The sequence below is a fragment of the Lactuca sativa genome, chromosome 4, assembly GCF_002870075.4.
Source record: "Lactuca sativa cultivar Salinas chromosome 4, Lsat_Salinas_v11, whole genome shotgun sequence".
Taxonomy (NCBI): Eukaryota; Viridiplantae; Streptophyta; class Magnoliopsida; order Asterales; family Asteraceae; genus Lactuca; species Lactuca sativa.
Window position 1 is genome coordinate 99,341,283 of NC_056626.2, and position 72,089 is coordinate 99,413,371.

A 72,089-nucleotide genomic window follows, 5' to 3' on the forward strand; every position below is an offset into this window, starting at 1 on the left:
TAGTTCGATGGAGCGTGTGTGGTTTACCGGCACATCGAATAGGTGATCGTTACAATGAAGGCACCATGTAAATTTGCATGGTGATTCACACCCACTTTGTGATCCTCGGTATCCCAGTCACAAACGAGAGGGGCATATCGAGATTTAAACATGCCATTGAAAAGTTTTCAATGAACCTCATCCAAACCTAGGAATTCTCAATACATTTAGAACTTAAAGTTATGTGGTGGAGAATTAATGAATCGTCATTCACTTACCTTCAAATTGTTTGCATGTTAGATTACGGCATCCCTTTTCTAATATGTAAATATTGTTGTTGGATCCTAGCCCTAATTTTTTCTTATTGGGTGATAATTAGGGATTCATATTCTAATCTATCTTTGTCCTTTCTATTTTTAGATGTCGAACGCAAACAACACTGCTGCTAGTTCATTCACATTGATGAGCCTTTGTCAAAAGGTTACTTTCGATGGGACGAACTTTAGCGAATGGATAAGATACATTTGCACAATTGCTCGCTATGAGGACAAGGAGTATGTCCTAGATGAGAAGCTCAAGAAAATCAACCCAGAAATCGCTACTCCAGGTGAAATGACCGGTTTTGAAACTCATGAGCATGATGCAACGAAGGTACATTGCATCATGATAGCCATCATGAATGCCGAATTCCAAAAGTCCTATGAGGACATGTATCCATATGAAATGCACCAAGACTTGTTGGAGAGATACCACCAGAACGCAAGGCAAGAGCGTTACGAGATTTTCACTAACATGATTTCTGCTAAAATGGGTCATGGAGAATCTCTTACCGTGCACCTGCAAAAGATGCAAAGGTATGTCGATCGTCTTCGCAAGTTGAATGTTGACTTTGGGGAAGACTTGGCGATCGACATGGTGCTTCACTCTTTGACTCCGTGTTACAATCAATTTAGGATGACCTACCACATGAACAAGGAAGAGGTCACCCTAAGCAAGCTCCAAGGTCTCCTTAGGGTTGCTGAAAGCAACCTAAAGGACAAGTCTGTTGCACCCACTCCCAATCCACCCACTGCTCCTGTTTTGGCCATTGGGCAAGGACGAGGGAAGAAGAGGAAGGCTCCGTGTAAGAGCCACCGCAAGGGAAAGTCCCGAGATGGTTCCTCTTCTAGTGGGACCAAAGTTGATCGTGCTAAGCCCTGCCCTAACCCTAAGGAGGCAGAGTGCCATCATTGCCATAAAATAGGGCATTGGAAGAGAAGCTGCCCAGACTACCTGCAAGCCATAAGGGAAGGAAAGATCAAGCCATCTTTCGCAGGTATTTATGCAATTAAATCTAATGATTCATCTCATGCTAATTCTTGGGTCCTTGATACCGGTTGTGGTTACCATATTTGTTCCGATTTGCAGGGACTAAAAAGAAATAGTGATGTGGAGCATGGAAGAATAAATCTAATCATGGGGAACAGAAGATCGTCGCCTGTGACCAAGATTGGAGTGTATTCTTTAGTGCTTAGGAATGGTTTATCTTTAGATTTGAACAATGGTTGCTATTCACCAGAAATGGCTAGAAACATCATTTCATTTCATGGTTTGTTTAGACAAGGTTTTAGATTTTCTTTTAATAATGAGAATGGTTCTATTCTTGCCTATCTAAATGGTGTCTTATATTTTGAAGCTATACCATGTAATGGAATTTATGAAACTGTTATGATTGTAGATAAATTAGGAAATGATGTTTTATGCATGGATTCTTCCAATGGTGTGGATAGAGCATCCTTGTGGCATTGTCGTCTTGGACATGTCAACAAGAAGCGCATAGCCCAACTCCAAAAGGATGGAGGGTTGGAGTCGTTCGACCTTAGGGAAGATGACACATGCGAGTCTTATTAACTTGGAAAGATGACTAAGTCACCCTTAACTAGTACATGTGAAAGGGGTGAGGGTCTATTGGACCTAATACATACCGATGTATGTGGACCGTTTAGATCAACCATGAAGGATGGAAACCGCTTCTACGTGACTTTTACCGATGACTATAGTAGATATGGGTATATTTACTTAATCAAGCAAAAGTCGGAAACTTTTGAAAAGTTCAAAGAGTTCAAGATTGAAGTGGAGAATCAATTGGACAGGAAAATCAAGATGCTTCGATCCGATCGAGGAGGAGAGTACCTAAGTCTTGAATTCCACGATTATCTCAAGGAGTATGGAATAGTTTCACAATTGACGCCACCTAGGACACCGCAGTTGAATGGTGTGGCTAAAAGGCGTAATCGAACCTTGTTAGACATGGTTCTCTCTATGATGAGTCGTGCTTCACTACCTATCTCTTTTTGGGGGTATGCCTTAGAGACTGCCCCCCATATCCTTAACCGAGTCCCTACTAAGAAGGTTGCCAAAACACCTCACGAGATGTGGACAGGGAAAGCTCCCTCGTTGACACATATCAAGGTTTGGGGTTGCGAGGCTTTCGTAAGACGAGATACTCACGACAAGCTCGAACCTCGTAGTGAGCGATGTATTTTCATCGGCTACCCGCAGAAATCCTTTGGATATCTCTTCTATAGACCGAAGGACAATGTTGTCTTTGTTGCGAGGAGAGGAGTTTTCCGAGAGCGAGAACTCATAAGCCAAGGAGACAGTGGGAGGAAAATCAAGCTTGATGAGATTCAAGAATCGATAGATGAAGGAACCTCTACCGCTGGCACTCAACCCGAAGAGGAAACTCCGGTTGAACCGATTGACGAGTCCTTACCTCTTAGATGTTCCGAAAGAGTTAGAGTTCAACCCCAGTTTTATGGTTTTCATATTACTACCGAAGGGGATACATATATTAGTGATGGTACACTAATAAATCTAGATGAACCTAATAGCTATAAGGAAGCTATGGCAGGCCCGGAGTCTGCGAAATGGAAAGAGGCAATGGACAGCGAGATCCAATCCATGTATGACAACCAAGTTTGGAATTTGGTTGATAATGTGTCCGGACGTAAGACCGTCGGGTGCAAATGGATCTTCAAGAAGAAGACCGACGTGGACGGAAACATACACACATATAAGGCGCGATTGGTTGCGAAGGGCTTTACTCAAACTCCCGGAGTTGACTATGATGAGACCTTCTCACCAGTTGCGAAGATTAAGTCTATTAGAGTGACGCTAGCTATTGCCGCATTTCATGATTATGAGATTTGGCAAATGGATGTCAAAACCGCTTTCCTTAATGGGAAGTTGGCTGAGGATGTTTACATGGCTCAGCCAGAAGGTTTTGTCGATCTGAAGCATCCGAATAGAGTGTGTAAGCTTGAGAAGTCCATTTATGGACTTAAGCAGGCGTCTCACAGATGGAATCTTTTCTTCGATGAGAAAGTCAAAGAGTTTGGATTTGTACGAAGCGAAGATGAATCATGTGTATATGTCAAAGCCAGTGGGAGTATAGTAAGCTTCATCGTTTTGTATGTTGACGACATACTACTCATAGGAAACGACGTCCCGACTCTGCAGGAGGTTAAGTCCTGACTCGGGAAGTGCTTCTCTATGAAGGACCTCGGAGAGGCTTCCTATATTTTGCGAATAAGGATAGTGAGAGAAAGAAGTAAGAGACTAATAGGACTTAGTCAGAACACTTACTTAGATAAGGTACTAAAACGTTTTAGTATGGAAAACTCGAAGAAGGGAGAATTACTGATACAAAGTAATGCCAAGTTGAGTAAGACTCAAAGTCCGAGTACTGAATCTGAAATAGCAGAAATGAGCCGAGTACCATACGCTTCCGCAGTTGGCTCAATCATGTATGCTATGACTTGTACTCGCCCTGATGTAGCCTTTGCTTTGAGCATGGTTAGCAGATATCAAGGGAACCCTGGCAGAGCCCATTGGATTGTGGTCAAGAATATCCTTAATTACCTTCGGAGGACGAAGGAATGGTTTTTAGTCCTCGGAGGGAGTGATGACTTGAAGGTGCGAGGGTATAATGACGCCAGCTTTTAGACCGACAGGGACAACTACCGTTCGCATTCGGGCTGGTTCTTTACCCTGAATGGAGGAGCAGTAACTTGGAAAAGTTCCAAGCAGGAAACCGTAGCTGATTCAACATGCGAATCAGAGTACATTGCAGCGAGCGAAGCATCAAAGGAGGCAATATGGTTAAAGAACTTCATTGGTGATCTTGGAGTTGTACCTGCCATAAAGGAGCCCATGGAGATTTTCTGTGATAATGAAGGAGCGATTGCCTTGACCAAGGAACCAAGGGATCATGGTAGATCTAGACATATCGACAGAAAATATCACTTTATTAGGCATCGTGTAGAAGAAGGACAACTCGTAGTAAAGAGGATATCATCAGAAGATAACCCAGTAGATCCGCTTACGAAGGGACTGAGTAGAGTTAAGCACTTGCAGCATGCTAGGAGTATTGGGCTGAAGGATGATATTAGTATAGATTAGATAGTAGTAGAAACGTGTAATAGATAAATGTAATTAACATTTGATGATTAAATAAAGGAGTTTTATTTATGAGTAATGTTATTGTCTTATGTTAATTGTTTAACTATTGTTTCATTTTGCATGTTTTGACTTCCAGAATAATTGTATTTATTAAGAATAATCGAATTATTCAAATTGTACACAATCATTCATATGTTGGAAGTAGATATGAATGAAGATTGTCATGAATTGGTGTGTAGATTGTCTAAATGGTATTAGACATAGCAAAAGTTTGCTGCAACGTTCATGAGTGCTTATGAACTTGTTTTGAGCATTGGAACAAACCCGCGCTTGCTGGAATCACCTTATGAAATGTGATAAAAAGGGTGATCGCAAGACGATAATATCATATGGTCTTAAAACCAAGATATATGGTTTGTTATTTGTTAATTGGTTGTACATTGATAATGCGAAACCGCATCAGTAACTTGATGTTATAAAACGCATTGTTGTGTATGGCTGATTAATGAATAAGTAAATGCATATAAGTCGAAGTTCATCTGTTACTTTTATCCCAAGAGGGTAAAAGTGATATCTCGGCCGCTCGATGATTTGATTTGACTTATGTGCCGGGCCCGGTCAAAACTGAATTGATGTGTTCGATTAAGTTCTATGTCAAATAAATCAGAGATCGAGAAACCAAATGCTAGACAAATTGTTCCATAGAATTGTCAGCATGATGTCTAAACAGAGGACTGTACGATCCCTTGTCTAAAGGATAAGATTGATTAGATCAGAGTTTGACAACGTCTTTGAGAGCTACGATTGCTAATCGGAATATACTTGTATATAGTTACTAGACTTATCCAAGTGGGAGACTATTGGAATAGTGTCTAAGGCTGCAACTATATTAGGCAAGTATTTGACCCGGTTGAGCATGGTCCTTTTGGGTTGCCTTCACCATAGCAACTTGACAGGATGATTTATAATGAGAGAAGGAATATTATTAATATATTATAAGAATAATATAAGGGATAATAATATTATTATTTGATTAATATAAGTCATAAATTAATTAGGAATTAATTTGGTGACTTAAAGAGATTAATTAAATAAAGGGGTATAAACTGTCAATTGTTTGATAGTTGCACTTTGGGCTATATATCCTTTATGGATAAGGGGTGGACGATTTCTAGGGCTAAGGATAGCCATAAAATCGTCCAAGGCTTATCATGGAAAGGATTTGGATTGCTTAGGGCTTAAGTTATCCAATTAGGGTTTAAGGGTGAAACCCTAGGAGCCTTACAAGTATAAATAGACCCCAAGGGCTAAGGGATTTCGTGACTCATGCTTTGAGTAGAAACCCTGACCGATTTGATTCCCTCTCCTCTCTCCTAAATCATCTTCTTGCTAGTTGGTGTTTGTAAGCCATTAGAGGAGTGATAATTGTGACTCTAAAGCCTCAAGGACAACAAGATCAAGCAAGTGATTCAAGGTAAACTTCTAATCTCTGATTTCATATTATTGTTATTGTATATTAGCCATTAGAAGTCTTGGATTCAATGTATGTTCAATTAGAGAAACCTAGATCCAAGCATTAGGGTTGCATGTGCACATAGGTTATGATAAATTCACATGGATATGAACACATACACCATAAAATCTAAGTGTCATAAGGTTTCTCTCCAATTCATGAAAATGATTATGAGGAAATTCTTTAACTAAGTAGATTTTAAGGTGATATAATAGTGATATTTTCATTCTCCAATTCAATTATGATTATGACATACCTATTCACAATTTGAATTGTGAGAAATGGAGAAGGGTCTAAACATTTGAGACTTATTGATGTAAGTTCTAAAATTGTTAAGACACACATGTGAGTTATCTAAGGAAAGGTGTAAAATTTTGAGAAGCCTAGATAAAGTCTTATCGGAGCATCTCATATCAGAAATCTGAACTTTGGTAATGAAAGTCAATAAGTATTCATTTTTGGAAGTCCAGCTGATTTATGGGTTCATGTCAAAGCTAGTGGGAGCATAAGTGTTATGTTGGTAAATTAATAATTATCATGCTAGTGGTAGCATAATTATTATGGTAAGGGTTGCAAGTTAGCAATGTTAATTATAGAGAACAAAAGTTTCAATTTGCAAAGTTTTAGGGTTTGAAAATGTTGTTTTGCTATAATTAAGGGAGAGGAATTCATATTTCATTTCATAATCTAAAAGCTTAGATTGAGATTTTAATCAATTTAGTCAAATATATATGAATGTTATGTTGGAATGGTTCAACAAAAGGAAATTATATATATGGAAATGCGTTTTCAAAAAAATTGATTATGATTACGGCATCCCTTTTCATAATTCGAATTATGAGAACATGGAAAATAAAAAAAAATATTATAGCAAAAGACTGATCAAGTATCATGTCTTTATGTTAGACATTTTGAATTGTGTCCCATATGCTTCAGGTATAGGATCGATTGCATATGCTATAATATTCTCGTGTTCTAATTTTCCAAAAGCTTAAGGCATTAAGAGGGAAAAAAGAATAGAACCGGATTTGACTAAAGTGGTTGAACAACTGTTAAGGACAATCTAAGGTTCGCCAAAGATTGGTCACTTAAGGACAGTTGGAAGTATAGTAATGGATGGACCATATTAACATTATTATGAATGACACGAGTCTATTAATAATGAGTTGTTGTATGGCAAATATGGAATGTTTCCATATTGGGAGTTGAAGAATAGATGAGAAAGTTAGAAACTTTTATGCAAGAAGGATGTTCAAAGGAATGTACTTTGAATTTGGGACTTCATTTCAATGGAATTGTCTTGTAATAATCTCCAAAGGAATATTTTGTAATATCATGGTCAAGTCTCTATGACTTTTGGCACCTAGACATTACAAAAGAATCATTGCATGATAGTTTAGAATCTAACACTTTCTAGCAGTGACAAGAATTTAGAATTGTTACACTTGCAGTAAGGATTTGAAATTTTGAAATGAGCATCATTGAAATGTTTTCAATTGATATATTTCACAAATTAAGGACCATAGACAAACATAGTGTGCATGCTTGGTGCATGGCATAACAATTGTTTAGACAGACAAAGTGTGCATACTTGGAGCATGGCATAACTATTGTTTAATTTCAAGTATTAAGTTGATTATTCGAAACATTATACAATGAATAATGAGTAATAAATATGGCTCAAAAGTTTTGGGGCCGTATAGGATTAGTATTATTCTTGTGTTTTACTTTGCATGTTTTGACCTCCCGAGTGACTAGGTTATTCAAACCATCCACAATCGATCATACTTTGGAAGTAGGTATTGAGGCTAGATTGTGATGAATGGGTCAGTAGTTTGTCTAGGAAAAGGTGGCTGCAGTGTTCATGAGTACTCCTGGAATAAGATTCGAGTATGGAATTCAACCCACGCTCATCTGAATCACTTCATGCATTTTATCACGAGTGATTGTGAGACGATAATATCTTATATTCTTGAAACAGAGACATGTGAGTTGTAGTTGCAAGTCGGTTGCACATTGACATATGTAAACGCACCAGTAACTTGGATGTTATAAAACATATCGTTGTGTGTAATTTGATGAGTAAGTACAAGCAAAGATTTGGGTCGTAGTTTATACGTTCCTTTTACCCCATGTGGATAAAAGCGATATCTATGGGCCCCTTGATGATTTAGTGATGACACCAGGCCTGGACTGATTTGATTGATTCAATTAGTCGGTTGTCATAAACAGGAAACAACAGATGGACAGAGAGAATGATTATAATCCATGTCTTTGTCCATATGATATCTAGAATGGAGGAATATATGATCCCTTATCTAATGGACGCGTCATTGACTAGGTCAGAGTTTGACAGCGGCTTTTAAGAGCTACGATTGCTAGTCGGGTTGTGGATTCGTACTTGCAATAATAGTTATTAGACTTATCCAAGTGGGAGACTGTTGGATTAGTGTCTAAGGCCATAACTCTAATTGGTATGTACTTGACCCAAGAGTAGCATGGTCCATTTGGGTTCCATATCATCAGGACTATTTGATAGGATGGACTTTTGAGAAGATGTTATTTATGGTATATTAATATATTATAAGTTCTAATATATTAATATGAAATCGTATTGTTTAATTAGTATTGATCAAGAATTAATTTGGAATTAATTTTGTGATCAAAAAGAGACTAATTAAATATAAGGGGTTGATTTGGTAAATCATTCATTCTTATAAAGTGGGCTTATGATCCATAGTTCTTCATGTTGGGCTAAACCCATGTGGTAACCCATAGATACTCCATGGAGGTTTTAACCCATGGAGCATGAGGGATATGCAAAGTCATTAGGTTTTACATGGTGTAACCCTAGTTTGCCACACTATATAAGAACCCCTCTAGCTCATGAAATCGGCACTTAAGTTGAATACTAGAGGGCTTGCCAATTTATGTGTGCAAGGAATATCTTCTCAAGATATCCTTTGTTCTAGGTGTGTTGTGATTCCATTTGAGGCATTCATACTATTGGTGTTAGGCTCTTAAAGCTCCAAACAACAAGCTACAAAGAAAAGGTATGTTATCTAACTTGTTTTATTACCCAAGTATCAAAGTTTTGTATGCTAGTTAGGGTAATACCTTGGAAAGTTCAAGTTTGCATGTATAACAGAGAAAACATAGATCCAAGATATTTAGGGTTGCATGTACACTGTAACTGATCGAAAAGATCATCAATCCGGAGAAGTGGGTAACGATTCTTCATCGTCAACTTGCTCAAATCCCGGTAATCAATACACATGCGGTGCAAACCATCGTTCTTCTTCCAAATCAAAATTGTTGCTCCCCAATGCGAGTTTCTAGGTCTGATAAACCACTTTCCCGACAGCTCCTAAAGTTGGGAGGACAACCCCTGCATATTTGGTGGTGCTAATATGTATGACGCCTTAGAAGTTGGGGCTAAACCGGGGATCAGATCAATCCTGAACTCAACCTGCCTCTCAGGAGACATATCGGGCAATTCCTTCGGAAATACATCTAGGAACTCTCTGACGATGGGAACATCCGAAACCAAAACCTCCTTCCGACCCAAGTATCAACCACATATGCTAGATAACCTAAACACCCATGTTGAAGGTACCATTATGCCTTGGCTACAGAACAAAAGGTTGATCCAAACCTGGTACCCTCTCCATAAATAATCAGTTCTGCCCCACTTAGGGTTCGAACTACCACCCGTTGACCCTCGCAATCAATCATTGCACCAAACATGATGAACCATACCATCCTTACTATCACGCATACATCCCTTATGGGGATAAGGATCAGATCAATCAGGGTAAGGCACCCCGAAAATCTCTATAATGCAACCCTAATAAATGCTCGATGCAGAAACCCCGTGTTTGTTGGCGTTAAAACCCGCAATGGACACTCCAACTCTCCAAGAGTCATATCAAAACGCCTACCGAAAGACTGAGACACAAAAGAATGAATGGCACCTGAGTCAAAAAGCATAAGAGCAGGCAAGGAGTTCACAAAGAAGGTACTAGTAACGACATCTGACGCCGCCTTGGCCTCCTCTGCCATGAGCTGGAAAGCATGACCTCGAGCCCTCGGGGGCTCCGCACTACCCTACCATCCATCCGTGATCCTCAAAGTGGTCGGGACTGGAGCCTGCGCCAGCCTGGCAGCAAGCAAGGGACTCTGGGCCTTCACATGGTCATCTTGATCATAATGGTAACAAATCCTGGTACTCGTTACTGGGGCCTGCTGGAGACAATCCCTCGCATAGTGCCCCTCCTTGCCACACTTGTGGCATCCAGAAGAAGAAGATCGACAAACACCCTCATGAACCTTGCCACACTTACCAAAAGTATGGCCTTTATGGCCTCCTGATCGTGAATCAACGGTCTTGAACCGCTTCGCCACAGGCTGGGATTGAATCGGAGCCTGACGTTGCTCCCTCGTCTAGGTCTCTATCTCAATCTCTCGCCTCCTCATGACATCCTGAATCTCAATGAGGGTATTGTATCGTTAGGTAGACACAAACTGTTGGATATCTGTCTTGAGCATGCTCAAGTACCGAGTCATCTGGTCTTGTACCGTAGCAGCAAAATCATGATAGAAAAGAGCCTTTTCTATAAACATCTTGGTGATCTCCATCACCGTCTCAAACATATGCTTCAAGACTAAATACTCATAAGCCAAACTATCCCTCTCCACAAGGGGAACATACCTCATGCAAAACATCTCTGAGAACTGCTCCCAGGTCATAACATTCCTCTACTTAGGAGTGTAGGAACCGGTAAAAAGGTTCCACCAATCCTTCGCGCCCAATCAAAGAAGGTTCGGAGCACACTTGACCTTCTGGTCATTTAGGCACGAACATGTGAAGAAAAAACCCTCCACATCAGACAACCACCTCATCACCACAATAGGTCCCTTGACCTCATCAAACATCGGGGGATTCATGTTGTTAAATTCCTAATACTAGAATGATCTCCCCCTTAAATCCCCGCAGCAACAACAATTACGATAGCTACATCAGCAACAACCTTAGTTACAATGGCGTACCACTGATCAAACAACTCAATCATAGCGGTCTTGATATGTATATCCAAAAACCTCAGGGATGGAACCTCGAACAGCGACAACTACCACAGTAGCGATCAACTCACGAATGTCATCATCTGTCAATCCTGACCTATCCTGGCCACTAGCTCCAAAACCAGATCCTCTCATGAACACCATACTGAAAATGAACCAAAATATATCAGAAATGCCCCAAATCATACTATTACAATCATTACAGAGAGGCTGAACCCTTGGGGCTTGTGACTTCCTTGCTACGTATACGTGTCGTGTGCTTCCAGTAGTATGGCCCCTTACTACCTTCCACACCAACCTGTATTTGTATCAATGGATCATCACAAACTACCTGAAAAACAAACCCACAACTAGGATACACATACATCCTATACCTACTCTCTCAAGAGTGGCTAAGCATTCCTCATCTGACCGTCTGCTCACACATTCACTCATGAAACTTCCACCAGCTCTGTAACCGCTCGTGCATGCTAATCATACATAACACTGGATCCCATAGATAGTTGAATACTGGATTCTACCCTAAGCCCATAACCAAACAAGGAACAGGAAATAAGGCTAAACCAAACATTCTCAGACTACAAAATCTTAGTTATGTACAACTATGATGCACACACTAAGCAACTATATTAATGATGTCAATTTCATAAAAGATGTTCTCATAGGCTATCAGGCATCATACATCAAGAAAATCTATCACTACTAGAAAAAAGGCCTTTGACGACGCTTGTTGCGCGTCGTAAAACGCTCAGACGACGCGCAAATGCGTGTCAAGGAAGGCCCTGTCATAAAGAGAGACGACGCGTATTTACGACGCACGGTTATGACACGCAATGCGTATCAAGGAAGGCCCTTTCATAAAGGAAGACGACACGCATTTGCGTGTCGTAACCTTACGACGCGCGTGTTTATGACACGCAATGCGTATCAAGGAATCCCCTGTCAAGAAAGGCCATGTCATAAATGAAGATGACACACATTTTTGCGTATCATAATTTTAAATGTTCTAAAAAAAATATTTATATATTTATTAATTTTTAAATTACATTTGCATTTAATGTCTCATAATAGAAATAAAATATCATATACAAAAAATACAATCCATTGCATAAAATTTAATGTCATACAATTCTATTTTTACAATATCTAAATTTGCATCTAATCTACTCTCTACATCAAATTCCAACTAAATAAAGTTGCATCTTGCCTTTCATAATTCTTTAAGACTAATGCTCCAAACAGATGTTATATGGATAAGAAGTTGTACATTGGCCCATCTACTCTGTGTTTCATACTAACAATTGAAATGAAGAATGCAACACTTGCATTTGCAGCATCTTATCTCTTTCGGCTTGAGCTTTCTTTTCCTCTTCTAACTCCAAAGCTATTCGCTTTCATCAACCCTATAAACACAACACAAAATCACTTGTCATTTTCATTCTACTTTTAAAATTAATTCTTATCAGGACATTCTGCTTTTAAACCTACCAATCTACAAATTTTTCAAAGAATATAATTTATCATTTTTATGGAAAGTGTCAAGGGGGTTTCATTAAACTTCCAAAATTGTATCTATTCTCACCAAATCTGACCAAAATGGCAGGTGCATTGTAAAATGACCATTACGCCCTTCAATTTGATCAAGTGAAATTAAAATGAATATCAAGGCTATCTTTGTCATTTTTGACAGATTTCTGACAATGGTGCTGGAAAATTGTAAAATAACCCTTATGCCTGTAGTTTGATTTCAAATTGTAAAAATCATCAAGTAAAGTTAATCTAAAGTTCAGGGGTATGTTCGTCATTTTTGCCATTTTCGATGGATTTTAGACAAAATGCCATTGAAAAATGGTAAAATGACCATTACACACTTCACCTCGATTTCAAATTGGTAAAAACAACCAAGTAAAGTTAATCTAAATTTCAGGGGTATTTTCATCATTTTGACCATTTTGAACAGATTTCTGATCAAAATGTTGTGGAACTGATCAAAAGTTCAGGGGTATTTTTGTCATTTTCGCCGGATTTGGTGGAACTAACACGAAATGGAGATTTGGATGACCCTTTTGACTCTTTTTATTAATAATTTGGTGTTGTATTTGGAACTTTGGCCAACATACACAGATGGTGGTCTGCAACAACCGGCTTCAATGGGAGTTAATTTTGCCAATTCATATTGTTTAAGAGTCTACAAAATTAACAAAAAAAAATTATCATCACATTCTTGAAACAAATCCACAAAGTTAAACCAATCAAATACAAACCTTGAATCTGTTTGATAAGTTACTGCAATCATCAGTTTTCACAAGACAAGTTTGCAAGTGCTTCCAGTAATGTGTGTTATTCAACTAAAACCCAAAACCAAGAAACAAAAAAAAGAAAGTTAATTTACAAGATTTTATGTTACAATCTAGATTCACAATCATTTCTTCCTGTTAATTTACAAGATTTTATGTTACAATCCATGTATGTGTGTTATTCAACTATACAGTGACTGAAGGTTATTTCCATGTATCATATGCAAAAAAAAAGCAAAGTAATAGATACCGTTTTAGGTTGTTGTCCTAGGCCTTCTTTGGAGAAAGCTTTTGTCTTTGTCTCCTTTTCACAAATCTTAAACCATTCCATTTCTCGCTCAACAAGCTTGCGGCCGTTCATTAGAGCCTGCTTATAAGAGTCACTAACCTACGTCAACACGTATCAGAAATAAGAACCAGATGTCAACAAGGAAGTATATGAAACAAGATATAGGCATCTAATTCTTAGCATAGAAGCTAAAACGAGATTAAATTTGAAGTAGAATAACCATTGTCAACAACAGGGAAAGTAACAGGAAGACACCAGATTGGGTGCACTTGTAGAATATACGTTTTCTGTCCCGGGAGCACATGTAAATTATGTTGAGATTGTTACCTTTATTAGGGATGTTATAGTTTATTTTCAATAATCAACATTTTTACTACAACATTTTAGTTGTTGCTTCAAATATGATTAGTTTGAGGCTAAAACGTCACAAAATGATTAATTTCAATCAGTTTTGTTAACTACCAGAAAATTATTATTACAACGCTTCCAAACACTTTGTTAATGGTAGTAAAATTAACTTTTCATATGCCTTCAATCAACTAATTCGTAGAATAATATATAGGTTATTACTACTTTAAAATCTATTTAATAAGACTATTTATAAAAATTATGTTATATAAAATATTATAAATTATTTATAATACCTGTAATCAAAGAAATATTCTTCCAAGAACAAAAACTCCAACTGCAGTATAACTACATGACATACAAAGAGTAGTAATTGGATTGAAGATGCAATTAATATAAAAACAAGAAAAAAGAGAAAGGGGGTCTTAACATACACATTCCCAAAGCTGTTCTTTGCATAGGCTCCACCCTCATGGCCAGCATACATAAAAAGAGATCCAAAGTGTTTGAGTGAAATCTAATAACACCATGGAAGTCAATCAGAAGATACCAATGAGCATTATCAGCCATACAAGTATGATAAAGGAACATCGGAGATTACAGGGACATCAATGAAATACAAGAAATACAAAGAGGTAATGTTTATAGACCCCCAAACATCATAACAACAATGAAATGAACAAGGGAATTTATTTACCTCTTGATCAGACTTCTCATTTTCAAATTTGGGATAGAATGTTGCTCTGATTTTGGCAGTGGAGTAAGTCGAGTTGTCTACATTAAAATACTCCAACAAATCTTTGTTGAACAAACGGCTCAAAGCTGCATTTTGAGCTGTAGTTTCCTGTCTGGTAGTTTCTTTTGCAGCATCACTAGGAACTGTCCCATAAGACTTTGGTTGGTAGACGCATTTTTTACCATGTAAAGAGTTGGCATTTATTACTGGAGAACATCCAACTGAAACATGGGACGACTGTCCATTGCTTTGACCATGAGGAGCTGCTACTGCTACATCATTCACGGTGATACCCCCAAACTGTGGCACAGGAACAGAGGATCGTGCACTATTTTCAGCAATAGCAAGCCTATTAACTCCATTTGTGATAACCTCAATAGAAGCTGCAGACTTAACTTCTGCAGCATCAAACGTTTCATCTATTTTGCTACTGCTTGGCTTCTGAATCCACCTCTGGTCTATTCGACCACCTCTTTTCTGGACAAAATCAAACTTAGCCAATTATTAGTAGCGATGAAGCCAAATTACATAACATTGTACAGACAATAGCCCAATCATCGAGTAAAAACAATATGAAACATACTTCTCATATATGATTAATCGATTAAAGCCCAATAAATTTTCTCATAAGCCCTTGCCCACCCTCGAATATAAAAAATAAAACCAATTAGTAACAAAAAGTTAAGTAAACCGAGGTGTTATTGATGAAATACCTAGTTACGCGGCATGAAATCCGAGATGTTAGAAGCGATGATAAAGCCAGGACGATGAACGAACTGGATAGAGAGAAAGCAAACGAAACTGAAACTCCTCAAAGAAGAACAGAGAGTGCGAGTAGAAGTTATTGCAGAGTGGGATACGAATACCGACACTCACGTAGAAATTGGAAGAGAGGGGTTTTTATCGGACTGTACAGTCTTGATCTTTAAGTGTGAATGATGGGGGAACAGACCCTTTGTTTACCTGCAATTGCAAACACGGAGACACAAAGGTGTGAGATATTGAAGTAGACATATGATCGAGAAATCAATGAAATGTACCTTAGCAAAAACAATGGGAGAGGATCTCTATCCCACAGTGAAGAAGGCGTGCGACCAAACCACCAGCATCGATTAATCCTAATTTTGAAAACAACAAACCATTAAATTAGAAAATTCCAACCCTAATACCCCCTAAAATTGATTTCTTAGATAGAACCTACAATTATTTATAGTGAGAAGGAGATGAAAAGCAAGAACGATAGGATAGAATACGACGTGAGGAAGAAGAGGGTCATAGGGTCGTAAGAGTCAAGAATCATTGCCAATCGAACGATCGGTGGAGTAAAAGGGGATGAAAGACTGGAAATTAGGTATGGGGGAAACGCCAGAGGAAAACCTACCGTGAAGTCTTCTACCTCAGCGTAAGGTCACAGCTTGGCAGCCAAGCTTCACCACGATATCGTTGGTCGATTTGTCACGAGGAAGGCCTGATGTCGCCGGAGGAGAAGTGACCAGAGGCGAAGCAAGGTGAATCGTCCAATGTTTCAGAGCTAAGAGAGATGCGAGAGTGTTTTCGTTCTTGAAAAAAGCCCTAGCTAAAATGGTCACAACGATTTTGTGGAATTTAGTATTTGGTGATGTTTTAGGATTTTGTTGTGCAATAAAATAGGAGTGGTTATGATATTAGGGTTTTTTGGGTACTGATCAGTGAGGAGAGGGAAGAACGATGGAAATAATGCAGAGGATTAACGAGATGTTTGATGATACTAAAGATGAAGATAAGGGACCTGGGGCTTTTTCTTGCTAAGTATAAGAGGCGGGGGGATTAATTTTTGGGATTCAATAGGCGGGGGTAATTTTCGTCGATTTCATTTCCCGCCTAAAACGCGTGTTTCACTTAAAAATTATAAAGCGACACATTTACACGACGCACATTTTATGAAAGGCGCCCTCCGCATTTCTTCTTTTTTTTCTTTTCTGACACTAATTTTAGGGCGCGCACAAATGCGTGCCCTCTATCCTTCAAATTTTGCAAAATTGACATTATCTTTTAGGGCCCTTACAAATGCGCGTCGTCTATCAGCGAGTGTCATTGTTTGCGCGTCATTAAAGGCCAATTTTCTTGTAGTGCATGTAGTTCTTGAAGATCCCAAGGATATCACTAGCATGTGGTTCTATCATAATCATCATAAACAAATAACAATGTGGGTAACTTGGGGTATACTTTCTTGCTCCGGATGATCGTACACATCTCCTCCTTCCTTGGTTACTTGTGAAAACAATTTCGAAAACCATTTTGAAAACAATTTTGGAAACTTTAACAGATCCTTAGTTTGAGTCTGGATTCACACGAATGCTCATTTAATTCTCTCAAACGAAGGCTATGATACCAACTTGTAACATCCCAAAAATCAAGGGAAAATTTTCATTTTTAAAACCCAACCAAAACCATAATTATTTACAAAACATTGTTCTCAAAAGCAATAATCACAAATTAGAGTGTCTCCATAATCTAATAACATAAAACCAGAAGAATGTGCACGATCACGCCTTTGCTTTCCCACGATCATCCGAAGTACCTGAAACATGAAACTTAAATTGTAATCCAACGCTTAGTGAGTCTCCCCCAAAGTACCAAACACAAACAAAACAGATAACAACATGCATAAATGGGCCTTCAGCCTGACTGGACCGTCATGCAGGGCCTACAACCTATCTGGACCGCTCTCCAGGCCTTTGTCCTGACTAGACCGCCTCGTAGGCCTTTATTCTATTCGGACTACCCCGGGTATCTTGGCCTTCAGCACAAAGCAGTACTGCCTCAACCCAACAAACCATAACATGTCGACATATATAATAACAACCAATAACCAGCAACCCATGTAATCATACATATCTACCAATCTAACACATACTCAATAAACACAGGTAATCATACATATCTACCAGTCTAACACATACTCAACATAACATCAATTCGATATATCAGGATACAAAATCCACTTGGCTGACCTTGGTGCCTTCGAACCACAAGTACAGTGAGGAAAACTCTCTACATAATCTAAAAAGATAGTTGAATAGATCACAACTCCGACTGCTGACTCTACAGGTCACCTATACAGCAATCAGTGACCAAATCTCAGTCTACAACTCGAAATACCCAAAATACCCCTATATCAAACTTGGTCAAAGTCTTGGTCAAGGTTAAAGGTCAAAAGTGAACTAAGTCAACTCCGGCTGAGTACACCCAAAATACTCAACATGTATGCTTGGCGTGCACACGATCCAGATAAGGGGGATTAAGGGAGTACGTAGAATGTACTTAGAAGTACGCCCAACGTAATCCGCTGCCAGCCTTTCCTTCTAATAAGAGCTTAATCCAATAACTCATTTTTCCCAAAATATAGATCTAGTCCCAAATAGTGTTCTAAACCATAAAGTTTCCAACTTTATGATCTTGCCTGGCTAATAAATGCCTGCACCTTAAAACCCTAACTTCTTAACCAAATAAGACATCATAACCTTTGCATGGAAGGACTTGAAGGGCCACAGTCACATTTTTATCACTCTAGACACTCTAAAATGTCCAAAAGGACAAATCATTTGGTCTAGAGTATCTCATACTCAAATGGACCTAGATTATGGGGCTAAAAAGCATATAACTCCACAACTAGCAAGATCTCATGAAATAACCAACAAGTTCATAGCTTTATACCTCTAAATGAATTTGAGGGCAAGATGCCTCTGGATCCAAAGAGGTCTTGAGATTCTAAGGTGAATCCATTTCCTTCTTCCTCCTTCAAGAACACCAACAACATACTCTAAGGCTCAAAACGCTCACAAATGTGAATTAGGGTTTGCAAGATACGAAATGGGGCTAGTGGCTAATGAGGGAAGGAGTCGTGGGGAGTTAATGATGCTTAAATAGGGCTCAAACCCTAAAAATTAGTGTTTAACCACTAACCACGTACACTCAACGTATGCATCAAAGGTGTGTTTTTCACTTAAGGCTCATTGGGACCAATTTTTCAAACAGTTCCATATTAAAGGTCAAAATTATAAATTACCTAAATCGAGATGTTACACTACATTACCCTACAAAAGCAACACATCTTCATCCTGATAAAAAAATTCAACTACCTTGCTCTCCAATATCGATTTCTCTTCCTCTTAACAACCTTATTTCACCTTTCAAAGCCTCCAAATCCGACCCAGGAACCATAGGAACGCTCGAGCTTGTTCCCTCCAGCTCCACAACTCTTTTAAACATATCCACAAACTTATCCTAAAATAACTTATCATTTAGAGATAAACATATGGAGGGAATGATAAATGGCTTCGCAATATCAGCCACCACTTTAAACTTATCTCATAAATCAATATTTTCTTGATGCAACTTTACATTCTTATCATACCAATTCATAATTTCACTCTCCAAGGCTTGGTTTTCGACAAGCTTAATTTTAAACATGTCTTGGACATGTTCTCAACGTCTACTCCTAAGACTAATCCAAGTATCGGGCAAGGCAAAATTCTCAAAAAAAACAACATCACGACTTTTGGATCTTAAAATCTTTGATCCTGACGATACTCCCAGTCGGGAGCATAGATGGGTCTATTAGGATAAGGAACATCTGCATCTTGGGGGGGGGGGAGGGAGGCTAATAGTGTTTAAACAATCAAGGTAAGTGGAAGTCATGTTTAAATCAATGCTACTTATGAACATGTGAAAAGCGGTATGATCCAAAGAACGAGATCGGTTTTTAATGTGATCAAAACTACCATTCTCCCCACCAGACACAGCGGCAACAAAAGCAGTTGAGGCAGCTACCCCTCCCTCTTTTTCGAGCAACCAAAAGGGTATCATTAGCTTCATCATCAGCATCTTCATAAACTATCCTAAAAGTAGCACCATTTTGGGGTTCACTATTACCACCCACATCAGAGTCATATGATCACAAATGTGAGAAGAAGATTGTGATCCTTGACCATCCTCATCATCATTATCCCCATTACTACCTTCTTCCCCATAACCACTCATGTTTTCATCTAGGACAGAAAACTCAAAATCAAGAACCTATATCTTTAGCAGAAATCGCGCCCTTAACAAAGTCACTCAAAAGAAATGGGGATCGACCAGCATCTACACAAGAATTGAAGAATGAAACATTCAAGCGGTGACCAACAACGCAACCACAAGCACATATAATCAAGAAAAATAAAAACAAGTAAAATAAAAACTTAGTCCTCGAACATAAAAAGCACGAATAATCCCATAAGAATCCAATATGGACTCATTCCTATGTGCCCTAAAACCGCTTTAGGAATTTTTTTCATCGACACACATAATAAAGAAATTCTAGATGTCTTGGCAAAGATAGGTTTTCCTATCTAGTTTTTGGTCCTCAATAGTACCAAGGGAATGAAAAATGTTAGGTAATCGAACCATGAAGCATCAAGCCTAATAAAATCATTCTTCAATCTTTTGATGGATTATGGAAGACCCTCTATAAAGCTTCTCCCCTTGAGCGAAAATAGAACCAAGAATAATTACTAAATATGAAAAAGAAGTATTGAAACAAATATATTGTTGGCATGACGAGAAAGGCATGACACGGTAACTCGAAATAGATTGTCTTGGAAATCAAATTCGACTTCAGTTGGCATGTATGAATCTTTTAATCCCTGACAACTTGCAACACCGTCTTCCTCAATAAGGTGATACTTTTGAGAAACCTGAACCGACCCATCACGAGAAACTATGGAATGCAAAAAAAAAAAGCGTTGCGAATCGAGACATTTTTCAGAAAAAAACAGAGTAACAATGGTGGAATGAAGCAACTATGAGAAGATAGAAAGAAAATAAATGATGGGACATGCCTTAATAAGGGAAAAAGGCAGGAGTGCATATTCCTGCCACCTCAACTATCACGACAGTTACGTGAGTGCAAGGGCGTGTATAACCTACGAAAAAACGATTCGTTTCCCGGTTAACTGAATGCCCTTTGAGGCCAATTATAAAAACCCGTTGAGTACCAGCCTTTAACAATTGGGCTAGGGGGCTTAATGATGTATGGGGTTAGCCTATACATAATGGTTATATGGAAACATTAAGGAATGCTTAACCAACGCGGTAAGCCCATGATTAACCAAGTCGACTTTCTTTAGTAGCCAAGAGTAACTACACAATCAAAAAGGCAATATTTTATATCAATAAATTATTCGTGCAAGTACCGTAACGTCCCAAAATTCATACCAAAAATTTTCTTTAAATCATTACCAAAACCAAGTTCATAAAAATATATCATAAGTCATAACATGAATTCAGAGTATCATTTCCAAAACATATTTTCATTATCAGAGTAAAACATCCCAGGTTGTCTAAACTATGGAGTGTGTCATGCAATCACCCCGAGCTCTTCCCTCCGCCACCAGAAGTACCTGAAACCAAAAATGAAAACCGTAAGCACGAAGCTTAGTGAGTTCCCCAACCTACCACATACCCTGCATAAACACATACAACATATACTGGGCCACGCCCGCTACTTCGGGCCTCACCCGCTACAACGGCCCCTCTGCTCCAGGCCCTGCCTGGATTCGAGCCCCGCTTGGATACAGATCTGTTTCACTTAGGCCTCGACTGTCACTAGGCCTCGCCCGCTAACATATAGTAACACATAGGCATATCACAACACATAAGCTAACATATACTAATAAATCATGTCCTGAGGCCTCGCCTATCTTGGGCCTTGCCCTTGTCCTGCTACTGATGAGTCATGGAACCCCATCCATGCTCCTACTGATAATGGGATACGGGCCTAGCCCATACTCACTCTTTCCCTAACTTGGGCCTCGCCCCTGTTCTGTTGCTAATGAGACGTGGAACACCGTCCACACTCTGCTATTGGTGAGATACGGGACCTCGCCCACACTCACCTCCCTACCAGGCACATACATGTATCACACACACAACAAGTATAAACTATAATGTAAACCATTCCTTGGGCACCCGCCCGCTATCATTGGACCTTGGTCCTGAATATCATTCTAGCATACTGCGCCTAGGGCTAACCCCCGGGTCTTCCTACTCATAACTACATGGGTCGGCATTGTGGCCGTAGACCCATTCACACAAAGGGAAACTCACCTAGTATTGCTGAACTTGCTGGTAACCCCTCTAGATGCTGACCGACAATTCCCTGAACCGCTGCTCCACTAGCTCCCCAAGCTATCAATACCAAAACATATATCACTTAGCTTAACTATTCTCCAAAAGTCAACTAAGTCAACTCTGGTCAAAGTCAACCTTCCAGGTCAACCCTACTCGCCGAGTCTACCTACTGACTCGCCGAGTTCATTAGCTCAGAATCCTTTCATTCGCGACTCGACTCGCCGAGTCAGCCCCTGACTCGCCGAATCTACCGATTTTCGAGTCCTGACCTATCCAACTCACTGAGTCCCCACTCAAGTCACTGATCCGAGTCCTAACTTGAAGGGTTTGGGGTTTTGCGACTTGACTCGCCGAGTCCAAGAACAGACTCGCCGAGTGCCAGGCAATCTTCAACAGACTTGCCGAGTTGTTCTTCCAACTCGTCGAGTTCCTGCCCAACTTCATCCAACTCGCCGAGTCCACCCATGTGACTCGCCGAGTCTCTCCAGTTCTTAATCCATTCAGTGGCTTTTCAAGCCATGCAGGGGCTCCAAATCATAGATTCATACTTCCAAAGTCTATCCCTCACATAAAGATGCAAACTTTACGTGTAGCTAAGGAGATCTAGGCCCAAAACACTCCAAACTCGGGTTTAGGACAACCATGCTTCACCTACACCCCCAAGACTGATACTTTATGACTCTTTAGGCCAGAATACACTTAGATCTGAAGTAGCAACCTCATATTTGGGCTCTAACTCGAAATGGTTCAAGGACATGGCATAAAAGCCCCAAATCTCATAACAAAGGGAAAACTAGATGAAGAAGGGTGAAAATAACGACTTAATACCTTCAATAACTCTGAAAGGTGACCCAAACTCTGGATCTAAATCCAATCCTTGAAGCCCCAAAGATTCCTTCCTTCCTTCTTCCTTCAAATCACCCCAAAATGGCAAGAGACTTGAATATGCAACAATGGAGGCTGAGGGTTTTAGTTTCTAGATGAGAGAGGCTCCAAGGAACCCTAATGGAGAGAATAAGATGCTTAAATAGTGCCCAAAGTCCTGGATTTAGGGTTTCCCTCTTCAGACCGGACTTGCCGAGTCCGCTACTTAATCGATCCCCCGGATCCCGCTCCGACTCGCCGAGTTCCTCCCTGGACTCGACGAGTTGACCCTTTGACTTAGGGTTTTTCCTTTCCTTTCTTGGTCTTTCTGATTATGGGCGTTACAACTCTCCCCCACTTAAACTAAACTTCGTGCTCGAAGTTTCTCTACGGCCAATCGCCCTGCAATCAGCTTTCAACACTCTGCTTGGTAGACCTAACATGCGCTAACTACCTTCGTTGGCCTTCCACCCGGTCATTCTGACTAACATTAATCCTTGCGGATAATAATCTCGGGTCAACCCTGACCCTGAACATTCTGGAAACACAACCTACTCAACTGACAATCCTTCTGGTACTCCCCGAGTACTGAAACTGAACCCATAGGGGTTCACCCCCTCTTTCCTTGTGCGTTTTCTGGCCTTCCTAAGGCAACGTTCCGACTACCTCCCTCTGCCAATGTGAAGGTCCTAACCTTCACCGAATCCATTACTCTCGCTATATTCAGTGCGGGTCATACTGCCAGTACCCATAGGATACTTCCTACTACTATAACTTAGTGTTGAATATCCATCGCAACGAATGGTTCAGATAATCCTTCGAGTAAAGGATTCATCCCTGCCACGGTTAGACTCAAACGAGAGTTGCACAACAGGTTCAAACCCTTCCCTCTGAGATTATCCAACCCTGCTGTGAGATGCATAGCACCCCCGATCAACTAGCTACCTTATACCATAGTCTACTTACCAACACTGCCACTGACTAAAATCCTGCTGACCCTTATCCACCTTCCGGATGTACCGAGACCACCCTGGTCCCTACTGATCTATCAATATATGGATTATCGGCTCCCACCGGTTGCTAGCCCCAATACAAACTTCTTGTCGCTCCCAGCGACTTCAGAGGAAACTTAGGCTACCTAATACCGCCCCCTCTACTCTGTAATTCTGGCGCTACAAGTCCTGGGATCCTCGATCCCCTAACTTGACCCTAAGGTCCTTACCAGGTCCCACCTATGTTACTAAAACTCACGGGCCTCGCCCACGGGTCTCACCCGATGATACTACTGAGCAACCCTGCTCTCAGGTCTCACCTATACTGCTACTCTCATACGGGCCTCGCCCACGGGTCTCACCCAACTACATCCTGGAGCGGCCTCTCCCAAGGTCTCACCTCTCTAGGGCTATGTAGGCAGCTCCATACTATTCTCATCCACTACCCATTCCTGATCCCTATCTGGTCACTAGGAGATAAGGGCCTCGCCTCAACTCCGCTAACGAAGCTACTAGGGAACGATACGACTTACCCGTAGTCTTACATCACTTCCACCACTAACTGCTAGTAAATGCTACGGCTGCCCCGTAGTCTTACAACACTTCCACCACTGACTGCTAATGAATGCTACGGATGCCCCGTAGTCTTACAACACTTCCGCCACTGACTGCTAATACGAAAGCATCCCATGCTATCAGTTCTCAAGATCCTCATTCCGATTCACTCGAGTCCTACAGGCGATCCTCCAACCTGAATTCCCAACCATATACCAACCATCTTGATTACATGATCTAACTGTTGGGAAGTTTCTCAAACTCCCAACCCTTAACTCATCAACCCATTCATCGTTGTGCTACTTCCTTTCCTTCTCATAGGTCGTGTACTCATCCTGGATCTGCACGCTCTTACCATTGTACACTCGAAGGGTTCTCCCCCACTTTGATCCTGATTATACCTCACTGCTCAATGCTTGAGAAGAATTCCCAATCTTCTTTGCTATCCCGAAATCGATTTGCTGACAACCCAAGCTTGCCATAGCTAGGTATCTAACCAATTCGTTACCCGATAACACCTTCCTGAATCTAGCGGGACACTATTGAGTCCCACACAAGCATGTTATAGCTACTGCATTCTAGGTGACTCACTCCAATAAGGCACAACCCCTAACTACCATTATACTAACCCAGGCATGCAGATGGCATATAACTAAATCACAAGCAAGCCACACAATTCTAAAATACTTATATCCATAACGAAGCTGAACCATAACAATGTAATCATGAACAGAGATAGCAGAAAACGGAAGACACATACCTGCAACGTCCAGAGCTGCTCGTGTCTCCATGGTAGTCATCTGAAAAGTCCTGCCTCCTACCGCAGGTGCCTCTGCTCGGCCCTGACGGTCGTCTGTGATCCTCAAAGTTGCAGGGGCAGGTGCTATCACCCATCCTGCCGTAAACAAACTGGGGCACTGGGCCTTCTTGTGGCCCCGCTAACTGCAGTGGAAACATATCAAGTCTGATCCCTATGTGGTGGTAGCGGTACAATCCCTGCTAAGATGACCAGTCCGGCCGCACTTGAAGCAGCCCGAATCTCCACCACTACCACTCCTGCATGCACCCTCGTGCGTCCTGCCGCACCTCCCGCATTGGCCGCGGCTCTGGTAATCCCTCGATATCGAATCCGACCCCTTGGGCCTTTTTCCCGAACCCGTGACTTCCTGAACCTCATCCGGCTTCCTCTTCTGAATCTGATCCAAATCAATCTCCCTCTCTCTAGCTCGTGTGATCATATCCTTCAACGTTTTGCAGCTGGACCTGCTCACAAACTGCCTGATGTCATCCATCAACATCTCGTGTATCGGGCCTTCTTCATCTCCTCGTCTGCGACATACTGCAGAACAAGGAGGGCCCTCTCCCTGAACTTGGCGGTGATCTCCACCACAGTCTCAGTAGTCTGCATCAAATCCTGAAACTCCCGTGCCAGCTGTTGCACCTCAATAATCGGCAAAAACTCAGCCCTGAACCTAGCCGAGAAATCGCTCCATCTCATCGCGTCCAACATGGCATCGTCACCAATGGCGTGACCAACCTCCTCCCACCAATCCATCGCTCTGTCCTTCAGAAGACAGGAGGCGAGTCTAACCTTGTCCCCCTTAGGACACCGGCTCGTACGGAACGCGTTGGCAATATCTGCCAACCACCTTCTGCTAGCGATGGGTTCCCTAGCCCCATGATAATCTGGCGCTCCGCAAGCTCTGAACTCTCGGAATGTCATAGTACATGCTCCCATCAAATCCATTATCTCCGTACGAAAGGCTCCTAGCCTCTCATCCAAGATCTCCAGTATACCCTCCTTGACCGTACCAAAGATCACATGTGTCTGATCTAGGATACCGCGCGTAACCTTAGCTGATATCAACTCCCTCATCCGCTCCTCGAGCTGCTCGGCCCCTGAACTCAAGCCTGATCCCTCTCCGGCGCCTGATCCGCCCACTGGTCTCTCTCATAATGTCACCATGCTGAAAACATATCACAATATTATCAGAATACTCATCACTGCCGAGGGATCATACGCACACACTACAAGTTTCCCGGTCTCATCTCAGCCTTTCCCGAATCGAGTACGGATCCTCTGCTTTCAATAGTACGGGCCCATACTACCTTCCACATCTATCCGTACTTTCTTCAAGAACTGCTTCGACTCCACCAGGTCCCTTTTCCTACTACTACTTCTCCCAGCACTATCTCATCCTAGGCTTACCCTAGGGAAACCTCTAACTCCACCCAAACCAACCCTCAGCTGCTAAAGGCCTCCTTGTGATGCCAATTAGCCATCACCTGAATACCATCACATGTGACGAGGCTCAGATAATCCTTCAAGTAAAAGAATCGTCCCTACAACGGTTGGACTCAGACAAGAGCTGTGCAATATGGCCAAATCCAGTACTCTAAGATTATTCAACCCTGATCACATGTGACGTGACGTATTCACCTAATGGCTAACTCCCATCACTCGGAATCCCACAATGCACATAGCAAGCAACATTCAGACAAGTGAAAATCAAACCATAACATACTCAAGCAATCACAACCTCATATCAAGAATCTGCACTAGCATGCGACATAAGCTCATAAACTCAGGCATAACCTAAAAAGGTTATCCTACTACTGTCTAATCAGCACTATCATGCAGCTCAAAACACATATAACAGGCACATAAGGCATCCTCCCTAGATCCTTAGTCCTAATCTAGCATGTTGTTCTACTAACTGATAATCACAACATAAATTTGTATGGGTATTTTGGGGCACTAACTTGAGCTCGGCTGATTGCATGCACCGCACCTTTTCTCTTATCAAAATTCTTTTCTTTCTGAATTCTTTTCGCTTTTCAAAAACTATTTCGTTTCTAAAAACTCTTTTAACAAAACTGTATTTTCATTTTGATAACTTTTAGACCAATCCCTTAGTTTAAGTCAGACACACCCGAGAGTATGTCTGAATCCCTCAAACCAAGACTTTGATACCAACTTGCAACGTCCCAAAATTCGTACCAAAAATTTTCTCTAAATCATTACCAAAACCATGTTCATAAAAACATATCATAAGTCATAACATGAATTCAGATTATCATTTCCAAAACATATTTTCATTATCAGAGTAAAGTTGGGTTTTGAGCATTCTAACACTCCTAAGTGTACATGCAACCCTAAATACCTTGGATCTATGTTTTTCTCTATAATACATGCAAATAAGAAATTTACAAGGCTTTAATCCTAACTAGCATATTATGAAGTTCTTATACTATAAAGTACTAGTTAGATGACATACCTTTTTATGTAGCTTGATGTCTTCAAGCTTTAAGAGCTTAGCCCCAATAGTGTGGAAGCCTCAAATGGAATCACAAATCACCAAAACACCTTGGAAGACTTTAGAGAATATGGATACTTGGTTCTCTCTAGTGAAATTGGCTAGCCCTTCTTAGTGTACCACACTAGTGCCCATTTCACCAACCAAGGACATCTTTATATAGTGTGGAGGATTAGGGTTAAACCCTAATACCCATGACCTTTCATTTCCTAGGATCCATGGGTTAAACACTCCATGGACTATCCATGAAAGCTTAGCCCAACCTAAATGAACTTGGCCCATTCCATATATATAAGAGTCCATATTTAATTAGTTCCTTTTGATCACTTAATTAATTATAAATTAATTCTTGATCAATACTAATTAAATGATATGATTCCATATTAATATATTAGAACTTATAATATATTAATATTAATCATAAACATACTATTCTCAAAAGATTATCCATATAAACATACAGAATTTCCTTATGTTGAGCCATTCCAACATGAAATTCATATATATATCCTTGACTAAATGATTATGTCCTCATGATCTAAGCTTATAGATTTGAGATGAAGTATAATTTCCTCTCCCTTAATTATAGCAAAACAACTTTTTCCCAATTGAAACTTTTGTTTTCTATAATTAACATTGGTAACTTGCAATACTTATCATGATTATCATGCTCCCACTAACATGATTATTATTAGCATAACACTTATGCTCCCACTAGCTTTGACATGTACTCAGAAATCAGCTGACTTTCTTACCAGAGATCAGATTTCTGATACTAGATTGTTTTGATAAAACTTTATCAAAATCATACACCTTCCCTTAGATAGCACACTTGTGTGTCTAAACAATTATGAAGAGGGATTCTGTAATCATAATGGTTAGACCTTTTTGCCACTTCTCACAAGTCCAGGTTAGTGTGCCGGTAAACCACACACGCTCCACTAACGACTTTGAGAATGCAAATATCACAATTGCTATCTAGCTGAAACTACTTAGTGAAAGTGTTTCCTCACCATCATTTTCATGAATCGAAGAGAAACCTTATGACACTTAGATTTAATGGTGTATGTGTTCTTATCCATGTGAATTGTCAAAACCATAGTCACAAGGCAAGGATAATGACAAATCCAAACTCATATGGATTGAACTCAATCTTAACTTCTTGCCACTTGGCAGCTCAAGGGCCTGCCATTGCTTCCAAGTTGTTGTGCAACACATTGAGAACTCTAAGAACTCATATGCAAAGCCAACTTTAACTGAAACGGGCACAGAATATGTCAGTACGATAGGTTATAAACCTCAAGTCGTGTGCTAGTGAAGAACTTCAGGTTTTATTCTTGATTAGTTCTTGAGACTTTCAAGACCTTTAAGACTCCCACTGTCCTCCTGACATATAAGACTCCCTTGTCAAACATCCAAGAGATAGTGTGGATTCTAATCAAGACAAACACTTCACACAATTGGCCTTAGTTAGTCTTTGTTTTATCCAAAACATCACAACTTACCAATTTCAAATGTACAAGAGTAGAAAACTTTTACTCTTACATTTGACAAGTGTTTTAAACCTTCTCTAAGACATGTCACTCAAGTTACAATCTTGGAGTATGACTCTAAGAATTGTTTTTTGGAACGAAATATGAATCATCTTCTTGATTTAACCACTTCAACAATTCATAGCTCCACTTCTTAGCTATAAGAAGACACTTAGAGGATGAATTGTGATAAGATCTCTAAATCATCAAGATGATCATAAAAATGATACTAAAGTACTCTCCCATCTTTTCAGATTTGAGAAACTTTTATCGTTCTGCCTAAGTTGATTCTTCTTATTCGCTCTACCTTACATTGAAACTTTTCCAATGTCTCAGAATTATACTTTAACCTATAAGTATAACCATATTTACTAAGCTTTAGTAAATTATGACGAATAATCTTATCGATCTTTTGTGGTGGACTTAATCAGTGCACAAGACTATGTACTCGATCCCTTAGTCCATTACTTGACTCACACATCCATGTGAACGAGTAATTAGTCTTAATTTTTCCAATACTTGAAAGTTATCATTCATCATGCTATACACCTTGCATGATTCCAAGTTTCGGTCCAATTGAAACTTGGGTGATGAGAATCTTTCCTTATTTGGTAAATTTAGACATTACCACAAATGAAAGAATCAATTTCATAATTCCACTCTTGCTATTGATGGAATCTTATAAGCAACAATTTTTCCTCAAATGTCATTGTAAGGATATTTTAAAATAAATAAAATCAAAAGTTTTCTTTTATTTTAAAACTTTGCGGAAAAACTTATCCTTACAATCCATATGAAAACTTGTTGTTATCTATTCCTAAGCAATATCTCATAACTCCTAAGAAGTAGCTCAAGAATCCGATCTTCAAACTATGCGATAGAAATCCATCTACGCGATCAGATTCAGCATATTCTTTCTTTAAGTTCCTTTACTTTTCTTTGATTCTTAAAACATCAACATGTGACCCAGTCACATCATGTAATAAGAATCTCAGAATAGAAACTTAGCAGAGTTAGATAGTGGACTTTACCTAAAGTAGAGTCAAACTTATTGACTTTAACATCCTCAGGTAAATTTGGCAGCTTCGCAACCAATGCCCCTTTCTTTGGCAATATAAACATATGGACCCTTTGATAATGGTACACGGGACTATCACAGACTTAGCTTTTTCTCTTTACCATTTGGTCAACCCAGTTGACTATGGCCGATCCCTTTCCATTGGGAAGAGAGAGCTTTACTAGATATCCAATGTCATCATTGTTAATGTCCATAAAGTTTTAGGAAGTTGATCTTAGCAAATATATAAGATCATTAAGGGTCTTGTCATAGTCTAATTCATAGGTGTCCCAAAGGAACTCACTATGTGACTTAGAAACTGATTGAACCACCAACTTTCTCAAGACTTTGACACCCAACTCTCCCGGCTTGTCAATATGTGACTACATCTCCAAGACGTGACCACACCTAGACCTTGCCTTGCCAATTCGGCTTGAGTGACCTTAAACTTTTCAAGAACTTGTGGGTTGGGGAGAATAATTGGAGGAGGTGAATGAAGTATGATTTCCAAGGGACATCATCTTCATTTAGGAAAGCTTGTTTCAAGAGATTTGGGAATATCATAAATGTCTAAACCAGACATCTTTTGGGAGATATTCAAGATAGTTGATCTTAAGTCCTTAATATGACACCCAATATGAAATATTAAGGCTAGGACCCAACAAACTATTTTATAACTTAGAAGAGGTATGTCGTAATCCAAGCTATAAAATATTTGAAGGTAGGTGAATGACGATTCATCAATTTCCACCAAGATAAACGAAATGTATTATTAGGTTTTAATTGGTTTTGAAACTCCTAGATCTTTGAGATTCATTGAACTGTTCAATGGCATGTTTCAATCTCGAGTGTGCCCTTCAGGTTTTGTGACTGGGATGCCGAGGATCACAAAACAAGGTGTGAAGTAACCATGCAAATTACTTGGTACCCTTAAGTGTTTACCCCTCAATCGATGTGCCGGTTAACCACACACGCTCCATCGATACTATGATAAACATTAAGTTACCCTTTCCCTACCTTGTTAAATACGAGTTAGTGTGCCGGTTAACCACACACGCTCCACTAACCGACTTAAACAAAGTGCAAAGTGTAATTTCATGGATTAGCACCTTATTCACATTTTCCTAAGTAACTAAGATTGGGTATTATTAAGATTTTTGTTACTTAGTATTTATCATTAATACTTTTAATGAAGGGAGAATTCTAGTCCTGTCAAACCCGTTCGGCTAACGACCCTCCACCAGTCAAGCAAGCAGTGGGTGAGAGTGGACACCCATTAAGTTGCCATTTTATAGGCAACAACCTTATACCCACCTTATAGACCGGCTTCGTGAATGAGGCGTACTAGTGGTAAGACTGACTTTACTCTTATACATATACATATATATATATATATATATATATATATATATATATATATATATATTATTAACTTATAATATTATAAAGTATAAGGGTTGAATTTTAACTCTTTAAAATTCTAAGGGCTAACTTGGAATTAAAGTATTCATAAGTGAAAACTTTTCAAATTTCAAAACTTGAGGGCAAGTTTTGAAACTATTCAAAACTAATTAATTCCATAACTTATGTGTTTAAAGTAGTTTTAATCCAAAAACTCTTCAAGTTCCATAACTTGAGGACAAGTTATGGAAGACTTTAAACTAATAAAAGAATTAACTTTTCTTTATTTTATAACTTATGAAATTAATTAAGGTTACACTTTTTTTTTTATTATTTAATGAAGAGACTCTTGGTCCTCCATAACTTGAGGACAAGTTATGGAGTCATAAAACCATTTAATTAGAACTAGACTCTTCATTTTTGTAACCTTTGCCAACTTTTATGAGTTTTATGAAACTTAAATGTGACTTTTCATATAACTTGAGGACAAGTTACAAAAACACATTTTAGAATCAACTCTTAGACTAATTTGGATTGAAAACAACTATTTCACTCAACCTTTCTATTAATCTAAGCAACTCATAAGAACAAGATAATTCAAATCAAACTTTTTCATGTAATTAGTCTAAACCTTAAACTAATACAAAACATGAATCTATTGACAATTATCTTTGGAATTGGATTAGCATGAACATTACCACATCAAAAACAAGTTTATAAGTTCAAAAACATCTTAGGGTAATGTTCCTAGTCCAATTCTAGCCAAAAAAGTCGAATTTATGCTGTATGGGGGTCCAACTCGTCGAGTGCACGAACCAACTCGGCGAGTTGGATGCATTTTGTCTTGAACTCGGCGAGTCCATTCATGGACTCGGCGAGTCTGCTGGGCAGACAGTATCAAAACTCGATTTTTCAGCTCCTTTTGCAAGTATAACAAGAAAACAAGCCTAGGCTCTGATATCACTATTGGGTTTTGAGCATTTTAACACTCCTAAGTGTACAAGCAACCCTAAATACCTTGGATCTATGTTTTTCTCTATAATGCATGCAAATAAGAACTTTCCAAGGCTTTAATCCTAACTAGCATATTATGAAGTTCTTATACTATAAAGTACTAGTTAGATGACATACCTTTTTATGTAGCTTGATGTCTTCAAGCTTTAAGAGCTTAGCCCCAATAGTGTGGAAGCCTCAAATGGAATCACAAATCACCAAAACACCTTGGAAGACTTTAGAGAATATGGATACTTGGTTCTCTCTAGTGAAATTGGCTAGCCCTTCTTAGTGTACCACACTAGTGCCCATTTCACCAACCAAGGACATCTTTATATAGTGTGGAGGATTAGGGTTAAACCCTAATACCCATGACCTTTCATTTCCTAGGATCCATGGGTTAAACACTCCATGGACTATCTATGAAAGCTTAGCCCAACCTAAATGAACTTGGCCCATTCCATATATATAAGAGTCCATATTTAATTAGTTCCTTTTGATCACTTAATTAATTATAAATTAATTCTTGATCAATACTAATTAAACGATATGATTCCATATTGATATATTAGAACTTATAATATATTAATATTAATCATAAACATACTATTCTCAAAAGATTATCCATATAAATTGTGTCAGTGAAGTGCAACCTAAATGGACCATGTCGGGTCGGGTCAAGTACATACCAAATATAGTTATGGACTTAGACATTAATCCAACAAGTAAAACATCCCAGGCTGTCTAAACTATGGTGTGTGTCATGCGATCACCCCGAGCTCTTCCCTCCGCCACTGGAAGTACCTGAAACCAAAACTGAAAACCGTAAGCACGAAGCTTAGTGAGTTCCCCAACCTACCACATACCCTACATAAACACATACATCATATACTGGGCCACGCCCGCTACTTTGGGCCTCACCCACTACAATGGCCCCGCTTGGATTCGAGCCCCCCTCGGATACAGACCTGTTTCAATTAGGCATCGGCTATCACTGGGCCTCGCCCGCTAACATATAGTAACACATAGGCATATCACAACACATAAGCTAACATATACTAAAAAATCTTGTCCTGAGACCTTGCCTATCTTGGGCCTCGCCCTTGTCCTGCTACTGATGAGTCATGGAACCCCATCCACGCTCCTACTGATAATGAGATACGGGCCTAGCCCACACTCACTCTTTCCCTAACTTGGGCCTCGCCCCTGTTCTGCTGCTAATGAGATGTGGAACACCGTCCACACTCTCCTATTGGTGAGATACGGGACCTCGCCCACACTCACCTCCCTACCAGGCACATACATGTATCACACACACAACAAGTATAAACTATAATATAAACCATTCCTTGGGAACCCGCCCGCTATCATTGGACCTTGGTCCTGAATATCATTCTAGCATACTGCGCCTAGGGCTAACCCCCGGGTCTTCCTACTCATAACTACATGGGCCGACATTGTGGCCGTAGACCCATTCACACAAAGGGAAACTCACCTGGTACTGCTGAACTTGCTGGTAACCCCTCTGGATGCTGACCGACAATTCCCTGAACCACTGCTCCACTAGCTCCCAGAGTTACCAATACCAAAACATATATCACTTAGCTTAACTGTTCTCCAAAAGTCAACTAATTCAACTCTGGTCAAAGTCAACCTTCCAGGTCAACCCTACTCGCCGAGTCTGCCTACTAACTCGCTGAGTTCATTAGCTCAGAATCCTTTCATTCGCGACTCGACTCGCCGAGTCAGCCCCTGACTCGCCGAGTCTACCGATTTCCGAGTCCTGACCTATCCAACTCACTGAGTCCCCACTCAAGTCACTGATCCGAGTCCTAACTTGAAGGGTTTGGGGTTTTGCGACTTGACTCGCCGAGTCCAAGAACATACTCGCTGAGTCCCAGGCAATCTTCAACAGACTCGCCGAGTTGTTCTTCCAACTCGCCGAGTTCCTGCCCAACTTCATCCAACTCGCCGAGTCCACCCATGTGACTCGCCGAGTCTCTCCAGTTCTTAATCCATTCAGTGGCTTTTTGAGCCATGCAGGGGCTCCAAATCATAGATCCATACTTCCAAAGTCTATCCCTCACGTAAAGATGCAAACTTTACGTGTAGCTAAGGAGATCTAGGCCCAAAACACTCCAAACTCGGGTTTAGGACAACCATGCTTCACCTACACCCCCAAGACTGATACTTTATGACTGTCTAGGCCAGAATACACTTAGATCTGAAGTAGCAACTTCAGATTTGGGCTCTAACTCGAAATGGTTCAAGGACATGGCATAAAAGCCCCAAATCTCATAACAAAGGGAAAACTAGATGAAGAAGGGTGAAAATAACGACTTAATACCTTTAATAACTCTGAAAGGTGACCCAAACTCTGGATCTAAATCCAATCCTTGAAGCCCCAAAGATTCCTTCCTTCCTTCTTCCTTCAAATCACCCAAAAATGGCAAGAGACTTGAATATGCAACAATGGAGGCTGAGGGTTTTAGTTTCTAGATGAGAGAGGCTCCAAGGAACCCTAATGGAGAGAATAAGACGCTTAAATAGTGCCCAAAGTCTCGGATTTAGGGTTTCCCTCTTCAGACCGGACTCGCCGAGTCCTCTTTGCCGACTCGCCGAGTCGGCTACTTAATCGATCCCCTGGATCCCGCTCCAACTCGCCAAGTTCCTCCCTGAACTCGACGAGTTGACCCTTTGACTTAGGGATTTTCCTTTTCTTTCTTGGTCTTTCTGATTATGGGTGTTACAAGTACTTACGCGAAATCCCAAGAAACATGGAAAATGAATTAATATTATATTAAGGGTCCTACCATTGAAACCTACGGAAAACATTAATACCTGGTTAACAACAATGAACAAGACTCCTTCGTCCGTGTATAAATACCTCGACATACATCGGTAACAGAGGAGAACATGTTTATTAGCAATTAAGCAGCTTTCATATCCAATATGTAACTTAGGCACCAAAGAACAATATCGAGGTCTATCCATCACATAGTGCTTCCTAACCTAGTGTTCACTTATTGTGTAGTGTAACTTCCTCTGCATCATTGCCAAACGGGCTCTCTATTGCATCAATTTTCAATTCGAGAAGCTATGTAGCATCACTAGTCGAGTGATAATAGATCGAAAATACTCATCCTTACGATCTATATTGACAATAACAAAACAAAAACAATTGAATAACATTATCAAATTTCGAACAAGTACCATCAACAATTGAAACAAACAAACAAACATCATCCATAAATACAGAAGAGAATTGAACGAAAAAAAAAAACAACAAACAATTACCAGAAAATCGATGAATGATAGTTGAATAGAATCATCACATCAATAAAAATTGATCGAATAGAGCTATGATATCATGATAACTGATAGCAATATAGAAACAAAATGACTAGAGTTTTATTATTGTGACAAAACTAAATTAAAAAAAATGACAATAAATACTATAAATAAAAAAAAAATAGATTTACCTAATTAAAGCCCTAAATAAAAGCTAAATAGCTTATTGTGCTAACATATAGTATTGGAAACTATAATGTCGATACTTTAAGTATACAAAGTGTGGAAGTTTCTTAGGTATGAGTTTGTTGCATGAACTCACTTTATAAATACATAAATTTAGATTATGGTTTAATAACAAGAAAAAATAATATACTTAGAGGTCGTTTGATAATTGTTAACTGTGTTCGAGAGCTGACTGGATTAGAAATCTGACTGAGTCCGCATCTGAGTTTATGTTGTTTGATTATTTTTCCAAATGACTGTGATGAATAATAAAAAATGACCAAATGTAATGCTTAATTTTTTATTTTTTGATTTTTATACCTTTATTCAATGTTGAACAATTAAACATTATAAGTTTGGTATATTAATTTTTTGTTTTCCTATTAATAAATACTGATTTTTATTTATTTATTTATTGTTTTTCATTTATAAACTAAATAAATAGTTGTTTGGTTACATGATATGATATGAACGATGAAAATGAAGCTTTTTCCTTATTTGCCTTTACAACCCACAGTCTTCATTATTTTATTCTTGCACCATTTCAAGAAAACACATCTTTCTCTATTTCTTCTCTTCATCATCGAACCCCTTAATCATTGAACATACCAATTATTCACATCAACAAATCACAAAAATTCATAGCAAATGACATCATATGTCGTCAACAATTCAATGAATACAACAAAAACAACAAAAAAAAGAGCAAAAATTCATAGAAAATGAAAATCAAGCAACAAATCGCAATATCACAACAATTCAAAGCTAATCGATATTTTGCAATTGTCGGGAACATAAAAGTTAGAAACGTATCTAGTCCGGAAGAAGGTGGTGTCTGGTTACAAGGTCGGAGGAAGACAATGGATCCTAAGCATTGGGTGGTCGTCGGTACAAGGTCGGAGGCATGTTTACGATAGCAATGTAAAACTGGAGTTGAAGGCATTTTGTCTGGTCCTTGTTATTTGAAGTTTGGACTGAATCAGTCTATTTTGATGGACCAAGTTCACATCTTAGACCGAGTCCATAACTTTAAAATTCAAATCACACATGCTAAATTGTGTTTTTTGAACCCGGGTTAAAAGCTAAATCAATCCATCCCTTTGCTAAAAAGAAAATAGTGAGTAGGTCAAACAATTGGAAAAACACTATGGATTCAATTTGTAGTGCATAAAGCAAATTAAATGTATCACCCAAAAATTAAACTAGTATTCTCTCGTAATATAATTTTGTAAACAATTTCAAACACATTAGATTTCTAATATTAAAAGACTAGGTGTGAGATCCGTGTATTACACGGGTTGATTTAAAAAAAGATTAAATATTAAAATGTAAATTATTAATATTTTTAATGTACAACTTTAAAATAAGAAAGAAAGAAATATATTTATTGCAATTTAATATTATAATGATATTTAATACTTTATATATAGTATATGACTTTAATTTTAAAAATTGAAACAAACCAAAAATTGACAAGTGGATAATATTTATTTTAAAAATACTACAAAATGACAAGTGTCAAAACTCATGAGAGATTGACATGTGGCAAAAAAAACTTTCATTTATTAAGGAGGATTTGGATAAAAGAATGTTTCAGGCTAAGCTAACCCGACCCTTACCAAAAAAAAAAAAAAAAAAAAAAAAAAAACGTCGTACTTAGAACTTTGCTACTTCAGTATTTTATTTTAAAGTTTTTTACGATACGATAATTCTTATAAGTAATCTATGCAACGTTACTTAGTCAACTATGTTTATAGCAGTGGCGGACGCAGACTGTTTTAGTAGGGGTGTCTCTCGTACTTCAAGCGGGTGCACCTAATAGAAAAAACCAAAAAAAAAAAAAAAAAAATTTACACTGCGTGCCGGAAATTAAGCATTGACCCGAGACCCCAAAGACCCTACATAGGTTCGCCACTGGTTTATAGGTAAATTTCGATACGTACTCCAGTAGTCCAGTTACAAATTTTATTACAATATCCTTTTCATAGTCTATACCCAAAAAGAAAAAAGATATGTAGGTAAGCCCATGTAAATATATATATTTTTTAGAAGAACAATTTTTTATGAAGTTAGAAAGATGTTAAACAAAACAAAAGACTACATTATAGAATATCCATATATAGGGGTTTCAAGCCAACCGAACCAAATAATTTTGACTTTACTACTAATATTGTTTTACCTATTCACTTTCCTTCAGACAACTCCTACAAAAAAATAGTAATACTATTTGTAAACACTCAAATATATCACCATATAATATAAAAAGCAGCTTCAGGGTAGGCTTCCAATTATAACTGCATGTGAAACAAAGAGAACCAACACAAATAAGACCTCCATATAGTATTCGGGGAAAATGACTCTTGAGGGTAATTAACTTTTGCGTTTGTACTCATTTGGTCCCTTTTCTTTTTTTTGTATTCAATATACCATCGAACTTGTTGTTGGTGTTTACCATAGCCCTTTTGACCGGCTTTTGACCTGTGATAGCCGGTCAAAGGGTTATGGTGAACACAGACAACAAGTTCGATGGTATATTGAGTACAAAAAAAAAAAAAGGGGACCAAATGAGAACAAACGCAACAGTTGGTTACCCTCCTGATTCATTTTCCCTTTACTCATTTACAACAAATCCCACATCATTTCCTACTGATATTAATGACTTTTATGATATTCATTCTTGCTTCTCTTCAAAACATAACCTACGAAAGGACATTATTCATACATGTACAACTTTGTAATGCACTTGAATATTTATTAGGGGAATCTTGACTAAGCAGGCGCATTTCATGACTACATTTACATTTCCAATCAAATGATTTATCGTATCATGGATTCTAGACAAGTCTACAAACGAGTGGAATCACAAGTGCTATGATTTTTTAGTTTACTTAGCTTTAAGATCGAACTCATGGGATAAGATACAACATCAATATGTACAATACAATGTAGTCATGAAATGCGCCTGCTTAGTCAAGATCCCCCTAATAAATATTCAAGTGCATTACAAAGTTGTACATGTATGAATAATGTCCTTTCGTAGGTTATGTTTTGAAGAGAAGCAAGAATGAATCTCATAAAAGTCATTAATATCAGTAGGAAATGATGTGGGATTTGTTGTAAATGAGTAAAGGGAAAATGAATCAGGAGGGTAACCAATTGTTGCGTTTGTTCTCATTTGGTCCCTTTTCTTTTTTTTGTACTCAATATACCATCGAACTTGTTGTCTGTGTTCACCATAACCCTTTGACCGGCTATCACAGGTCAAAAGCCGATCAAAAGGGCTATGGTAAACACCAACAACAAGTTCGATGGTATATTGAATACAAAAAAAAGAAAAAGGACCAAATGAGTACAAACGCAAAAGTTAATTACCCTCAAGAGTCATTTTCCCTAGTATTTGCCACCTATCGGCGCCCATCAACCACTTTTTGATATATAGTGGTTGTCAACGTCTCTTCACTAATAAGTGGATCAAGTTTAACACAACATGTAAGCTTGATGTCTTTTGTGTCCACGAGTTCGTGTAATATAAATATTAAACCAGTTAAAATAAACATTTTTTTAGAACACTTTAATAGGATCTATATACTCATTTGTATAATAAATGTTCTCTAGTCTAACGAGTGTCTTACCGTAAGTACATAGAGGAGACCCACTTACATTAATAGGCATCCAGAATGTTCCTATATGCTAACCATTCGCAATGGTCCACATTCATCGTTCCTAACCATAACTATACATGCATGGTCCGCTTATATCGACTAGTCATAGTCTTTTGGCAAACTTAATGGTCCACTCCCATCATACCATGTGACAACAAGCAATAACTATATTTTGAAAATATTGGAAAATTAGTAATTGTTAATGATAGTTTAAACATATTTAATTCATTTAATTATTTATTAATTACAAATTAATTATTTCTGTTACAACAATCACTATATATATATATATATATATATATATATATATATATATATATATATATATATACTAGTTTATAACTCGTAGGCACCACGGATTAGAAAGGTAAAAATAATTTTAATTAAATTATAAGGTAATTATTGAGCAATGATAAAAAAAATTAATAATTTAATAAATTAGGCAATAGATATTACAAATAATTTTTTTGTTCACGTGTTTGATATGTGTAAAATGGAAGAGTGAATTAGTGGAAATTTAATTAATGAGGAAAAATCTTAGAATAACAAGCGGCAACTAATTAATGTGAATCTCTAATTGATTGACATGTGCAAAATGTGCTACTCTTTTATTAGGTAGGAAGATATATATATATATATATATATATATATATATATATATATATATATATATATATATATATAAAAGGCCATCACGATTCGTGATGGCCAACACGTGAGGCACTAGAAAGTATAATTACAGTTTACAATTGAAAATTATAAAAATAGAGAGACTCTCCAATTTATCCAACTACCACATCTGATAGAATTCTTATATTTAATCCAAACTTATGACTGGGAGATGACATTGTCCACGATCTTGGTAGGAGGTGGACATTGATTGCTAAAGATCTTGTTGTTCTTTGCTAGCCACGTTGCCATAGAAGACACAATAGAATGACATTTAAGTTGTTCCTTTTCCATGGACAGTGACCCCATGCAGCCCCAAAATCTATGAATTTTTACACCGATGAGAATTGGTTACTGGGATGCCACACCACTTAAATACCCAGTCATGAGCGAGACTCATGTGCAATGTTACACCTGATCAGAAGATAGTCTTCAACAGGGCCGGTCCATTGATTTTTAATGCCCGGGGCAAGATTCTAAACTAATGCCTTTATTTATTTAAAAAATAGTAAAAATGAAATAAATTTTACAATCAAACCAAAACAAGGTTATACAAACAAAAGTATACATAAAATTCATCTAAAAGGATGTCTCCTTGCATTTTTTGAAGCAAAAACATCTATTATTTTATCATAATCAAGACTTCGTAGGAATTGACTTTCAATACTCAAAATTGCTAATCCATTTAATCTTTCTTGAGTCATGGTACTTCGAAGATATGACTTCAATAACTTCAATTTCGAAAAACTTCTTTCCGCGGAAGCAACTGTGACCGGTACCGTCAACAAAATCTTATATGCCACCAACACATTGGGAAACATGTCCATCTCCTTTGCAAACTCCATAATTTGAATAGCTGTCCAAGGAAGTTCACCTTTATATGCTTCATCTGGCAACATTTTCTGCAAAACTTGTAACTCAATAAATAAATCTTTTCCATCAATATCAAGTTCCTCACCATTTGTCAAACTAGTTTCAAGTTTCTTACAACATTTTTTTAATTCATCATCAAGTAAAGATTGTAACTTTGAACCATCAAACGAAAATCCAAAAATGGATTCAAAATGTTGCATTTGCTCAAATCTACTTCTCAATTGAGTTAGAGCCATATCTATTATAACAATAAAATAATCAGTTCTAAATTTTTCTTGAGATGATTGTTGTTCTCTTTCAGTATTTGGAACTTCATCAAATTGCTTTTTTCTACTATAAACACGTTTGATAGGAAATTTTGGTTCAACTCCAATATTTTCTGCTATGTTTTTAGCCTCATTAATAGCAGTGTCAAACCCATTTTCCCTATATTTTTCAAAATAATTAACTAATCTTTCTAAATTTTTTATTGCAACATCAAGAATCATATCTTTGGATTGTAATTTTTTACTTACCAAATTAATTCTAAATAAAATTTCATGTCATATCACTAAACTTAAAATAAATTCAAAATTAGAAAATTCATCATTTACTAATGATTCCGCATCTCTACAAACCTTACCATCATCACTCACTTGAGCTAATTTTGTTAATGCTTCTTTTATTTGAAAAAAGTTGAGTTTTTATTGCTTTAACACTTTCAATGTGACTTTCCCAACGAGTAGTAGACAATGATTTTAGGGTTAACTCATCTACATGGTCAAGTAAAACACTCCATATATGTGTGGAGCTAGAAAAAACATTATATATTGTTTGACAAGTATCAAAAAATGCTTTACTTAATGACAAGAGTTTGTCATATCACACAAAAATAAATTTAAACTATGACATCCACAAGGCATATAAAAAGCTCTTGAGTTTATATCAAGCAATCTTTTTTGTACACCTTGATGTTTGCCTTTCATATTTGCTCCATTATCATATCCTTGTCCTCGAATACAATTAATATCCAAGTCAAGAGATTTTAAAGCATTTTGTAAAACATTAAAAAGTCCTAAACTGGATGTATCTTCTACCATTAAAAACTCTAAAAAAAACTCTTCTACTTTTATTGGAACATTTGCAACATCAACACATCTAATAATCAAAGTCATTTGCTCTTTACGACTTGCATCCGGAGTGCAATCAAGAATTACCGAAAAATATTTTGTTTTTTTATTTTTCTAATAATTGCACTTTTAACTTCGGATGCCAACAATTCAATTAATTCATTTTGAATTTTATGACTAAGGTAATGAAAGTGACTTTTTTTTATCTTGAATAAGTTGAAAATGGTGTTTCATTATTGGTTCAAACTCAGCAATCATTTGAAGTACACCTAAAAAGTTACCATTAGATTTCTCATATATTTTTTCATTAGTTCCACGAAAAGCCAAATTATATTCAGCTAAACATTTTACAACAGCAATAATTCTTACCAAAACTTCTTTCCAATGTTGAGTATCTTTTTTTATTCTTTCTTGTAACTCTTTATCAATTGTTTCATTTTTCCTTAACCTAAGTCGTGTTTGTGTCCAAGTTTTTAAATTAATCATGTGTTCAGAACTATGTTCATGTTCATTTAATTTTTCACTAAGATGTTTCCAATCATTAATTCCTTCGGTTGCCAAATTACTTCTAGATCTAGCTGTTTTAAATAACTTACAACAAAAATAAAACACTTTATCAAGTTCTTTTGAATACACCAACCACTTTCTATCATAAGAGTTACCATTCTTTAATTTACGAATATAAAATTCACAAGAAAAATGTCTACCTAGTGCATCTTTTGGAAAAATTTTGTTATTTTCAATTTCCCTAATAGGCCATTTTTCTACAAGCAAATCTTTCATTTTTAAATCTAACTTATCCCATACTCTTGGATCAAAAATATTAATATCACTAGATTTATCAACAAAATCATTATTTTCATGATCATTAGAATTTTCAATAGGTTCATTAGAAGTTTCAATTGGACCTTTAGAATTATCAACAAAATCATTAGTTTCAACATCATTAGTATTTTCATCATTATTTTCATTTCTAACAAAATACTTATTTAAAGATCCTTGTAATTTATTAATAAGATCCTGTTCTTTTCATTTTCGTTTCCTATTTTGAGCACCAGATGAAGGTTTTCTAGGAAACATATTTAAACTTCACAACAAAAATTAAAAATCAAAAAGATGTAGTAATATCAAAGAAGGATACAACCTGAGATTAGCAATCCGTGAAATTAGCAATCCGTATCCACAACCTGAAGTTAACAATGTATCCACAACCTAAACAAAAAATAGTATCTTTTAGATTTTCAGAAATTAAATTAACATATTATTCAGAAATAAAAAACACAATCAGATTATTCAAAATTCATAATTTAAAAAAATCAACATATTATATTCATCCAATTATTCAGAATTCTGAATTAATATCTCAACAAAATCAAAATCAGAATTCATATCGCATCTCAGAAAAATCAAAAACAGAATTCATATATATCGCAATGTACATATCTGTAACATCCCAAAAATACGAGCCAAAAAAATTCATTTTAAAACATACCAATTGCAAAACATTATAAATAAAGCATTCACGGATCATGACATTTCATAAAAGATGTTGCTTGTCTGGAAACCATTTCATAAAACATAATACTATCAGAGTACAAAAGCCCAGGAGGATCCCATAGTGCGGAATACAAAGTGTGTGTGTGTGATGTACCGCTACCGTGCCGACTCCTTCCCCTTCGAAGAAGAGGTACCTGAAACCAAAACTGAAAACTGTAAGCAAGAAGCTTAGTGAGTTCCCCCACATTACCACATACCATACAATTATATATCATACACACTGTCGGGCAATTCTGGGGTGCCCGACCTACCCGGTACGGCCTTTCTGGGGTGCCGACCTACCCGTGTCAAGCCGTTCTAGGGTGCTGACTACCTATGTCGAGCCATTCTGGGGTGCTGACTACCCATCGGTCCTAACAACCGATCCTCGGGGACTATTTCACCCCCTACTGCTACTATCACATATATCATAACATAACATATTATCAGACATATCTGGGTGTCCGATCTACCCTTCGGTCCTAACGACCGAACTTGGGGACTATTCCCCTCCTACTACCGCTATCACATGTAACATATCATGCCAGCATATAAACATATCATCACATACTATCATACATATCTGGGATGTCTGACCTACCCTTCGGTCCTAACAACCGAATTCTACTACTATCACATATACATATCATGCTAGCATATAACATATCAGGTAGTAGCAAACCTAGATGATATCACAAAGACAATCATCTAACATACAAGTCCTACTGGTGGGCCGGCATTGTGGCCGTAGACCCACCGCTACTGGAAAGTAACTCACCTCAAAGTAGTTGTTGATCTGTGTGGGAACTGACTGTCTTCTGCTGCTGCCGCTCCGAAAATCCTCCGGCTATAATTCCCACAAAACCCTTAGTCAAATACTGCTAACCGACCTCAGGGTAAAATGACCATTTACCCCTTACCAATCAAGAGTCAAAGTCAACTGCCAATTGGCCCGACTCGCCGAGTTGACTTGCCAACTCGCCGAGTCCCTATCCCTTTGTCCGACCGTAAACCCGTCTCTACTCGTCGAGTTAAGCATTGACTCCACGAGTCCTCCTTCTAAACTAAAGGCCAATAGCCCTTCATCCTACTCGTCGAGTTGTATGAACAACTCGCCGAGTTCATCTTCATCCGAAGAACACTCTATGCTGAGACTCGCCGAGCTGTATGAACAACTCGCCGAGTTTGTTCTTGAGGCAAGAAGATTGCCTTGAACTCGCCGAGTCATGACATTGACTCGCTGAGTTACTTCATGAGTGAGTCTGGCTTCCGACCCACTGAGTCACACCCCATGACTCACTACTCCAACCCGCAACACGAAAAAGGGGAAAAACTCGGGGACTCGCGACTCGACTCGCCGAGTCTGCCACATGCAGATACTATACACGCGATTCTGCTTGAATCCAGCTCATGTCATTCATATATCTGGGTTTCTAGGGCCTGATTAACACGTAAAGTTTCCAACTTTACATGTAAATAATCACCCATGAGGGTTTTAGGGCTCAAAATGCACCAAAAGATTAGATCTAGGGCTTTCATGCAATATGGCTCCATAAAGGCAGTAGATCCAAGCTCCTGGAGCTCAATCATGCCTAGATCTAGAGGCTAAACAACTTATTACGAACCCTAAAACACAAACAAGCTTGGAGAAAGGCTCAAGAAGGACTTTTATGGAGCTACAAGGGACAATAAGCATGAAAACAGAGGGAAACTAAGTTATACCTCAAGGAAATCACTGAGATAACACAAATATGTCTGGCCTCCTTCTTCTTTTATTGATCTACTCTCCTTCCCTCTCCAAATCTTCAAGAAAACAACACCAAAATGCTTCAATCTCACAAGGAACAAGGCTTGAACGAAGTATAGAGCTCTGAGGGTGAAGGGGGCGAGCTTGGGGGCGGATAAGAGGGTTTAAATAGGGTGCAAACCCTTGAAATTTAGGGTTTCATCAGACAGCGGGGACTCGCCGAGTCCAGAATATGGACTCACTAAGTCGCCAACTTAAACGTGTTCCGGATCCCGTCTCTACTCGGCGAGTCAGACCTACAACTCGCCGAGTCTAAGGCTAAAAATGAAAAACACTAAGATAAATTTTACGTACCAGGAACCAGGTGCTACAATATCACTATATCAGATTCAACAATAGACATACTATATCAGATTCAACAATAGACATACACATAACTTATCAGATTTACAGATTATATAAAAACAATCAAAATCAACAACTTAATTTGATCATAATTTCATAAAGCAAGAGCAGTAGAAGAAAAAGAAAGAAAAAAATTACCTGTAAAATTAATGAGGCTTAGTGTAATCCAGTTTCCTTAACACTGCAAGTCTTCAATCTTGGATCGGATGAGCTGAATGGAAATTTCACTTCTCTAGGAAGCTATATAAAAAAAACTGAAATTTCAAAAACTTACCGGATTAGGAGTTATGCAAGAAATTTTCAAGTTGGTTATGCAAGAAATTTGAAAGATTAGAAAAAACTTACTGGATTGATTATGCGTTAGGACCTTAGGGCTTATGAGGACGAATTCATCACAGGGACGGTTCATCAATAGCTATATCCACCTTTGAATAGAGGACGATTCAGGAAACTAGAAAGAAAGAATCAAAGAAAGAAGAAGTAGACGATCGCGCGCGCACGAGAGAGAGAGAGAGAGAGAGAGAGAGAGACATGGCAGTATGCGAATGCGATGGCTATAGCCGATAGACTAAAAGTCTAAATATTGATTTCAAACTGTAATCGTCCATGTCCATCTCCATTCTCAAGAAAGGATGCCTTGTGTTCTTCATCTTCAATTACTGGAAGTTTAGATCGAAGAGTCGGATACCGTGTATTAGGTCTCCAAGAATCCGCTCCAAGAATCCGCTGCCCTCTTAAGCCTTGAACTGGATTGATTTTGTTGGACTAGTCTTCATGGCCCAAATATACCTATAAGAGACTTTGAAAAATTGCTGCCCCATTATAAATTGTTGCCATGGGCCATGGCCCAGCTTGCCCTGGGCTAGGGCCGGCTCTGGTCTTCAATCTCTGATTCAATCCCACACAAGGGGCATAAACAGTTTTGGACTAAAATTCACCTGTGAGCTAAGTTGCTAGCTACCGGTAATTTTCAAGAAAATTAGAAAGAAAAAAAGATTCAAGAAGCTGATAGAAAAAGCTAAGCTTAGGGAAAATGAGGTTATCACTGAAAAGATAAGAAAAAGGAAGAGACTCAAAAATCTGGAAATAGAGTATTCCTATAAAAATATGAAATTTTTATGTTCTGCTGTACAAATACCAGATCCCCCAATGTTTGTCATATATGAAGGGATCTGGAGTGAGAAAGAAAAAATTAATATGAAGAGGAGTCCCAACCACACCGGTTAACAAATATGGTTGGGCACAGTCGAGCCAATGACATTAAAAAAGAGCGCCTTTCCGGGAGGCAACTCGAAGCTCAATTTTTATTTTTTCTGCTTTCAATAAAGAGTGGTCGTAGCTCCAAGCAAGCTTAGGGAAATCAGAGGATCTTCTAGAGTTGCGAAAATTCAGATTTTTCGCCAACATCTTCGTTAGAATCAGAATTTTCTACAACTTATCATGTATATTTTTTCCTAGCCGCAACCTTTTGTTTTTATATGCTTTATTGATTTGTTCATTCCTCCCTGAGCATTGAGGACAATGCATCATTTTAAGATTGGGAAGGGGGTTAGTGTGAAAATTTTGCATTTTTTGTTAACAAATATAAAATTTTCAGTTTAAGTGTGAGAATTTTGCATTTTTTGTTAATATTTTAAATTTTCTTTTTTGCAATTAAATATTTTCAATTTTCTTTTTTGTATTTTATTTTCTGCATTGCATTTGCATTAATTTTATTTTAGAAAAAGTCCAAAAATATATTTATTTTCTGTTTTTCTGCATAAAAAAACCCAAAAAGATTTTATTTTTAGTTACTTTAGTGTTTATTTTCTACATATAAAAAATTAGAAAAAAATTCAGGAAAGTTAGATGAAATGAGGAAATTCTTTACATTCAATAGCTCTATAAAGGTGGAAAATAAAAGTCTGAAACGACACGACAAGATCGATATTAGAAGCGTAGAAGCAGCTTTCATACTAGGGAACGCAAAACACTATGATCTGAGACATCGTCTGTAAAAATAAAAAGAACGGCATACCGAAACACTGTGTGGATGGTAATCACAGTTTCAGAATTATTTGCTTTGGAATGTTAAAAATGAACCTTGATCGACAAGTTCGGGCGCACATAACATGTTCGTATTTGATTGACACGAATTACCCTCACGGTAGTATAGAACCTTATATTATATCCACACAACCAACAAAGAAATTAAGAAGCAAGCAAAACCGTTATATTCGAGCTCGACGTGGGTACAAACTGTCAAATTCAGTACCCGAGTAATTTTCTAGCACAAAAAAAATACATATGTGTGTGACCTGTGTGATATGATATTTATTGTTCTCAGGAAAAGTGAAATCATAAAGCTTTGACCCCTAATGGAAGGTTGACTGCTTCGACGAAAGCTGATTTGACCGTAACGAGTACTTAAGGTTAAGTTGAACCTTGTTTTTAACTATGTAGTCTTAAGGACATGAAATTATAAAATATATTAATTTAGCTTGCAAGACTAATTAAGGTATGAAGTTTAAATAAAATCTATGGATGGTTTATTGGGTTACACCTTCGAGAGTCTTCCTGATTTCGGGAGTTTGTGATACATGGAAGGTATTGAAATGGTCGTCTAGGTAGTGATTCTATTAGAGCTTCCTTGATGTGAAGTCTGATCATGTGAAAAAAAGAGTGAAGTATTTTTTTTATTAAAGTTCAAGTTTTTAGTTCCTTCTGTTTTATTTTAGTTTTTATTCTAATTTCTTTTAGGTCATCTACATCTTTCCATTTTGTCTTTAATGATTAATCTTTTTATAACTTGAGGGCAAGTAAGGTTTAATCTTGGAGAGATTTGTTACATGTAATTTTATGCATCCTTTTTTATTAGTTTTTGTTTAGTATTTTGCATCATATTTTAGGTTAATTCATATGCATTAGTTTAGTTAATGTCTAACTCATATTTATGTCAGAATTCCCAAATTGCTCATGTTTTTATGTCATTCTTAGATAATTCAAGTGGAGCCATACTTTGAGAGCAGCTTGAATGTATATTTGGAGTTTAGTTGGAGTTGGAACTAAAGAAGGATGCTGAGGAATGACTGAAGCTGCTTGAATGGAAAAATTATGCCCGATCTGTACGAAAAAATAAATGCGATCGACACTGTTCAAAAATACGATCAACATTGTTCAAAAATGCGATCCCATTTATGTATCAAGGATTTGTTGGACCAAAAAATCATCTAGAGTCTTTTTTGGCAAAAATACAATTATGGAAACCTAAAAATGTGATTGCATTTTCTCTTCGATGTCCTAAAAAGGTTCAAAAATAGCAGCATACTTCATTAAACGGGGGTTCTAAGGAATTTGACCAACAATACGATCCATTTTTGGAAAAATGTGATCATGTTTCTATATTACTTGCTTTGGAAGTTGTTGGCTTGCATATAAATTCGACCTCTTTGATCAATTTAAGCTCTAGATGTTCCTAGACGACGCAAATGACTTCTTAAGGCGATTTTCTACACTTTTCATCAATTTTTGAAGATCTGAAGCATGTGGATCAACACAAATAACACAAAAATGCTCAAAGTAGACTCAAAATGCTTGCAAGAGGCTTAGGGTTTCGTTCTTAGGGTTAGATAGGATGGAGGCTGAAGGAAATGAGGGTTGGAGGTGAGTTAAGGTGTTTAAATAGGGTCCAAGACCAGAAAATTAGGGTTTAGTCGGCCCAGACGAACGCAACGCGTTCCCTTTCGGAACGTAGGGCGTTCCGATATGCACCCACGCCCATTTTCCTTTTGAACGCCATGCGTTCTTACTTGGTACACCATGCGTACACGGTTTGACCCAAACCCTTCTAACTTCAAATGGCCATAACTTCTTCGTTATAACTCCGATTTTGACGTTCTTTATATCCACGAAAAGTTAACGAGAAGCCCTACGCATCTATCAACTTTAATTAGCCTGAAAGCCAACCGAAATTAAATCCAAAATCCATAAATGGCCCGAACCAACGCCTTTGCTGATACCTTTGGGCCCAAAACACAAACCGAATAAATGGGATCATTCCAAATACATCATCCACCTCGAAATTCCCAAACTCAACTCTTCGATTGTTCTAACTCAAATAGTACCCACTCCTTGATCACCACCCTGAAAAGGAAACGATTCGAAATGGGGCGTTACAAGATCAATCTTGGAAAACCAAGATGCACCTTGGAGCTGGTCAAATAAATCGCCAATCTTCGGGAGTGGGTAACGGTTCTTCACCGTTAGCTTATTTAGCTCCCAGTATTCAATATACATCTGATGTAACCCATCCTTCTTCTTCACGAAAAAGATCGACACTCCCCATGGCGAACTACTCGGCCGAATAAATCCTTGGTCTAACAGCTCCTACATCTAAGTAAACAACCCCTACATCTCTGAAGGTGTTAACCGATTAGGTGCCTTGGCTATCGGAGCCGCACCAGGAGCCAAGTCAATCCGAAACTCCACCTACCTCTCCGGAAGCACTCCTGGAAAATCCTCCGAGAATACATCCAGGTACTCCCAAACAATCAGTACATCATCCACAGTCATCTTAACCTTCTCCCGGGTATCCATAACATAAGCAACAAATCTGGAACAACCCTGTTAAAGATAGTGTCTAGCCCTGGCTGTTGAACATAGAACTGGCCCACACTGAACACCCTCTCCATGAATCACCAACTCTTCCTCACTTGGGGTACGAATACGCACCAACTGCTGCTCGCAATCAATCACTGTCCCATTGGGGCTCAATCAATCCGTCCCCATAATAACCTTGCTCTCACACAGAGGAATAGGAACCAAATCAATCTGATACCACTCACTGAACAACTCCAGTACACAACCCCGATGAACCCTCGATACCCGCACAGGGTGATCATCAATAATCTCAACCTCTAATGGACAGTCCAGCTCCCCCGGAGTATCAACAAACCTCTTGTTGAGCGCAAGAGAAACAAAGGATCGGGTAGCCCCCGAATCAAACAAAACCAAAGCAAATATACTGTTTACAAGGAACGATCCTAAAAACAAAACACACATATATAATTAGGAAAAACCAACATAAATAGAGAGATATAGAGAAGATACATACCCGTCACCACATCAGGTGATACACAAGCCTCCTCAGCTGTCATCTGGAATGCTCTGCTCATTATAACAGGTGCCTCTAACTTTCCTTGGCGGCCATCTGTAATCTGCATGGTCGCCAGAGCAGGTGCTGCAACTGGTCTTGTCGCGGATAAACTCGGACAATCAGCCTTTTTATGGCCTCTCTGATTGCAATGAAAGCTAATTAGACTCGATCCCTAGGTGGTGGGTGTGCAATCCCGACTAAGTTACTATACTCTCATATCGTTCGGACTTTTCACACACAGTGTTATAATGACCTAATTACTATATTCCTAGATTTTTCTCCTAGGATTCCTTCTGCTTCATTCTGCTATCAGCAAAGAACTTCTACCAACTCTAACCAATTATCGGACGAAATACAATTGCATGCCACTAAAATCAAATAGTCTATCGACTGTAAATTTCGACACTACAATGGTTGGACTCAGACAAGAGCGGCGAAATAGTGCCGAATCAGACAATCTAAATTTTTTTAATTCTGGGAGCATGCAACCTAACTACGCTTTAAGACAAGAGCTACACAAATCAACCGATTTCTATTTCGATTTCTGTGTCGCACACTATTGCGCTGAAACTTTTAAAAATCATAAGTTACTCATACGAAGTCAGAGTTGGACGTTCTTTATATGCACGTTCTCTCTTTTATAACTACTACGACTTTCGTTTAGATTACTTAAGCTAATAAGAAATTTATCTCAAATTTGTATTTTACATCATGCTTTGTCGTATAGGGTTGAACGCAAAACTTCGCAGAATCATAACTTCTTCATACGAAGTCGGATTTAAGTGTTCTATATATCTACATAAATCGTATCGACGTTTCCTACATGTTTATGGTGATTATTTTGGCTCAAAAGTAATATATTTCTACTTCATATTTCATAATAATTGTTTAATATTACAATTTACGGAAGTAGTAAAAATGGGGTGTTACATTTTGGCTACTGCGGCTTCCAGATTGGTGATCTTAGTTGTGTTGTTGGACATTGTTACTAGAATCGACTCCTCTAATACCATTTAATACGACTTAGGTCCCAAACCAGAGGATTAGGTTTTGGGGGTTGTCTGTTATTCGATGAATAAGGAAAACTCCAAAAATCAATTTCTCTTATTAATCATGTAAGAAAAAGAAACATAAATCATGGCAATATTTATAATATCTAGCTCAATCCTAATTTAAACAAATAAAACTTTGCCTTATCTCCCTCTTAATTGTATCTCCGAACTAAGAACTATATGACATTTCCTGAATCTTAGGGATTTTATATCTTGAGTCTTCCATCTAACAAGCTTTAATAAGTATTGTCTAATAAAAATAGTTGAGTTGTTTATTGTCCCTTCTGTCATCTGTAGGGTGCATGTCATGATGTTATCTACCGGTCATTAGACTAGTAACATTCTCACAACGTAATTCATTGGCCTGCAACAACCGTACGACCTTTTTCTCAATGGTGCTTTTGGTGGTATAATAACTCAGACAAAAACAAACCACAAATATTTAGCCTTCTATACTGATAACTTATGACCTTTCACTTTATTTAGAAAAAGTTTCCGATTTAAATTAAAGATACCGTATACGTTTAAAAAACAATTTTACGAGGTCCACCATTTGGCAATGGCCCACTGCAAATCTGAAAAGCCCAAAATAAAAAACTTTTATTTTGTAGTAGTCCCACAATTTCAAAATGAGGGTCCAACAATGGGCTCACTTCAATTTTCATTTTGCAGTTCACGTTACAAAACCTAAAAAAACACAAAACATATTTCATAAGCATGTCACAGTGAGCCTGAAAGCCATGTGAAATAAAAAGAAAAATCAAGTTCAAATAAAAGATTTTCTAAAAAAAAGTAAACAAAACAACTTTTAAACAAGGAAAAAGAACTCTTAAATTTGAAAAAAAAAAAAAAAAAAAAAAAAAAAAAAAAAAAAAACTGCATAAATGATCCCTATAATATGCAATTTTTTCTAAGGATTAGTTCAAGCCTCGATTTTTTTGGATCAACGACCCTTTGGAGTATGTTTGTATGTGGTTTTGGTCCATCGGAAAACTAAAAAGACTAAAATGTCCTCATCATATATTTTTTTTTATATATTTTTTTCAATTTTATTAATAAATTAGGGGCACATCTCTCTCTCTCTCTCTCTCTCTCTCTCTCTCTCTCTCTCCACACACACCAATTTCCTCATCCCTTACCCTTTAAGCATACCTATAACCTACAACTAAAAACACACACTAAAACCACACATATCGGTCCACATGATTACTACTCACCCCAAATGAACACTAGCTTTGGTTCAAGAAATGAGAAGCACACACAATTTTTGCCACCACCATAGTCGGACCTACATCGCCCACCATTGCCAGACCTTCATCACCGTTGATCTGCATTTTTCCGCCGACCCCTATCGTCACTCCCCCCCCCCCCCCCCCCCCCCCTTCTCACACTCTCGGTTAAAGAATGGAATGATTGATTCCATTGATTTTACAAGGCGATACCCTTTTCATTATTTCTTCCAATTCCACCATTATGTATCTTTGTTAACATCATAATCGATCTCGATCAGAAATCAATATTAACACACTGAAATCAAAAAATTGTTTCTAACATAGTGCTTCCACCATACAAATGAAATCAAAGCTTGAACAAAATCAAAACCTGATGCCTTGTAGTCACGGGAGGAACAGGAGCCAACACACACGCAAGCGTAGAGGACTTTCACCTACTAGATAGTTTATTTTAGGTCCGACTTCACATACGCACACACGATTTCATCGGAGCCCTTCGTTTTCTCCAAACTACACTCAAGTTCATTGCTTGCGAAATTGATATCTTCATGACTGATTATGTAGTTAAGGATGTTAATAGGATGGTTCATAGGATGTTAATCGAAACACCAAACCCTTGATTCCTTGTCACTAAGGATGAAGACAAAGGGTAAGGGCGGAGATAGAAGGTCCAGTGGGAAAGAAAACGGGTTGGGGGTTAGGTTTAACATAATTTTCTTTACCACCTAGTTCCCGAGTTTAACTAACGGAAAGAAAAGAAAGGGAAGGAAAATATGGAGAGAAAAGAAAGGGATGGGAAGAAAATAATTTACTTTTTCGTGTTCCTAAGTTGGAAGGAAAAGAAAAGAAAACAAAGCAAAACAAAAAAATTTCAATTTTACCCTTATTTTCTTAGCTATCATAGTACATACATAGTTCTAATTGGATAAGAATAATCATTTGCATGTCATCTTCACATTCGTTTACACACAACAAACATATTTAGTCAAAACCCACCAACATATAATATTCAACCAAGCTTTAAAAATTGTCCAAAACAATGCAATTTAATCCGACTAAAACTCCAAGAATTAGAATTTAGTTCGTGAAGCAAAAAAGAAGTCAAACATAGAAACCAGAAATCAAGACATATTATCCCAATTCACTCAATTACCTGCACTCATCATTGTTTTTAGTAGATCCTTTTGTATGTTTCATTTGACAAGTAAACAATTTCCTCGCATCTGCTTGGTTAAGAGCCAAATACATAAGAGCACCTAGTATTTCATGGGATTCAAAACCCATCGGTTGCAATTCTTGATAAATTCCGTCACCGATTAACACTTGATGGTAAGCTCTTTCAAAAAATGTGTTACCTTCCCTCATAGCATTAGCCACAAGCAACAACATTCATAATCTTTGTTTCAAATGTTTCCGGTTCAAGTTCAGGTTCAATTTCATCTACAAATTTTCTTTTTTTACTTTTGCACTTTTTTGCACTTGAATTTTGTTTAGGTGAAAAGCATGTAGGAGATACCACTTGAATGTCATCTTCATCACCATCTATATGGTGGTTCTCCAGTGTACCATCATTACTTGCCAATAAATCGTCAACTTCTGCGATACTTTCTACTTTGATGTCTACGGTCTTGCTAAGTTGGGCATTTTTCTCCTTCGCTATTTTAGCATTTTCTCCTGAAGCTCCATCTCTAGCAAACAATGCCAACATTTTATTGAAGTTGGGCACCATTTTTGTCTTCAATATAACTGCTTCACGCTTTGTCTGTTTAAAAAAACCCATATCCAATCAAAAATGTAAATAATAACATAAATATATAAAAAAAAAAACAAAACTAAATACAACATAAGATGAACACTGACCTTAATTAAGTTATCCCACACTTGATCATCTGCTTCAATTAGTTACGTTTGAGTATTCCAACCGAACCCACTCATGGAAATTCCATGAAACATATCATATCACTAGGAAAAAAGCAGTTTTCAAATGATTTTATAGCTTACTTTTAGTTAAGTTCATGTTAAGTTTTTTTATTAAGCTCTTCAACCATATTTGTGTATGCTTGTGTAGTAAAATTTCCATGAATCCTATATCCCTTTTCTTGTTGGTCTCTCATTGTGTCAATAAAAGCATCATCCATCTTATCTATCCAGTTCATGAGAGATTTCTTACCGGCAGTTACAAAAGGTTCTTGCTTGTCCATTATCGGTTTTTACATAACAAAAAAAAACATACATTATTATAAAAATAACATAGTTATAAAGTCTACAAGTTATAAAAAATAACATTAAAAAAACTATGTAACACAAATCAATCCACATAACATTGTTCAATAAAAAAAACAAATTGCAAATGAAGTACTATAACAAAATACTCTTAAACTACGTTGACATATTTATTTCATTGTTTGGACTCAATAACTAATTAGTCCACATTTGATTTGCAATTGAGTTCCTCAGTTGTTCGATCTGCCTTGTTGTTACCCTCACGTGCACCACTTGAATTATGTTTCACTTTCTGTTGGTGTACCTAACACCTCTTGTAATACCTCATCTTCAAGATCTTTGTCACGATCTTCGACTCTCAAAAAGTTATGTAAAATACAACATTCCAAAAGAAATGTCCGATTATGTTTCACAAGAATAAAAAGGTTCGTGTGTACTTCTAATGATAGGAAACCTACTTTTAGAACACCAAATGCCCTTTCTATGACATTACGTAATGAAGAGTGGCGAAGGTTGAACAACTCTCTAGCATTTTCTGGGGCCATTAGTGAATATCCTTTTAAATGATACCTGACACCTCTATATGACACCGTTAGTGTACTTGTATGAGGCAAACTCACGTCTACTAAACAATAGCGGCCTATAATTAAAGTGTAATTACTTTTTTAATAATAATTTTAACACAAAACGAAAGTTGTTATTACAAATTACCATTTGGAATTACTAGTTTATCATCTCTGTTGAGCGCATTCTTCAATATCCTTGAGTCTGATGCAGTATCCTCCCGACCGATTAAAACATACGCAAACTTTAAACCAAATGAACAAGCAGCTAAGACCTTTATCGTTGGGTATTTCTTGTGACCACGATATCTAAGGGCCTCTTTATTTGGTACTTTGACACGAACATGTGTACCATCAGTTGCCCCTATACAATTTTTGAAGTACGGAAAGAATCTCTTTTTCTCTTGAATTTCTTTGGGGACAACATCACCTTTTGGTTGTTGAATATAGCGACTTTCTAATGATATAATCGTGCGAAAAACTCTATGGAAGCATCCACTCGTTATGGATTTAAAGCATCAATACATCCAAGAGACAAATGTATATCTCAAATCATTACCTCCAATGTGCAAAAATATTGCAACATGCTCTTCAACGGATATGCATTGAGTAGGTCGAAGACCACCATCACTTTGTAAGATAGTGCATAACTTCTTAAAAGCTTGCTCACTCATACGGATAAGCTCACGACATTTACCACCATTTGAAAGGTTATGTAACAACTGTTCTTGTACACGTCAACGTTTTAAAATTTCTTTTTAGTAGGTAAATTAGGACGATTTGTGATGGTAAGTCTACTTTGTGCCAGAATGGCCATCAACAAGCAAATTAGATGAACTACTTGCGTTTGTCTTGATTTCATAATATGAGCGGGTGAAGAAAGGTCATTATCCATTGACAATTTGACTTGTGTTATGAAAAAAAGGTTTGTATATGAATAAGGTGACATTTTAGTCTGGTAAAACAAAAACAACACTGCTAGGCCCCGATCAAAGTTCACCCGTGCAAGGAAGGGTAAAATGGGGAAACAAACCAAAAAAGTTACCCCGGTTAAAGGGAAGGAAAACAAGGTTAAACGTGGTAGTGGAACTGAAAAGCAACTATTGAGAAAGAAGATTAGGAGCATGCATATTGATGCTAGTAGGACCATTGAGTATAGACCAAGAACGAATAGAGACTACCTTGATGTTATCTATATCAATCCAACATGAACTACTTACAAAAGAAAGAGTAAGATTTATCTTGTTTTTTTGGTGTAACTAAAAAGAAGTCGGTCAATCAAGAATAAATGGCATTCAAGTCCTACCAGAACCATGTTGCAAAGAGAAGTGTTGGACTTGAGCATGATTCTCTAATTATACAAGGCCAAAAAGGTCAAAAAAAACGTGGCAGGTGAAAACATTAAACAATAACAGTGAAAATGTTAGAATGTTTAATGTATGAAGCATTATCTAGAGTTAAAATTAAAAGAATTGTTCAAAAGTTTGTGTGACAACTAACATGTGAACTACATCAGGTAAGTTTGAGGAGAAACAAAACCATGAAAAGAAGGCATGGATCGATGTAATGGGTAAAAGCAAAAATGCAGCAGCACTTCATAGTTATGAAAAAAGCAGACAATAGCAGTGAAGTTAAACTGATAGAAGTAATCACAAAATCCAATAGCTTTACATAACATTCAATTCTTGTATTTTAATAAAATCCCAACTTAGAATCGTGAGTCAATACACAAGGCTACACACGTATCAAAAAAAATAATAAAAAAAAAATCAAGCAATATAATGCCATATTCATTCTTGGTCTAGTGCATTCTGACCTAGATGATGAGATTGGTGGCCTCTACAAACAAGTTAGACAGTAAAAGAATGTATGTAACTTTTTTTTTAATAGTTTTCTTGTGTTCTTATGCTGCAATATTATATAAAACTGCATAATCATGGCTTAAGTAGTTTAAAGTGATTCAAGACTTTATATTTTATTGGTTGCCATAGAGATTGAGTTAGAAGCCAAAAATCAAAATGAGTTTATCAATCAACTTTAACCAAAACAGATCATATGTTATCGAATGAAAAATCAAAGAATACCCACATACATTATTTGATACAACACTGATTTTTAGTTGAAATACAAACAATGAATTGAGAAGAAAAAAAAAACGAAACAAGTTTACTAAAACAGAAGAAAAAAAAAAGAAAAAAAAAAGTAGTTTATTTGTTTTGTTTAAACAGGGATCAGATGGTATTAAGTTGAGATGTAAAATTGTCGTAACTCGTAACACGCTTTGGGCTAACATCCCCTCTCGCATTTTTCATGCATATTAGTTCTATCAAAGTTTAAGGAAAAGTGCAATGCATTCACGAACTACTTTGTCTATAATATCTATAAAAATATATCATCCAAGATAAACAAAACATTTGAATCATAGTAATAGGATTTTTTTAGCATACGCATAACTTATAAAACATATGGACATAATAATTAGAATTTGAATTTTGATTTTAAAAACAAACATAAACAATATGCATGTCATCTCTAGTTAAATATTTCTATAGCATAAATTCCGGTTATACGATTTTTCTAATGGTATAACATATCTTTTAATTACGCGTGACAAAATAAAAAAGGTTGAATGGGTTGGATAACAATATGAGTTGTAACAAGTTGGATTGGCTTGAATTAACCCACGGAACACTTAATCATTTATGTTCATTTTATAACTTTATAGATAATTAATATATTGATTATAATTAAAATATAGATATATTTTTTACAACTTCTAATCAATTTGATCAATTTCATCTTTAGCTAAGAAACAATTTCCGACTGATTCACTACATAAAGCGTAACTCAAATGAAACCATTCAACTACAAATGCATCAAGACTGTGACGTCTATTTTTAATCAATTATTTTCCAAACTAAATTTAAATTATGATTAGAGGAACATATTGGTGATTCTTTAGATTTGGATATTATTTTAAGTTAAAATAATAACTAAATCTAGGGAATAGTCAATATATGGTTAAAAATTTTAATCGTATTTGGTATTTTGGTGACTGGTGAGTAAGATTAGAAGTCAAAATGACTTTGAAACATATTTGATTGGATTTGGTAAGTAAGATTACAAGTCAAAGTGACTTCAACTATATTCGATTGAATTGAGTTGACCTATAAATATTAGAGTTATTTAATAAATTGAATGCATTTGGAGTTTACATATACTTTTTTGGCCTAGCATTTTCAATTATAAAAAACAAATAACAATACTTTATTGAAAAAATTGCAAAAATGGTCCTTGTGTTTGTCAAAATTATATGGTTTTGATCCAAAAAGTTTCAGAGGTGTATCAATGGTTAAATTTTGGATCTTTTTACTGTTTTTGGTCCTTATATTTTATTTTTTTTTTATTTTTTTTAATTATTGTAATCCTTCAATTATTTAGAAATTAAAAAAAAAAAAAAAAAAAAAGTCCAACCTACCCTACTACTGTTCTCTCTTTCACCTATCTTGTCGGAAACCACCAACATCGGCTCCCCTCTTGACCAAATTTAAACCAAGTACCCATAAATCACACTCAGTTCCAGATACCCACAAAATAAGTCATGGAAGCAGCAAGTACACGAGTCTCCCCTTTGATGATACTCACGAAGAGTTCGTTCAGATAGCGAATACAGCGTCAGCGTCGTCTATCCGGGGACCAATGGTGAATACGACCGACCATCGATGGAGATAGAGGTGGATGGGATATATTTAGGTTTTAAATTTGCATTCACTTGGAGATCGGAGTTCCAAATCTACACCATCATAGAGAGAGAGAGAGAGAGAGAGAGAGAGAGAGAGAGAGAGAGAAAGAGAGAGAGAGAGAGAGAGAGTAGGCCCCCTTCTATTGTTTTAATATTAAAATATCAAAATAATATTAAAAAAATATCAAAATAAAAATAAAAGGTTATAATAGGCATTTTAATTTCGTAGAACCATTTCCAAATTGAAACTAGGCTAAAATGACCATGAAACAAAAAAATCGGGGTTTAGACTAAAACATGAAAAAACTACAAACCACGGGGACCATTATATATATATATATATATATATATATATATATATATATATATATATATATATATATATATATATATATATATATATATATATATATATATATATATATATATATATATATATATATATATTAGGTTATAACCCGTGGACACTAGGATATAAAAAAAAAATTATAAAATCATAAATTAATTATTGATCAATGATAATAATATATTTATTAATTTATAGAGATATGTGTTTTGAATATCTGATTGACGTTTTGTATTTGTTGATATTTTATAAAATTCTACTTTTGTAAAATGCAATATAAATTTAAATAAAGTAAAAAACAGAAGAAATATAAAAAATCAATTCAAAATTTAGTCATCCTTTAGTACATCTAACTCACTTATTAGAGTCATTTGTGGTGCAGCCTCTAATGTTAATAAATATAAAAAACAATTTAGTTGAATTATAATGAAATAAATACATAAGAATAATAATAAAAATAAAAAAAAGTATATTAATAAGATCTATCGAAAAAAGAAAAAATTATGTAATTAAATGAAAAACAATATAAACAATATTAAATGTGCACTATTTCCTAATTGATCAAAACTTATGATTAATGATTGTTTGTTAAAGAAAACGAAATGAGCATAAATGGCCTTGTTTATTTCATAAAATAAAATAAAATTTCAAAAATACTATATGTTTAAAAAAACTTACCGTATTGTCCATTATTTGAAAAATAACCTAAAATGGTCTTTGTTTATTACAGGAAACTATAGAAATACTCCATGTTAAAAAAAATATAACATAATGGCCACTTTATTAAAAAAGCTAACAAATATCATGTAAATTTTCTACATAATACTTTGTAGTCCATTTTCATAAAAAAAATAGTTGTTTCTTATGTGAGAAATAACCAAAAAACTTTATACATATATTACAGTAAGTAAAAAATAACCTAAAATGGTCATTGTATATTTTGTAATGCACATAGAATGAAGTTTGGAGAAGATCCAAAACATATACCACAACTATATGGATATTTTAAGCAATAATAGTCAGTAAATTGAATAATTGTTATATGTGCGAAAAACTAAATTAAGAAATTATTGACATTAATTTTGATCAATCCAATGAATAGTGAAATTAGGAGATACTCTAATTACCCATTGATGTATAATACTTTTACATGCATATTTGGTAACAATAATCTCCAATGCTCCAAATTAATTTAAAAAAAACACATTTTTCATCACCTGATAAACAATAAAATTATGTTATTAAAACAATTAAAATGACATGAAGTGGAAAGGCCATCATCATACCTTTTAAAATAATTTAAAATTCATAATGTCCATCATTTATTTTTATTTTTTTTAGAAATAAACAAAACTCTAAGAGCAACATATTTTGTCATGTTACATTGGTGAGAATTTATTTGAATTTGATTACAACGCTATAATTGTGTGGTTTTTCCAACACCTATCATCACATATACATAAGGAATTCATTTACAGAGGGGTGTGTGGTGTTTTGACATATTTAAACGCTGCATAGACCATAAATATGTTAACATTTTTTCCATAAAAGGCAACTAAGTTTATACCTTTTGTATGACAGTTGTACGCACGGAAGTTAAGTATAATCATGTTGTAACAAATGGAAAGATACTTCCATATTGTATAGAAAGAACCGATACCAAACAATGGTAAGCAACAACATAGTATACAGAAGTAATGTGTGCTCAACTAGAATTTGCATTTGAACCTACAAATATATAACGTTGAGTCAAATAAGAAAAGACACAAAATGCATGAGTGCAAAAAAGTAATTGATGCATATGGGTTACCTGTTTCCAATAATTATGATCTCTCGTGTTCTTGTAGTACATTAAAAGTAGAAACGTGAAGACCACCACACATGTAGAATCACCATGGAAAGGACTTATAATTCAATCATTTAGATGAAGTTGGTTGCAACCTCATTGAATTTAATTTTCTAAACTTGCCCCGAATGTTTTCACTAATTGGTGAATATGATTTATTTTTCAAGACTTTAAAAATTCTTGGTCGAGACAACCAGTTTTGCCATAATAGCAACATCCATATTTTCTCAAAATTCTTTTATCAACCATTGAACTCAAACTCTATTATCAAGATTTCAAATTGAAAAATAACCATGATTAACTTAACCTGAGTAAACCAAAAAACGAAACCTTTTCATATACACCATAAGGCATTTGAACATCAACACAACAATTCTCTCCGCATGGGCATGTAAGTATTTGAAGCTATCTGTAACCAACATTGCACTACACAAAAATAAGCCATTGAAAATAATAATATTAAATAATTGAAGTAATTATTGTTACGTAACTCGATGGATTTCTAACCTGGTTTTTATTTTATTTCCAGTTTGCTTCCTGATGATATGGTTGAGTTCTTACTGATTCTTGGGGTGCGATGGATTTCTTGATTGGGTAAAGTGAGAGAAAAATGTCTAGGGCTTTTACCTTAAGCCTTTTTTCCTATATCCTATAGATATCAAATCAAATCGTAAAGAACACCAAAATATATAACATTGTAAGACTAAGAACAAAGGATGTTACGACTATGGTAGTGAGAGAAGAAAGACGGTGGATCCATTCTCCATCGAGCAATCATGTGACGGTAATGAGTTTTATGGGGTGCGATACTGGTAAGGATAAGCAACGATGAGTAAAAATGGTTCGATTTGTGTCTATTTTCATCAAATCAGAGAAGCCCTGACGTGTTTGCTGTAAAAAAACGTAACTGATAACATCAATGAAAAGAGGAGTGAATCAAGAAGCAAAACAACAACATGAAAAGTTGAGAAGGGATCAAGATTCTTCAAACCTCTGTGGATTCAAACCTACTTAACCAACTGATCGAGAAAATAAAGCCATTAGGTTTCAATCAATGTATGGTTAGAAAAAAAATCAATCCATTTATCTCATCATGGAGGAATCATCGTGCGCAAATTAAGGCCATGTTTTGGGAAGTGTTTAAATTTTGATTTTGATTTATGGAGAGGAAGAAACGTGGGTGAACATTATCGTATGATTTTATGGCCTGATTTTTCGGATTTATAGGGTATGAAGGTCGAATACAACAATCAGCAATTGGGTGGGAAAATTAGCGAGTAAAATGTTGGAGGATTGACACGTGGCAAGGTAGTGGTGTATAGTGGAGACATGTGTCAATTTAAAGAGTCTTTTGTTAAGAATATATATATATATATATATATATATATATATATATAGGGCTAGGTTTAATGTGGATTGACATCTATTGTGCAGACGTGTGGACGATACTATTATGTGAGAATGACAAAGAAAAATATTTTGTTTGATAATATGAATACGTTAAATCTTACGATCACGCCTTTGCTTTTCCGCTGATCATCTGAAGTACCTGAAACATAAATTTTAAACAGTATTTCAAAGCTTAGTGAGCTTCCCTAAAATACCACCACACAAACATATAACATGTATACTAGGTCCACAACCAACGGGTTGGATTACCCCCTGAGCAAACAACATGAGTATGAATTGCCTTACTGTCTCACAGTTCATGACTGGATTACTCTTGAGCCCATAACATAAGTTTGGCTTACCTTTCTGGCCTACAACTTATGTTTGGCTTGCTCCCGAGTTTGTTGGCTTCCATATAGAGCAATATTGCCTCAACCTAATCACATTATGTCGACATATGCAACAGATAAACATATAGCCAACGAAAAGATAATGATACAGATCTAACAGATCACTATAGCATAACAGCATCCTAAATCAGGATACATAATCTACTGGGTCGACATTGGTGCCTTCTGATGGGTATTATGCAAAACATATAATCATATGTGTGCATGCAACCCTAAAAATTTTGATCTATGTTTTCTCTAATTGAACATACAACTTGAACAAAAAAACCCTAGCATACTAGCATATTTTCGAACTACACAATAAGGGTTATAAGAATCATACCTTGATTGTTATATAGTAATAACAATGAAAAATTCCTTGTGTTGGTGAAGCCTTGAGAGCAAGCCTCACAAGTGTCACGCCTCTAGTGGTTCACACCCAACACTAGTAATAGAAAATGATTGAGAAGGAGGAGAGTGGCTTCAAATTTTCGACTGGATCTTCCAAGAAGTAAGTGGCCGAAAATTAAAGGGTTTAGGGTTTATATAGTGCAGTCAGGAAACCCTATATAAACCCTAATCCAAATTAATCTTAAACCGGGTAATTATCCACTTTCTTGTTTATCCACTAAAGACTAGTTTAGACCTCCTTAAGCATCAAGAAACACTCCATGCCTTCATGGAGGGTTCTAGATTGCCTCTTGCTCAAGTATTGAACAATTGCACTTCAGTCTCTACACTTTTAATTAATTCTTTTAATCCCACAATTAATTCCAATTAATTTTTGATTAAATATTACTATTTCTATTTAATATATTATTTTCATCATACATTAACAAAAGATTTATTTCAATTTATTAATCAAATAATAAATCAATCTCTTTCACCAAAATCGTCGTGTCAAGTTGCTAGTCATGAGGGCAACCCAAAAGGACTGTGCTACTATGAATTTAAGTATATACTAATTATAATTATAGGCTTAGACACCTAATCCAACACCTTCGGCCCCCAAGTACAGTGAGGAAAATCACCTTATATTCTGAAAAGATAGCAGGAAAGAACGTTGCTCTGAAAGTCAACTCTACAGGTCACATATATAACAAACAGTGACCTAAACTCAAACTATAGCTCAAAATACCCAAAATACCCTTAGGTCAAACTTGGTAAACATCTTGGTCAAAGGTCAAAAGTCAAAAAGTCAACGAGTTAACCAGACTGAGTAAGCCTGGCGTACTCAGCCACTACGTCCACCGTAGTGCATTCTCTTGGCCAGATTATGGGGTCTTGACCAAGTACGCGCAACGTACCCTTAAGTACGCCCAATATACTCGACTTCCACATCTTCCTTTCTATTAAGTGCTTAATATATTAAGAGACCACATCCAAAACTCAGATCTAGTTCCAAACAACGTTCTAAGTCATAAAGTTTCCAACTTTATGACTTTCTAAGGCTAGAAAGGGTCCAACAACTAAACTCGAACTTAATACACAAACCAAAGCCTCATATCTCATGCATGAAGAAAGGAGAGGGACCAAGATCATATTTTTATAGCTCTAAATACTCCAAAACATCCAAAACGACAACTCATTTGGTCTAGAGTAGTCCATACTCACTTAGAGCAAGAATATGGGACTAAAAGCACATACTTATAAAACTAGTAAGATCTAGAGATATAATCATCAAGTTCAGAACTTTATACCTTATGGGGGTTGCTCAAGAAGTGTAAAACTCATATTTGATCCCCAATTCTTTCAAACCAGGGCTATGATACCAACTTGTAACATCCCAAAATCACAATAAAATTTTTCATTTTAAATTAAAGAGAAATCATTGTTTTCAATAAAACCCAAGAAATAAAAACCCAAGATCAAGTACAATTGTTTCAAAATCAATGTATCATAACATCTCCAAAACATATCACCAAAGGATGTGTAAGATCACACCTTTGCTTTCCCTTGATCATCTGAAGTACCTAAAACATAAAACTTAAATGGTAAGCCAAAGCTTAGTAAGATCCCCCAAAATACCACCACACAAACATATAACAACATGCATACTAGGTCCACATCCATTATGTTGGATTACCCTGGGCCCACAACATGAGTTTGGCCTGACTTACTGGCCCCCAAATCATGACTAGATTGATCCTGAGCCCACGTCAAAAGTCTGGCTTCCCTTTCTGGACCATAACTTATGCCTGGCTTACTCCCGAGTATGTTAGATTCCGCACAAAGTAGTATTGCCTCAATCCAACCGCACTATGTCGACATATGCAACATCTAAACATATAGCCAATAAACAAATAATCATATAGATCTAATAGATCAATATAGCATAGTAACATCCTAAATAAGGATTCATAATCTACTGGGTCAGCATTGGTGCCTTCGACCCCCAAGTACAGTGACGAAACTCACCTCACAATCTGAAAAGATAGTAGGAAAGAACGATGCTATGAAATTCAACTATACATGTCACCTATATAACAAATAGTGACCTAAACTCAAACTGCAACTCAAAATACCCAAAATACCCTTAGGTCAAATATTTTCTCATATGTTTTTGTCACAGTATTTTATATGATGTTTTCTGATACATGATACATGGTTCTCTTTATGATTATGGATGGTTTATGATTTTATAATAATTTTTACAACGAAATTTTTGGACTGTATTTTCGGGATGTTTCAAGTTGGTATCAGAGCCTTGGTTTGATGGATTTGGGCACACTTTCGGGGGTGTCTGAACTCAAAATATGGAAATGGTATCTCAGCCTATAAGTTCCCTGGTCTTATCTTAGCTCAGGGACTTGGTGAACTCAAACTGAAGTTTGTTATGATGTGTTTTTCAGAATGGTGGTTTTGCGGCCTAGACCAGCAGTTGGCAGCTCAGGTGCCGGAGAGGGATCAGGCTCATGCTCTGGAGCCAAGCAGTTAGATGAGCAGACTATGGAGTTCATCTCCTCGGAGATTATGCGCAGCATAATAGACTAGACTCCTGTGATATTTGGCACGATCAAGGAGGGCATTCTTGAGCTTTTGGATGAGTGAGTGCTTTTCGCACGGAGGTGGCGGCCATGATGGGGGCGCTCACGGTGATTTTCAAAGAGTTCAGGGATTGTGCCGATCCCGACTACCACGGGGCTCGGGACCCCATTGAGAGTACCAGATGGTTAGCGGATGTCGCCAACACATTCCACACTAGCAGATGTACCGAGGGGGACAAGGTTAGGCTTGTGTCCTGTCTTCTGAAGGACAGGGCACGTGACTGGTGGGAGAAGGTTGGTAGAGCCATTGGTGATGACATAGTATTGAATGCGATGACCCGGGGTGTATTCACAACCAGGTTCAGGGCTGCGTTCGCACATATTATTGAGGTGCAAGCTGTTCCAGGATCTCCAGCAGACGATGGAGACAGTGGCGGAGATTACCGCCAAGTTTAGAGAGAGAGCCCTACTTGTTCTGTAGTATGTGGTGGACGAGGAGATGAAGAAGGCCAGATACCATGAGATGCTGAGGAGTGACATTAGACAGTTTATGAGCTGCTTCAGCTGCAAGACGTTGGAGGACATGATTGATAGGGCCCGAGAAAGGGAGTTGGATTTAGAGATGGAGAGGAAGAGGAAACCAGAGGGGGTTCAATCAGGGGGTTTGGGCAAGAAGCCCAAGGTATCAGATCACAGATCTCAGAGTCAGGAGAGCCATGGCCGTTGTGGCAAATGCGGCAGGATGCACAAGGGGACGTGCAAGGCGGGGTGTTCGGGCTGCTACAAGTGCGGCCGAACTGGTCATATGGGCGGGGATTGCACCACCACTACCACCACCATGATAGCATCATATCTGATTTGCTTTCAATGCAATCAGAGGGGACACAACCGGTCCCAGTGCCCGAGTTTAGCAGCAGCAGGGAAGGTGGCAACGCCTTCTCCTGCCACGTTGAGGATTATAGATGACCGTCAGGGACAGGCTGAGTTGCCTACAACGTGGAGCAGGGCTTTTCAGCTCACTGCAGAGGAGGCACGAGCAGCTCCTGACGTGGTGACGGGTATGTATCTTTCTCTCATCTCTTTATTGTTATTTTTTGTTGCTTATGTTTGCATGTTTTATTATAGGATCGTTCCTAGTGAACGGTATATCAGCTTTAGTACTGTTCAATTCGGGTGCCACCCTATCTTTTATGTCGCTCGCGCTCAGCCGGCGATTTGTAGGAGCTCCGGGGGAGCTGGGTTGTCCACTGGATGTAGAGATAGCAGATGACAGGACCGTCAGGGTCACGAGGGTTCACAGAGGATGTACACTTCAATTATTTGATTAACAGTTTTCTGTGGATTTGGTTCCTATTCCCCTGCGTGGGAATAAGGTTATAGTGGGTATGGATTGGTTGAGCCCCAATAGGGCAGTAATAGACTATGAGTAGCAGTTGTTTAGGGTTCTCACTCCTAGTGGGGGAGAGTTAGTGATCCAGGGCAAGAGGCCACAACGCGAACCCATTTTCTGTTTAGCAGCGAGGGCGAGGCGCCACATTTAGCAGGGTTGTGCAGCATACGTCACTTATGTCATGGATACCCGGGATAAGGGTAAGGCAACGGTTGATGATGTACCTGTGGTGCGAGAGTACTCAGATGTATCCCTGGAGGATTTACCTGGGATACCTCCGGAGAGACAGGTCGAGTTCCGGATTGACTTGGTCCCTAGTGCGACTCCGATAGCCAAGGCACCATATCGGTTAGCTCCTCCCAAGATGTAGGAGTTGTCTATGCAGCTGCAAGAGCTGCTAGACAAGGGTTTTATCAGACCGAATAGCTCACCATGGGGAGCCCCGATCCTGTTTGTGAATAAGAAGGACGGGTCACATCGCATGTGCATAGATTACCGGGACCTGAACAAGGTAACGGTGAAGAACCGTTACCCACTCCTGGGAATAGATGATTTGTTTGACCAGCTTCAGGGGGCATCTTGGTTCTCCAAGATTGATCTACGGTCCGGATATCACAAGATGCGGTTCAGAGATGATGATGTGCAAAAGACCGCTTTTAGGACCCGCTATGGTCATTATGAGTTCGTGGTGGTGCTGTTTGGGCTCACCAATGCTCCATCCGCGTTCATGGACCTCATGAACCGCATGTGCAGGCTGATGCTGGATTGGTCTGCAATTGTATTCATTGATGACATCTTGGTTTACTCCAAGACTCACGAGCAACATGAGGAGCACCTGAGAGAGGTGCTGAAGACACTGAGGAGGGAGAGACTTTTTGCGAAGTTATCCAAGTGTGATTTCTAGTTGCGCGGGGTGCAATTTCTTGCGCACCTCGTCAACCAGAAGGGTATCTTGGTAGATCCGGCCAAGATATAGGCCGTGATGTAGTGGGAGATTCCGAGGTCTCCATCTGAGATTTGGAGTTTCCTGGGTTTGGCAGGGTATTACATGAGATTTATCCGGGACTTCTCCAAGATAGCAGTTTCGTTGACCCGACTGACCAAGAAGTTAGTAGTCTTTTGTTGGGGTCCTGAGCAGCAGACAGCCTTCGAGACGCTCAGACAGCGATTGTGTGAAGCGCCGATTCTCACCCTGCCGGAGGGTGTAGACGATTTCGTAGTCTAATGTGATGCTTCGATCACAGACATGGGAGCAGTGTTGATGCAGCGGGATCATGTGATAGCTTATGCTTCGCGGCAGCTGAAGCCTCACGAAGCTAACTATCCGACGCACCATTTAGAGCTGGGGGCGGTGGTTTTCGCCCTCAAGAATTGACGACATTACCTCTATGGGGTCCGTTGTACCATTTACACAGACCATAAGAGTTTGAGGTTCCTCATGGATCAGACAAATCTGAATATGAGGCAACGTCGGTGGTTAGATGTGGTGAATGACTATGATAGTGAGATCCTTTACCACCCGGGCAAGGGCAATGTAGTGGCTGACGCCTTGAGCCGCAAGGCGGTAGCGGCCACGATCCGAGACATATGTCTGAGGATAACAGTGATTACTCCATTGTTGGAGCCGATTCGAGAGGCGCAAGTCGAGGGCCTGAAGGAGGAGCCCCGGAAGTGAAAGCGGATCATAGGCCAGGTGGCCTCCTTTGATTACGACAATCATGGGTTGTTGACCCTGCATGGAAGGTTCTGGGTGTCGTACTAGGGTGGAGTACGATATATATTGATGAATGAGGCCAACAAGTCTAGGTTCTCCATCCATACAGGGGCGACGAAGATGTACAAAGATCTTCGATCCAATTACCAGTGGCCCTGCATGAAGCGGGACGTAGCTTGATACGTGGAGAGATGTATGACCTACATGAAGGTCAAGGTAGAGCACCAGAGGCCGCATGGCAAGATGCAACTGTTAGACATCCTCATGTGGAAGTGGGAGGACACTACTATGGACTTTATCACTAAGCTTCCCAGGACCGCACGTGGGGTTGATTCGATATGGGTCATCGTGGATCGGTTGACCAAGAACGCCCACTTTATACCGATGCAGGAGAGCATCTCGGCCAAGAAGTTGGCCGAGATTTACGTACGAGAGGTGGTGGCACGGCATGGAGTGCCTGTCTCAGTAGTGTCAGATCGAGATGTCCGTTTTACTTCCAGATTTTGGAAGCGGTTTCATGACGAGATGGGTACCCGTCTCCACTTTAGCACCGCTTTCCACCCTCAGACGGATGGACAGAGTGGGAGGACGATTCAGAATCTCGAGGATATGCTTCGAGCATGTGTGTTGGATTTCGGTGGCAGTTGGGATACGTATCTTCTGTTAGCGGAATTTTCGTATAACAACAGTTACCACTCTAGTATAGATCGACATCCCTCCGAGATGCTTTACGGGAGGAAGTGTAGGACCCCAATCTGTTGGGATAAGGTCGGTCAGAGGTTCATGGGGGTGTACGGAGGTAGTACTCAAGACCACGGAGCGGATCCAGCAGGTCTGAAGCAGGCTCCAGACTGCTCAAAGTCGGCAGAAAAGTTACGCCGACATATGACATTCGGAGTTGGAGTTTCAGGTGGGCGACATGGTCCTCCTAAAAGTGTCACCCTGGAAGGGTGTTATCCGGTTTTGGAGGCCGGGCAAGCTAGGCCCCAGGTACATCGACCCCTTCAGGGTCATTGCCCGGGTGAGCAAGGTGGCATATCGATTGGATTTTCCAGCCGAGCTTAGCCAGATCCACAGCACCTTCCATGTTTCTCAGCTACGGAAGTGTCTAGTAGATGAGTCAGCAGTAGTACCCTTGGAGGACATTCAGGTTGATGACACCCTGAATTACATTGAGAAGCCAGTGGCAATCCTGGATCGCAATACGAAGGAGCTGAGAAATAAGAGAGTCGGGTTAGTGAGGGTGCATTGGCAACACCGAAAGGGTTCGGAGTGGACTTGGGAGTCCGAGGAGGAGATGGGGGAGCACTACTCGGAGTTGTTTCCGGATTCAGCAGCAACAGACTTCGAGGACGAAGTCTGATTCAAGTGGGGGTGAATTGTAACATCCATCTCTCGAGGTATTATTTAAATAATGTAAATTAATATTAGCTTTGGGCTAACTCTAGGACAATGGACCTTTTGGGGTGTACTGTAGCAAAATGAGCCAAGAAGTTGGGTTGCCCATAAGCCGTACGCTGGGCATAACCTGGAATACGCGAAGCGTAGTGACACATTGGATTCGAGGGACTCGAGGGTGTACGCATAGCGTACCAAGAGGTACGCCCAGCGTACGCGGGCAGATGCCAAACCATAATTCATAGGGTTTAAGACATATAAATACCCCATTATAGCCTCCCCTCTGGGCTCCTCACCAGTCCCTCACCCTCAGAAAACCCTAGTTCGCCTCATACTCCATTGTTGTGTGTGCTTGACCTTTTTGAGTTCATTTTTGGTGAATAAAGGCTTGGAAGAAGTGAAGAGAAGTTGGAGGATAAGTACTTGTGTAACGACCCAAAAATCATGACTAAAAATTTCGTTTTTTTTTTTAATTTAGTAAATAAACCACAAATGTCAATCATTCATTGAAAACATTTCACATCAGAGTATCATGTACAAAACATTATTTTATTTTATCAGAGTAAAACATCCCAGGCCGACTAAACAATGGTGTGTGTGTCATGCGATCATCCCGA

The 72,089-nt window shown here is 37.9% G+C and overlaps 2 protein-coding genes across 2 annotated transcripts; both read right to left on the reverse strand.

The window, feature by feature from the left end:
* Nucleotides 1-40,972: 40,972 nt before the first annotated feature.
* Nucleotides 40,973-42,424, reverse strand: LOC128133480 (uncharacterized). The gene is made up of 3 exons (XM_052770939.1): nucleotides 42,229-42,424; nucleotides 41,786-41,795; nucleotides 40,973-41,696 (listed from the first exon to the last, which is right to left on the reverse strand). Exons 1-3 carry the CDS (start codon nucleotides 42,422-42,424, stop codon nucleotides 40,973-40,975), a joined length of 930 nt encoding a protein of 309 aa, XP_052626899.1.
* Nucleotides 42,425-42,556: 132 nt separating this feature from the next.
* LOC111907842 (uncharacterized) lies at nucleotides 42,557-51,268 on the reverse strand. The gene is made up of 5 exons (XM_052770940.1): nucleotides 51,160-51,268; nucleotides 51,078-51,088; nucleotides 43,524-43,591; nucleotides 43,042-43,352; nucleotides 42,557-42,957 (listed from the first exon to the last, which is right to left on the reverse strand). The coding sequence occupies exons 1-5, from the start codon at nucleotides 51,266-51,268 to the stop codon at nucleotides 42,557-42,559; spliced, it is 900 nt and encodes a 299-aa protein (XP_052626900.1).
* Between the last annotated feature and the right edge of the window lie 20,821 nt (nucleotides 51,269-72,089).

Bases quoted from the DNA above. Each gene is read 5' to 3' on its own strand.
- LOC128133480 (XM_052770939.1), bottom strand. From the start codon at position 42,424: ATGACTTTGATTATTAGATGTGTTGATGTTGCAAATGTTCCAATAAAA.
- LOC111907842 (XM_052770940.1), bottom strand. From the start codon at position 51,268: ATGCAGATTACAGATGGCCGCCAAGGAAAGTTAGAGGCACCTGTTATA. The intron at 43,353-43,523 runs GTTGTATCCTTC...GTATTTTGTTAG, and splicing joins TCACGGATTGCTAATCTCAG to AAATGAAAATAATGATGAAA. The intron at 42,958-43,041 runs GTAACTCTTATG...TATTTAAAACAG, and splicing joins TATTCGTAAATTAAAGAATG to CTAGATCTAGAAGTAATTTG.